The sequence below is a fragment of the Trichosurus vulpecula genome, chromosome 5 (genome assembly GCF_011100635.1).
Source record: "Trichosurus vulpecula isolate mTriVul1 chromosome 5, mTriVul1.pri, whole genome shotgun sequence".
Taxonomy (NCBI): domain Eukaryota; kingdom Metazoa; phylum Chordata; class Mammalia; order Diprotodontia; family Phalangeridae; genus Trichosurus; species Trichosurus vulpecula.
The window spans coordinates 297,209,671-297,271,665 of NC_050577.1; the positions used below are offsets into that span (position 1 = coordinate 297,209,671).

General features: G+C 47.4%; 2 protein-coding genes across 2 annotated transcripts; one reads left to right on the top strand and one right to left on the bottom strand.

Annotated features, from left to right (window-relative positions):
* Positions 1–27,517: 27,517 nt before the first annotated feature.
* KDELR3 (KDEL endoplasmic reticulum protein retention receptor 3) lies at positions 27,518–40,757 on the top strand. The gene is made up of 5 exons (XM_036761173.1): positions 27,518–27,964; positions 32,060–32,160; positions 36,288–36,446; positions 37,743–37,995; positions 40,127–40,757. The coding sequence occupies exons 1-5, from the start codon at positions 27,874–27,876 to the stop codon at positions 40,165–40,167; spliced, it is 645 nt and encodes a 214-aa protein (XP_036617068.1). The 5' UTR covers positions 27,518–27,873; the 3' UTR covers positions 40,168–40,757.
* Positions 40,758–40,764: 7 nt separating this feature from the next.
* Positions 40,765–60,684, bottom strand: DDX17 (DEAD-box helicase 17). The gene is made up of 13 exons (XM_036761172.1): positions 60,319–60,684; positions 56,465–56,615; positions 54,648–54,747; positions 53,613–53,746; positions 52,815–52,880; positions 52,328–52,469; positions 50,799–50,959; positions 50,542–50,714; positions 50,261–50,371; positions 50,030–50,091; positions 49,295–49,354; positions 44,979–45,215; positions 40,765–43,961 (listed from the first exon to the last, which is right to left on the bottom strand). The coding sequence occupies exons 1-13, from the start codon at positions 60,366–60,368 to the stop codon at positions 43,456–43,458; spliced, it is 1,953 nt and encodes a 650-aa protein (XP_036617067.1). The 5' UTR covers positions 60,369–60,684; the 3' UTR covers positions 40,765–43,455.
* Positions 60,685–61,995: the final 1,311 nt, after the last annotated feature.

The following is a 61,995-nucleotide window of genomic DNA, read 5'->3' on the forward strand; positions in this document are numbered from 1 at the left end:
ACAGACAGGGAAACTGAGGCCTGGGAGGGGACATGTCTGGGGTCATAAGAGATAGCATCTGAACTCCCTTATTCCACGTCTAGCGTCGTATCCACCATGCCAGAGTTACAGGATGGCAGACCTTAGAGAGGCCCATTCTATGGACGAGGAAACTGAGTCTCAGAGAGATGTGATTTGCTAACAGAACCAGAATAATAACGAGTCCCGTTTCACCAAATCTAGGGTCCAGCCCCCCCCTCCCAGAGAGGGACTACTTACAAGGAGCGTCCCCTGTGGCCTGGCCTCCCAGAGTCAGGAAGGAACGGGGCCAACCTTGGCCAGGGGAGGCAGCAGGGCTGGAGATCCAGGTCCTAGCTAACTCATTGCATGACCCTGGACAAGTCACTTCCCTTTTATAGGCCCTAGTTTCCCCAGATGTCAGAAGAGGGGGCTGGGCTGGAGGAGCTCCAAGGGCCCTTCCAGCTCTGACATTGCATGCTTCCCCTGCTAGGCTTCAGCTGATGAGGGTGGGAGGCGCAGTGGGTGGCTTGGTGGGGGGAGGGGGAGGGGAGTAGGAAGGTGAGCTGGAAGCATGACTCAGTCTTTCTCAGGATCCAGTTCAGATCCTTCTCCTCCCTTCCCTGTCCTAGGAGCACCACACCCCAAATCCCGAATAACCTTGAATCTCGCTCCCCCATCCCCCTCTGAATCCTCACTCCGGGTACCAAGATCCCAGCTCCTCCCCACCCCCACACAGGCATCTCTTCCATCTCCCCCCCCCCCTCCATTTGCCCTGCACAGATCTGGTTTGTACGGTTATCTGCGTGTTGTCTCTCCGATTAGAACGTGCATTCTGTGAGGCCAGGGACTGTCTTTACCTCCCTTTGCATCCCTAGTGCCTGGAACACAGTAGGGGTTTAATAGATGCTTACTGACCGACTCCAATTGCAGTGTTTGGACACTTGCCCACCTCTGCTTCATCCCAGACCCTTTGGCATTCAGTGCAATTCATCATGACCCATGGGCAAAGCAATGGGGGAACAGAGACAAATGGGAAGCAGCCACCTATCCTGACAATGGCTCCTAGTTCTATACAACTCAATAAAGTTTCCAAAGGACTTTCTTAACACGCGTGAGATAAGCAGTATAAATATTAGCCTGCCCCTCCATTTTACAGATGAGGAAACTGAGGATCCATGTCACATGAGGATAAATGGAAGGAATTGTGGGTGTTTGGTCTAGAGAAGACTCAAGGGAGCCATGATGGCTGTCTTCATGTGGAGGAAGGATTGGACCTTGTTTGGCTCTAGAAGACAAAGCAGGAACAATGGGGAAAAGTTGCAAAGTGATCAATTTAGATTTGTGATCAGGAAAAACTCCCTTGCCATTAGGAACTTGACCCAGCATGAAATGGGCTATCCCAGGAGATGGTAGGTGGGCTATCCTGGGAGGTAGTAGGTGGGCTATCCCAAGAGGTGGTGCACGGGCTATCCCAAGAGGTGGTGCATGGCATACCCCAAGAGGTGGTGGATTCCTTCTCTTTGGAGGTCTTCAGGAAGAGGCTGGATGACTACTTGTCAGGCATGTTATACTGGGGACTCCTTCTGAATATGGGTTGAGCCAGCAGTATGCTGAGGTCCCTACCAACTCCCAAAAGCTGTGATTCTGTGAAGCTCAGAAAAAGACTATGTGACTTGCCCAATGGGGTCACTCAGCTAGTGTCAGAACCGGGATTTGAACCCTATCTCTCTGGACTCCAAGTTCAGAGTTCTTTCTTATGGCCCAGTGGTCTCATTAGCCCATGATCCCCTTCCTCAGATCTCATTCCTCTACCCAGAGTCATTCAACCCTGGCCTCCTGGGAACATAGAAGGGGCCTTAGGAGAAGTATAATTGGGAGGAGTCTCCAATCACACAAAGTCAGAGCTGGAGAGCCATGTCATAGAGTGCAAATTAGGTTTAAAGGACCTGGGTTTGAATCTCATTTCTTCCCACAGCCTCTCACTCGCTGTGAGATGCTGGGCACTGATCCTTGGGTCTGGGCTTCAGCTTTCTCATCTGTAAAATTAGGTTTCCTCTACGGTCCTCCCCTTCTGACTGTAGCAACTTTGATTTCCTGCAATCCACTCATTTTACAGATAGGGAAACTGAGGCCCAGTTCCTTATGGCAGTGGCAAAACTGGGATGAAAAGTCAGGTAGCTGGAGTTCCCAGCTCAATGTTCTTTTTTGTTGTTGTACTATGTTATGGAAATGCTTGTTTTATTCTATAAATTAAAAATAGTATAAATAAATTTTTTTAAAAGCCACCAACAAATGACACTTTGGTAGATGAAAAAAAAGAAAGAAAGGGGAAGGAAGGGAGGGAAGAAGAGAAGAGAGAAATCAGAGATAGATGGAAAGAAATAGAAACTGAAAGAGAAAGAGGAGGGAAGAGACAGAAAAAGAGGAGAGGGGGAGAGAGGTGAAAGAAAGGGAGGAGAGGAGAGGGGAGGGGGGAAGAGGAAGGAGGGAAAGAGAGAGGAGGGGAGGAAGAAGATGGCAGAAGAGGAGAGGGGGGGAAAGGAAAGGGGAAGGGAGGAGAGAAGGACAAGAGAAAAGGAAGAAAAGAGGAGGGGGGAGGAGAGAGAAGGAGAGGAAAGAAGAAGGGAGGGGAAAGGAAGAGAAGGAAGGAGAGGAGAGGAGAAGTGGGGAAAGGGGAGAGAGAAGAAGGAAAGAGAAGGAAGGGGAGGAGAAGGGAGAGGAGGGAAGGAAGCAGGGAGAAGAGAGGAGGGAAAGGGAGGAAAGGGAAAAGGAGGACAGAAGTAATAAAGCCAGAGGAGGGGGAAGAAGGGAGAATTGGGGCTCTGACACCCTCTGGGAGGAGGCAGGGGACTGCACACCAGGTCACTCAGCAGCTCCACCAGCCCAGTCTCCTTTCCCAAGTCTGTTCCCAAGGGCAGGAGGGAGGGGGCTGAGCCACACAGGGGACTTAGCCATTGGTCTCCTTATCTGACTGGGGGTGGGGGGCTGGGGCCTGGATCTCCAGATGCCCCCATTGCTCCCCCTTTCTTGGCCTTAGGAGCTCAGGAATGCATTCCCCGGTGATCCCCACCCCCCCCCAGTCCTTGAGGGGGGGAACTGAACCAGAGCGTGGTTTCCTCAATTCCCCTTTGCTCCTACAAACTGAATGAGCAATGAGAACATTAGTCTGGGAGTCAGAAGCCCTGAGTTCAAGATCCAGCCCTGACCCTTTCTATCTAGGTGACCCTGGATAAGTCACTTAAACACACTGGGCCTTGGTCTTCTGTAAAATGTGCGTGAGGACACATGCCCTCACCACCTCCTGGAGTCATGGAACCTAAGGCACTGCAGAAATGCGAGTCATGATGGAAAGAAAAACAAATTCCAACCCCAAACTAAAAGCTGTGTAATTGTAAGCATCAGGAAGCTGGAAGGTAGAGTCAGGAGGACACTTACTAGCTGTAGGACCCTGGGCAAGTCACTTACCCTGTGCCTGCCTCAGTTTCCTCCCAGGAAATGGCACCTCCCAGGGCTGTTGTGAGAATCAAGCGAGCTCATATTTGTAAAGCGCTTAGCACAGTGCCCCACACATGGGAAACCTTCTAAGTACTACATGAATTCTAGTTATTATCAAGCTGGGTGGGGAAGAAGAGGTCGCCAGATCATGCTTTTGAGCTGAGAAAAGACCTCCAGGGTCACCGAATCAAATCCCCTCAGCCTTTGGTTTAGGAAAACCATGCCTCGAAAGGTTGAATGATTTGCCAAAGGTCACATGGCTGGGGTCCGAGGTTCTCCTGACCTCACTTCCCTGTCTGCGACCCACCTGCAGAGGTGGGGGGCTCTGGGCACGGAGCACGGCATACACTGCCAGGCTCAGCTGATGATGAAAAGCCTTTTTCTCTCTATTTTTTTTTAATTAAAACTTATTTTATCATTTCCTTGATTTTTGTCTTTTATTTTTTAATATTCGTACAGGGGATGGCTCTCCTGAGAAGAATATATGGGCAGGGGCGGGGGATGGGGGGGGTGGTTTGTTTTGTGACTGAGAGCTATCAATATTGTTGTGTTGTTGTTGTTCTAACCGTCCTGTGTGCGTACAGGTGCACCCCCCAGGGGCATCGTGGAGGGGGGAGAGAACAAGGATCGACTCCCTCAGCCCCACCCCCAACCCCACCTTTAGGATCAATGGGGACCAAGATGGGCATTCGATCTTGGGAGCCGGAGCATGTCCCAGAGATGCAGCCCCAGGGGCGAGGTGCTATAGGGGAGCCCCAAGGATGTTTTACTTCCTTTGGGGCTCTTGGATGGGTCCCCTGATCTTCGATTCCCACAAGGCAGGCTGTGGTCACGGATTGAAGTCCCCAAGCATTCATCAAACGCTTACTGGGAACCAGTCAGTGGGCTACGCCCTGGGGACTGGTTTGTTGTGGTTTTTGTGACTGGACCCACGGCGGGAGCTGCCTCTAATGCAGCCTGGCACAGAGTCTACAATTTAGAGTCTTAAAAGTTGCCAGGGGCACTGAGAGGTTGAGTGATTTACCCAAGGTCACACAGCTGCTGTGTGGTAGAGATGGGACTTGAACCCAGGCCTCGCTTGTCTTCAAGGCCAGGTCTCTATCATACGAAGACAAAATTGAAACAACTCCCTGCATGAAGGCTACATTCTACTGGGAGGATAGAAATGCAGCTTCTGCCTGAACACCTTTAGTGATGGAGAGCTCACTACCTTAGAAGAGGCAGTAGGGTCTAGTGGTTGGAGCAATAGACTCCAGAATTAGTAAGATGTAGGCACATGTTAGCTGTAGCCCAGGGGAAAGCGCTTGACCCTTCTAAGCCTCATCAGGTAAAAGGGGGATGACATATCGCATCATCCTTGTGAGAACCAAAGAGACTGTGATTCTGCCAACCACAGAGCACCATATAAATGGGCTGATGCTGTCATCGGACAAGCTCCTCATAGATGTTCCACTGCCCTCCATCCATCCAGACCCAACAGCCTCAGGCTCCCCGAAGGAGTATGGTGGAGAAAAAAAAAAGCATGCTGGATTGGGCATTGGGGACCTGGGTTCAAATCTCACCTTTAAAGCGTCCTACCTATGTGACCTTGGGTAAATCACTTAACCCCCCCCAGGCCTCAGTTTCCCCCTCTGTAAGATGAGAGAGTTGAACTAGATGTCTCTGAGGGCCCTGCCAGCTCTAGATCGATCAGCCTATGACTTCTTACGAGAGTCTGGTGCCAGAAAGGTCCGAGGAAGGACCTCATCGAAGCCTCAGCAAGCCCTGCCTGTCTGAAGAGTGGGAGAGGTCTGGGAAGCATCCCAGGCCACGGGAGTCAGACAAGCAACAAGGGAGTCAAGAGACTTGGGTCTGATCTGGGGAAAGCCCCATTATTTTTACATCTGTCAAATGGGTCCATTGAAGAAGAACACCTGTTCAAGTATTCTGTGATTCTAGCAGCCCCTGGGGGAACTAGAGACCTGACCAGGGGTAGGGTCCGAAGGGTCAAGAACTGGCCTGGGCACCAAGGGCCTGTCATCATCACCATTCTGTCTTCTAGCAGGATGAAGGAAAAGAGGAAATCCCAATATCCCGGCATGGGGTTATTTTTCACCCTTTACCTTTCTGTGTATCCCCGGTTCTTGGTACTGCTTTTAGCATCAGTCATTTTCATGCCTGATACTTTGTGACCCATTTGGGCTTTTCTCGGCGGAGAGATACTGGAGTGGTTTTTGCCATTTCCTTCTCCAGCTCATTTTACAGATGAGGAAACTGAGGCCAACAGGGTTGAGTGACTTGCCTAAGGTCACACAGCCAGTAAGCATCCGAGGCTGGATTTGAACTCAGGAAGATAAGTCTTCCGTACACTCTATGCACTATGGCGCCCCCTAGCTGCTTTCTCTTAGCACACAGTAAGTGCTGAATAAATGTTTGTTGACTGGAATTGTGTGTGAGGGGAGATGTTTGGGGAGGCCACTGAGGTGTGATCCGACCGGGGCACATGTACAAGTGTTCAGACATCACCCTGGGATTCTAGAAGGAGCCTGACAAGCCACCAAGTCAATGCCTCCATTTGGCATATGAGGAAATGCAAAGAGACTTGACCAAGGTCGCTCAAAGAGTAAGCATATGAGGCAGGATTGAACCCAGATCCTCAGACTCCAGAGCCAAGGCTCTTTCCACACTCCCTCCCTAAAAAACTACAGAAATGGGAGTCATTACCATTATTATGATTTTGCCTCCTACTCCCCCAGTCCCTCCTGACCCCTTCCACACCTTTAGGATCTGACACGGACCTACCATGAGGGGACAATGTGGTATAATGGCGAAAGCACTGGACTTGAATCAGGCAAGACCTCGGTTTGAATCCTGCCCCGACATATACTAGTAAGGGGCTTTGCTTCTCTGAGCTTCAGTTTCCCTTTCTGTAAAATGGGTGCCATAACAGCACCTGCTCCACCTTGTGCAGATCAAATGAGAGGAGGCTGTGATTCCCCAGGTATTGGCCCTCTATCCTCACTGACAAGTCAGAGAGGGTGGTCTCTTCTTTCTCTTTGTTTTACTTTGTTTGTACTTAGCTGTATACAAGAGGTGTCAAACACATGGGCTGATGTGGCCCACAACTGTCCTGAGTGGGCTGAATCAAATTAAAATGTAACTAGGAAATATTTATCAAAATAAATAAAAATACAGTAGAACATAGATAATGTTAGTATGTGGTTTTCTAAGTCAATATGTTGCCTGCAGGGATCCTTACATAGGGGTTTAGTGGCCTTTCTATTTGAGTCTGACACAACTGGTATATGAACAACTCTTCTTGCTCCAGGAGAATGTAGGCTCCCTTCAGGCAAATACTCTTTCATTTTATCGTCTTTGTGTCCCTACCACCTAACATAGCATGATGGCGGCGGTGGTTATGATGGTGGTGGTGATGATGATGGCGATGGCGATGGTGGTGGGGATGGTGATGTGGTATTGATGGTGGTGAAGGTGATAGTGGCAGTGACAGTGGTGGTAATGATGGTGGTGGTGGTGGTGGTGGTGGCAGTGATGGTAGGCTGGGAGTCAATGGGCTGACTCTAGAACTTAGTAACTTCCAGGGATAGCATGGAGTTAGGCAAGACATCCCCTGGACTGGGGCCTCTGGGGTGAAAAGCTCCCAGAATCCTCAAAGCTGGGCTATAATAGGGAGAAATCATTTTTCCAAGGAAGAGTTTTTGTTCCATGGGCATTCTAATACCAAAAGTAGGGCCATAAGATGGAACAGATCTTAGAGAGCATCTCCAATCCTCCCATTTTACAAGTAAGAAAATTAAGGCCCAGAGCGGGGAGGGATTTGCCCACAGAGAGTAAACAGCAGGACCAGGATTGGAACCAGATCTTCTTTCTCCAGATCTAGCCTCCTGTCTCCCTGGGGTGGGACTGAAGGAAGTGGGTCCCTGTGGGGAAGCGCTGACTCTTCATCCTTCCCTGCCGAGCCCCACAGACTCACCTGGCAATCAGGCGGTGATCAGAGTCAGCCCCAGACCTAAGAATAGAACCCAAGAGAGCTCTGCCTCCCCAGCCTCTAGGCTCTGCCCCTGGCCACCCACCCAACCTTCCCAGCCCAGGGAAAGAAGGAGGACCAGAGCATGAGCAAGCTCTGGAGAAAGAATATTAATAGCTCCCATTTCCACCACACTTCAAAGTTTCCAAGTGGCTTTCCTCCCATCCACCCTGGGAGGCAGGCAGGTGGCAGAAATACTAGCATCCCCATTTTCCAGAAGAGTCGAGTGACTTGCCTGTGGTCACGTGGCTAGACTCCCCAGGACTAAAGGCCGCATCTCCTAGTTCGGGATGCATTGTTCGAGAGACAAGTCAGAGATCAGTTCCTTCTTTCTCTTCTTTCTCTTCCCCTTTTCTCCATCCCCCCCCCACTCCCCCTTGCAAATGGTGATGTAATGTGCTTGGTCCTGGTGCCAATCTCAGAGAAGAGACGACAGATTGCGTGAGCCAAATTTGGCATCCAAGGGGGAGAGGCATGAAAAATGGAGATGTGGAGGAGAAGAGGAGTGATGGAACCTGGTAAAGGAGAGAAGTCGGGAGACTAGGAGCCCACCGGAGGGATGAGGCAGACGCATCCTGCTCTGCACAGCCCCACCACCCATGCTCCCTTCCTTCCCTCTTCTCTCCATCTCCTTCCCCACTCTGCTCCCAGCATCGCCCTCTCTTCTGCCTCCTCCTCTCCCATCCCAGCCAAGTTTCTTCACTGTCTCTTCCTTCTCCATCATCTCTCTTCTTGCTGCTTCTCCCAAATCCTAGCTGGTTCTCAAGCCAACCCTGAACCTTTCCTCCCTTCATTCTCTCTTCTCATCTCCTCCTTGGCTGCCCGCCTCTCCTCCATCTCTAACCCCACCCCCACCTCAGCCCCTCCCTTCCCAACCACTGACATTGAAAAGCTGCTGCCTCCCCTAGTTACCATGTTGCACGATGTCATGTAGGTAACATGTCCCTATGACTCAGTCGTCCCAGTGGAGGGGCTGGTTCCCCCTCAACACCCAACCAGGGGCATCTTAGTGCTCTCTTCCCGTCCCTCTGCACCCCCACCCCGACTCACCCCCACCTCTACCAGATCCAAATTAAGAACACATTCTTTTAAACACAGTTCTTTCCTTCTCTCTAGTACCCTGTTCTAAGAGATGGCTTTGGGGAATCTCAAGGCAACTGCTTCCTTCATCAAGGATCTCAAAGGGGACACAGTCATTCATCCAAAATACATGTCAAGGCCATAGGAAATCTGTGTCCAGTACTGTGCCTAATATACGGTTGGCACTTAATGAATGCTTGCCGATTAACTTTTTTCGAGGGACCATGAAAGGGCCCTGGAATCTCCCACTCTCTTCCTTCACTCCCAGAGGATCATCTTAGTTCACTTACTACCTATGTGGCCCAGAGAAAATCATTTAACTTTCCTGGGCCTCAGTTTCCTCATCTGTAAAATGGGAGGTTTAGATAAGATAACCTCTGAGACCCTAGATCTAAGATCCCTTGATTCTCAAGGAAAGAGCCCCACCTCAGTGTCTTCTCCAGCCCTAGAACTAGCCCTCTTCATCCTGCCAGCCTCCCAACATCCCCAGACATGACGATGGTAGCTCCTTCCCAGCACTTTGGGCTGACCATTTGGCACCACCGTTCCAGACAGCTGGGACAGTGGGATACAGCCAACGAGGAGAGGACCAGGGACCTGCTCCACCCAGACCCAAAAAACAAATACCAAAAGGTCTTATCCTAGGATCCCAAGACAATGGAAGAGCCCTCAGAAACCATCTAAGGCAACCCCTTGGTTTTACAGGAAAAGAAACTGAAGTCCACAGCAGTAAAATGACTTCCCCAAGGTCACATAGCTAGAAAGGAGAAAGGAAGGGATTCAGACCCAGGTCACTCCCTGGTGTTGATATACACTCAGTAACAGACAAACCTCCCTACCTTAATTAAGATGATAGAGTCCTCAAACTCAAGAGACCCTCCTCCACTGGCTGGTCTAGCCAGTTCTGACACAAATCTGACTGAAATACAGACCTACTGCCAGGTCTGAAAGACCCCTCCCTAAACTCAGAGACCCATTGACCACCCTCTTAAGAGCTGGGGAGCAGTGAGAGACCTGGGAGCTGGGACATCGAATGTTGGAGCCAGAAGAAAGCTTATTATTTAAAGGACACTGAAGCCTGGAAAGGTTAAGCCACTTGCTCAAGGTCACAAAACTAGTCAGCAGCAAAGTAGGGACTCGAACCCAGATCTTCAGAATCTGAATCATTCTCCTGATGGCTCCATGCTGCCTCTCCTGTTACACAGGTGTGTGTTTGTGTGTGTGTGTGTGTGTGTCTAAGAGTAGGGTGAATAGCACCCTACACAAATGTCTCTGTAATCACCCTCAGGACTGCATTCTTTGAGGACCAGATGTCTAAAAGTCTGTTTCCCTCCCCGCCATCATCAAAGCTGGCCTCAGCAAGGTTACTGCTGCTCCCTCCAGGCAACAGGTATGACATTAACTGTGTGACCTTGGGCAAGTCACTTCACTTAGATGACTTTAAAGGTCTCTTCCAGCTCTACATCTTTATGATCCCAAGGCACTTCACTTTCCTAGGCCTCAGTTTCCCTATCTGAAAAACTGGGGGGGGGGGTGGGCTAGATGGCCTCTGAGGTCTCTTTCAGCTCTAAAGCTATGACCCTGTAACCCAGATAGCTGATGTCTCCCACATCCAACAGCCTCCTCAAGATCCATCCTCAGCACAAAGTGGGAGAGCTAAGGGAAGGGTCAGGGTGGGGGAGTCAGGTGGGGAGGGCTCCCTAGAAGGGACTATTCGGTAAGGCCAAAGGGAGGACTCTCTGGTGCTAGAAAATTGGGGAGGGGGGGAGAAAGTTTAAGACTGAGTTGTTAAGAGGCTCAAGACGATAAAAAGACACTTTAGAAACCACCTCGTCCAACCCCCTCTTTTTACAGATGGGGAAACTGAGGGCCGGAGAAGTGATGAGACCTGCTGAAGGTCACACAGCTGCTCAGTGTCAGATCTGGGATACGAACTCCAGGTCCTAGGACTCTGAAACCAGGACTCCCCCCACCCCACCCCATGCTTCCTCCACTAGCCTATCAGTCTTCACAGCTCAGACACTGACCTCCCTCTTCCTCCCCTCCCCACCTCCTCCCAACCAGGCCGGGAGTTACTTTCTCCAATTTTAGGGTTGGTTCAAGCAAACTCAGGAAGCTTAGGAGGTCCACTACGTGGGCAGGGGAGAGGGGTGTAGTAGAAAGCATAGTCAAGAAACTGGGGTTCAAACCCTACCTTTGACACAACCTAGCTGGGAAACCTTAGGTCAGTCGCTCCATCTCAGAGCCTCCTCGATTTTCCCCACCTTGAAAGTGGGAACAACTACCACCGTTGGGGTCGTCGGGGAAGGGAAAATGTTTTGTAAATCTCAAAGTACTACAGAAATACGAGGAATAAGACAGAGGGAGACCACAAGGTAAAGATACGGCTCCCTTCCGGGGATACACACCTCATATGACCTAAGCTGAGATTTCTCCTAATTCTGGCTGAGAATTGAACTCTGAGGCCACTGGGTTAGGAGGACTGCAATAGGGCGGGGGTGGGGGGGTGAGAGGGGGCCGGTAAGGAAAAGGAGCCACAACCCGGGGAAGCGGAGGTCAGGCTCAGGGAAAGCAACAGGAGAAAGGGTAAGGACACCGTCGGCGATGCCCCTCCACCGCGTTCTGAGCCTTAGCTCAACCTCCGACGCCCCCAGACGGAGAAAGGCAGCGAGCAGAGGAGGTAGTCACGGGACAGCTCCGGGCTGGGGAAGGGAGGGAGCTAGCTGGTGGGAGACAGAGAGGGGGCAAGGTGGGGGGCTAGGGAAGAAACCCCTCGCTGCTCTGCCCACAGAAACAGCAGAAACCCCGAACTGAGAGAGAGAGGACGCGGAGAAAGACACCCTTACCTAGGGGGGGTCGGAGTTTCCCAGCGTAACCTCTGGAGGAAACAGCTCCAGACTGAAGGCCGGCGGTGGGTGCTACATCCCACGGAGAAATCCGTCCCTCCGTCTGTGGCTGGATCCGTGCTGGCGGAGAGAGGCGATGGGCGCAGGCCGGGGAGGAGGGTGGCTTCGATCTCCCCCCTCCCCCAAACTTGTCCTGCCCAGTGGGGCTCGAGGTCCCCTTCAGGTCGTGTCCCCTTCGCTCAGCTCGCCCTCGCTCTCCCTTCTCTCTGGCCCTCGCAGGCCAGGGCCCTCTAACTTTGGCGCCTGCCCCGGGCCTCAGCTCCTCGCTCTCCTGGCCTCCTGATCCTCAGCATCTTCTGCTGCCCCGAGGGGCAGATCCCCGACGGAACCTCGGGCTGCGCAGCCCAGGTCCCCTGCCCGCACGCCTCCTCGCTCCGCAGCCCGCGGCTCCTCGCTCCCCTCGCCTGCCTGCGCCCGCTCACACTTGCCTCTCTCCTCCAAGCTTTTTTTTTTCGCCACTCCCCCCCCTCCGGTTGTTCTCTCTGTCACTCTGCGTGGATCCCTCCCTCCTTCTCTGTCTCCCTCTCTTCTCTCAATTCCTCTACCTTTCCTCTTCTCTCTGTCTCACTCCATCTCTCCCCCACTCTTTCGCTCCCTCTCTCTCTTCTCCCCTCCCTATCTCTTTGACAGTCTTCTATGTAGTCCTCCCCCCTCCTCTTCCTGAGAGCTATCTCTCTATCTCTGTCTGCCTCCTCTTCTCTCCTCTGTCTCACTCCTTTTTTCCTCCCGTCTTTTTAACTGTCTCTTTCTCTCGATCCTCTCCGTCCGCTTCCTCCCTCCGTGTCACTGAACTCTCCTGTCTTTCGTCTCTCTCTCTTTTCCTCTCTCTCTCTCTCTCTCTCTCTCTCTCTCTCTCTCTCTCTCTCTCTCTCTCTCTCTCCTTTCTTTTCCCTGTTTTCCCTCTCTTCCCTTGTCTCCTCAGTCTCTCCCACTTCTCTCTGTCCTTCCTTTCTCTCTCTATCTCTGTCTCTCCCTATCTCTCTCCTCTCCTCCTCTTCTCCCCCTGCCCTGCCCTCCTCTGCTCTCCTCCTCTCCACGCCCTCGGGGCGGTTCTGCAAGCTCCGCTCTGTCGGCCGCCCCGCGAAGTCTTCGACTCTGGGAGCCCCTAGAGAGCTCTCTTAGCCCTGGGCTCCTTGCCCCCTCAGGGCACGTGACCCCCCACGCAGTGCACCCCTTCCCTCCCTGCTGGCCTATGTAGACGCTCCAGCCCCGACGCTGCTAGCAGGGAATGGGCGGGAGGAGCCAATTGAGCAGCCCGGGACGACCGGTGCACGTGGAGAGGGGCGATGCGAGGCAGCCGCAGCCAGCGGCGGGCAGCCCAGGGGCTGGGGGCTGGAACTTCGCTGCCTACTCCCGCTCCAGCTCCGGCTCCAGCTCCCCAGAATCCAGTCCAGGCTTTGCTCCTCAGCCCCAGGAGAGCTCCTCCCAGGACCCGCTCCAGTGGGGGTGCGGGAGAAACTCCAGGTCTTCTCCCCTCTGTGGGGGTAACCTGGGGAGCAGGGATCCCATCCAGGGTCCTGGGCTGCGGTCGAGACCACCCCTCTTGGAAATGGAACTAAAGTCACGGGGCCTGGGTTCAAATCCCCGCTCTCCTCCTTACTACCTGTGTGGCCCAGGGCATATCACTTAACGTTTGTGCCTCAGTTTCTCTATCTATAAAAAGAGAAGATTGCACTAGACCAGACCATCTCTAAGATCCCTGACAGAGCTCGACCCCTTGGGGACCTCTACCCTTCCCCCTTTCCTTCCAAGAAGACGGCTCCCGGGCCTTAGAGTCAGATTTTGAAAGGTATTCTGGAGGCTGCTCAACTCCTTATTTTACAGCTCAGAAAACCGAGACCCAGAAACGTTAGGCTCACAGGAAGACGCAGGATTTGAACCTAGGTCCTCGAGGACTCCAGAAACCAGGCTTACTCTTCCCCCTGCTCCCCACATAGACTGCAAGAGGGGCTCAGTGGCTGACCCGAAGTCACACAGACGGCGATGATTCCAGGTCCTCTCACTCCAACGGGTTCTGGACGCCCTTCCATTTCCCAGAAGGCATTGAGCCCCAGAGAAGGGGAATGATTTGTTCAAGGTCAAACGATCAATCAGGACTAGGAAGCCAAGCCTAGTTCTCCCGACTGCCCGGCTAGGGCTCTCCCTGCTATCCCACAGCCCCGGGACCTCCTCACCTCCGGGGACACCTGGACTGCGATGAGTCCGATGAGCAGACGCGGGGCGGCGCCAATGAGCCCGAAGCCTCTTACAGAGCCGGCTCAGCCTCAGGACCCTGGAATGGAGGTCGTGGCTCTCACACCCCCGTGTCACCAACTACCGAAACCTCCCTCCCTCCGACTCTTGTGACCCCCGACTCTCAAGCTTCCAGTCCCCAGTCAGCCTGGTCAGATCTTCCCTACACACACACACACACACACACACACACTCACATATAAACACACATTCACATATACACACTCACACATATACACATACTCACATATACACACATTCACACATGTACACACATATACACACATGCATATACACACTCACATATAAACACATTCACACATACACATATACACATACACTCACATATACACACATGCACACACATACACACAGACATACATACACACTCACACATACACATACACATTCACATTTACACACATGTACACACACTCACATATAAACACACATATACACACATTCACATATACACACATATACACATACATATACACACATGCATACACACACTCATACACACACTCACATATAAACACACATTCACACATACACATATACACACATGCACACACATACACACAGACATACATATACACACTCACACATATACACATACACATTTACACACATGTACACACACATTATACACGCATTCGCATATACACATACATATACACACGTGCATACACACATACTGACATACACACACATAAACACACATTCACACATACACGTTCACATACACTCACATATACACATACACATACACACAGACACACACAGACATACTCACATATACACACTCACACATATACACATACACACATTCACATTTACACGCATGTATACACACTCACATATAAACACACATTCACATATGCACACATTCACATATACACACATATACACATACTCACATACACATTCACACATGTACACACATATACACACATGCGCGCACACACTCACATATACACACGCTCACATACACACACATTAGCACATACTCACACGTATACACATACACACAGATACACACATACACACGCATACACACAGATACACACACTCACATATACACACATTCACATTTACACACATGCACACACACATATAAACACACATTCACATATGCACACATTCACATATACACACATATACACATACTCACATACACATTCACACATGCATACACACACTCACATATACACACACGCTCACATACACACACATTAGCACATACTCACACGTATACACATACACTCACATATACACACATACACACATATACACACAGACACACAGACACATATACACACACTCACACATATACACACATTCACATTTACACACATATACACAGACACATATGCATACACACTGACATATAAACATACATTCACATATACACACATTCACACATGTACACACGTATACACACATGCATACACACATATACACACACTCACATATAAACACAATTCACATATACACACATTCACATGTACACACATATACACATACATATACACACATTCACACATACACATATACACATACACTCACATATACACACATACACACACGCATACACACAGACACACAGACACTCACATATACACACACTCACACATATACACACATTCACATTTACACACATGTACACACATATACACAGACACACATGCATACACACACATACACACATTCACACACACACACACACACACACACACACACACACACGGAGTCATCCTCCCTGAGTTTCTCAGCATGTAATGCCCGGGGTTAGAACATTAGAGCTGGAAGGGGCCTCAGAGGCCATCTGGTCCAACCCCTCATTTTTCAGTTGGAGAAACTGAGCCCGGGCAAATTAAGGGACTCGCCTGCGTCTCCCACATGATAATTCAGTTCTATTTCAATTTAACAAATGTCCTTTTAGCCCTGGCTGTGTGGGGCCTCTGGACTGAGGCCTGAAGATAGAAAGAGAAAAACACCCAAGTTCCTCCTTCCCTTACAGAGGTTAGAGATGATATGATGAGCTCACAGCTAATGATAATGCTGGAGAGGCAAAGGTTAGGGCCTGGAGGATCCTAGAGCCAGAGAAGGGAGGGGCCACAGAGGCTGTGGACTCCAATCCCTTCTTTCTACATTTAGGGAAACTGAGGACCAGGGAGATCGAGTGATTTGCTCAAGGGTCCCACGAGGCAGGAAACATCAGAGGGTACAGGAAAAGTCAAACAAAATGTCTGGAGATAGCCGAGATGAAGGGAAACAGCAGGGTTTCCTGGAGGAAGTGACTCCTCCTGGCACTTCCCTGAGTCTGGGCACCAGGATAGGCAGGACCACTTTTGTGATCTTCCAGGTCTAATTCTTCTCTTGTCTCTGCACAGGCCGCCCCACCTCCAGTGGAAGGACAAGGTGCTTTCCCCTTGGGACAGGCCATGTGCTTCAAACTCAGTGCCAGAAGGCTGAATAAGAGAGCAAAGATTCACCTTGCAGAGAGATGGAGAGACAACTGGAAGGACTTCCTAACAGTCAGATGATGAAATGATGATGTAGCTGGATTTGGGAGTCAAAGGGCTTGAGTTCGAATCTTGACTCTTATTTTTGTAACTTTGGAACTTTGGACAAGTCGCTTCTCTCAGGGTCTAACTTTGGATATTTGTAGAAGGAGAGAATTTGACTCTAAGCCCCCCCTCAACTTTAAATCTGGTATTCTCTGTTATTGAGGAAGGCGAGGTCCTCACAACATCCTTTTCTTCTGAGGAAATCGCTTTTTCATTTTCTTTTTTCTGGCTCATTATGGAAACGGCAATCATCAGCGAATACAAACACTTTCATATAAAGAGGATTGTATATTAAGCAGCAAACTTCCATTTTGACTTTACTGTATAATACATTTAACAACATAGTAATAAAGTTGCCCTGTTTGTGTCTGCAGTTTTATAAAATCAAGTTGTACTGATATATTTTCTTTTACATTGTCTAGATGTCCCATATATCCTTGCCCTGTCCCTTCCAGAGAGCAATCAGTTATAACAAAGAATTTTTTTTAAAAGAAAGAAAAAAGTGGAAGGGAAAAAATCAGAAAAATCGATCAACACACGAAAAAAATAACATGCCCCTATAATCAGGGCTCCACACCTATACAAAGGAGCAGGGAAGGGTCTTTTCATCTGTCTTCTTTGGGGTCAAGCTTATTCATCATTTCCCAACGTTCAGTTTTGATTGTTTTGGAGTCGTTTATCTTTCTTTTCGAAAAGTTGTGCTCACTGTGTCTGGTGTTTCTCCGGCTTTGCTGATTTCACTCTGCATCAGTTCAGGTGAATCTTCCCAGCCTTCTCTATACCCATCACCTTCCTCAATCTCTACAGCACAGTAATAATATTGCATTACAATCATGAACCATAACTTTAGCCTTTCCCCTATTGATGGGCACCTAACTGCTTTGTCTGGGAGATTTTTAGTAAAAGAAGAGATGGACCTTTGCTTGGGGTGTTCTGAGTACTTGAATGAATGAATGAATGAACAAATGAATGAATGAACGAATGAACAAATGAAGGAAGGAAGGAAGGAAGGAAGGAAGGAAGGAAGGAAGGAAGGAAGGAAGGAAGGAAGGAAGGAACAGAGATTTATTGAGCACTTACTAGGGTAGCACGTACTGTGCTAAACCCTGGAGATTGATTCGTCCTAGTCTAGAGGTAAGGAGATGGCCCATGTGGTCTTTTAAAGACTTTTCCATAGAGAGGCAACTGGGTTTTGCTGCAAGAGCCTTGGATTAGGAATCAGAGGTTCTGGGTCTGGGTGCCAATTCTGCCATTTACTGCACCCTGGGTGACCTTGGGTTTGGATTCAGAGGCAGGAAGACCTGGGTTCATATCCTGCCTCAGACACTTATTCAATGTGTGACCCTGACAGGGCCTCAGTTCCCTGATCTATAAAATGGGGATGTGGATAACACCCACCTCATTATTGTCATCGGTTAGACGGTACATGTAATCACACTCTGCAAACCTTAAAATGCCACATAAGCATTAACTGTTGGTGTCAGAGCTGGGAGGGACCTTAGGACATGGAATCACAGAGCTAAGAGAAAACTTGGAAATTATCTAGTCCAACCTCCACATTTTACAGAAAAGGAAACTGAGTCCCAGAAACTTGAGCATTTTGCCAAAGAACAGCAAAAGTCAGTGGGACAGGCAGGGATATAGCCCAGGGTTTCCATGTCCCAGGCCAGGGTTCTCTGAACCCAGCTCCATCTACCTGAGATTCGCATACAGCCCCCTTGCCCTACTCTTTATGGCCATAAAGGTTAAGAGAGAATCTGGTTGGCCTACATTGTTTTCAAAGCCCTCTCCTATTTATTATCACATCTAATCCTCACGATGGCCCTGGGCAGAGCAGTCACAATTATCACCAGAGCTACCCAAGGTCACAGAGCAAGGAAGCTGTCAGAGCCAAGGTTTGAATCCTGGCCCTCCCCCTTGCTAGCTGTATGTTTAAGGAAGTCATCTAAACGTCTCTGGGCTTCCAAGTCCTTGCCTGTAACCTAGTTAACTTGACGTTAACTGGCTAGATTTCTTACTCAAAGAGCAAGCCTTAAACCCCATCCATTTTGGATCTCATGGATTGGACCACAATCAGCCCCTGCCCAGGCACCACTTAAAGGTATTTTTGGGCCCTCCTGGTTCAGAGTGAATGTAGTTAGTAACTGTTTCTCTTTTGGCCAGCAACCCTGAAGGTCCTGCCCTCCCAGTTTAATTTTTTTTTTAATTACAGGAGCCATCCCTTGATTTACTTCTTAAAGAAGCCTACTCACTGAATGGGTATAGCCTCATTCAAAGTAAGAACCTGAAAAGACCTTAGTTTAAAAGGGTCAAGGTCTCCCACTGCATCCTGGGTCATCTCCAGCCATCCTGATCCATGTCTGGCCACTGGACCCAGATGGCTCTGGAGGAGAGAGTGAGGCTGGTGACTTTGCACAGCCCTCCCTCACTCAAATCAAAGTCAATTGCAAGTCATGTCATCATCTTCCTGATGTTGTGGTCCTCTTCAAGGACGAAGGACAAACCACACACCCACAACCACAAGCAGAAGATCTTAGCAGCCACCGAACATTGATTACCCAAGACTCCTGACTCCCTAGCTCTTCCTGACACTCATGGCTGCCTCCCTGGACACCTTGGGGGACAGGGGGTCATGGGTTGGCTGGGGCAGGGGGAGGGGGCCTTAGGTGGGGCCTTTGGCCCAATGATCCCCTTCCCCACAACTGTCCAGTCCCTCGTGAGACTCTAGTACCACCCACCGGTCAAGTCAGCTGCTTCTCCTCTGGCCACATGTCCAGGTTTCCCTGGCTGGGGGTGTTGGTGGGGAATCTCATCCCCCTTCTCGCCTCCCCCTCTCCCCTCTCTCCCAGACCCAGGCCCCCAGCTCTCTGTAGTCACCAGGGTGGAATATTTTAGCACCTATAGAAAAGCCACCACAGACGGCGGTGGCAGCTGTTGCTAAGGAGACGCGCCCAAAAATAGCCCCCCTCCGCCAACCTTTCCTGCTGCTGCTCCTGCTGTGGGAGGGAGTGGGGAGGGGGAGTGGAGGGAGGCCAGTGGGGAGGGAGCTGGGGGAACACGGAGTCCCCTGAAGCTTGCCTGGCCGCCTGCAGCCTTCCACCCCCAGATCCAAGTTTGGGGGCCCATCTGGAAGGGAGGGGAGCACGGCTGAGGCTGATGTTGTCTCCTCCTTCATCTCAGGTCTGGGCCCTGGGAATATCAGCTCTCCTGACCCCAAAGGGTCCCCAGGCCAAGGGGCCAGTAGGCTCTGACTAAAGTTAAGGGGAAATGGAGATAGGATATCTTATTCTCACGGGCCTTAGACCCATAAGTGAGCTTAGATATCATTTAAGCCAGCCTTGTCATTTTTCAGAAGGAGAAACTGAGGCCCAGAGTGGGGAGGGGCTCCCTCAAACCCATACAACAGGTAAACGGCAGAGCTAGGAGGCAAACCCAAGAGGGGAAGGAGACAGGGGATGCAGTGGAAAGAGCTGGGGCTTTGGAATTAGAGGACCTTGATTTATGTCCCCTCCATTTCAGATGCTATCACCTGTGTGACCTTGGGCCCTTTCCCTTCTCTGCACAAAGAGGGGGGAGGGGGATTGGATCAGACGGCTTCCGAGCCCCCAGAATTCCAGCTCTAGGCTCAGATCGGACAATCCTGAGAACAGGACTGCTCAGGCAGGATTCTCCATCAACGTCTCTCCCTTTCTCTGATCTTAGCCGTGGTCCGCCACCCTGGGACTTGCACAGGCAGGCAGGTGAGAGGTCAGGAAGGGAACAGTCTTGTCTCAATCCCTGCCAGGGAATAAGAACATCTCTGTGCCACACGGCTGGTCCTTGGGCCACAGAGAGGGTGCCAAGAGCAAACAAGACCCCTCTCCTTAAACAAACTGGAGAGGGTAGGGCAGGCTCTGGGCCAGCTTCCTTTGGGTGCTAACCTGGAAGCTGGGCAGCCTCTGGGTTCCAGTCTTTGTGGGGGAGGCTCCCAACCTGCTGCTCCACACCTCAACCCCCTATATGCTCAGGGGAAGAGGGAACAGGAAAAACTGACCTGGGTGGGGAGAAAGTGTTGGATAAAATAGGGAAAGCGAGAGGGAGCCAGAGAAAGGGGCCTTGGGTGGGTGGAGTCAAGAGCCTTGAGTTAAAGACCTGACCCAGCCAGCCCCGAGGGACACTGGCTGGAAGAGCCAGGATTGCGGACAGAAGCTTGGAGGTGAGCCAGAGGACCTGGGTTCCCATCGGGCTCTGTGGCTTAGCACCTGTGTGACCTTGGTCCAGTCACCTGACCCGTTAAGAGGGTCTCAGTTCCTTCATCTGTAAATGAAGGGTTTGACTTAGCAAAGCCTCTTCCTACTCTGATCCCTCCAAATCTACCCCTCTGGGTCCCTCCAAATCCACAGCCGCTGCCGGGATGCTTCGTCCCCTTCGTCCCTTCCAGCTTCAGCTCGGACTTAGAGTCAGGCAAAGGAAGCTCGGCTCCCCCTCCCTCTTCCTTGTTCTCAGTTCTCCAGGGGTCCTCCAGCTCCAGCGGCTCGCCTAGCACTCGCCGTCACCCGGGAGACGCGGCTTGTGGCTTCTGGTTGCCGTGGAAACCCCGGAGGGGCCCGGCTGGGGGTGCGAGGAGCCTGTGGCTCTGGCGGTGGTACTCTGTACTCTCCGACGGGGTGAGGCGGATAGCCCCGCGAGCGTCTGGTCTGGGAAATGTGGTCAGACAATGAGTGATGAATTGTAGAGGAGGAAATTAAAAGGAGGTTTCGGAGCTCTGCTGGGTGCAGTAACTGATTGTGCCTTCAGAGGCCTCAGGGAGAAGCTCCTGCCTTCATCGAGGTGGTGAACTACAGGTGCCCGATGAGGCAGGTGTCTCTTGTCAGATGTGGCCATTGGTTAGCCCAACTGGACTGCTTTGTTCCAAGAAACAGAGGTGGGAAGGTCTTGGGATCTAGGCACCTTGCCTATGACCAGATTTTTTCAGGGAACTAGGGATGGCTTCCGTCCATGGTTGGGCTGGCTCTACTATAACTAAAAATGAGAATACCCAAAAAATGCACAGACCCCCTAGCCCTTTATACCCAACGACTCATGAGGTAGGATTAAGGATTATTCTTCCCCTTTCCCAGAGGGGGACACTGAGGCTCAGAGAAATTGCATTTCACAGAGTTTCAGAGCTGAGAAAGGGCATCCAGGCACATCAGGTCCAAGCTGTACTTGAACTCAATATTCTTGGCAAATGGTCATCTGGCCTCTGCTTGGCCACCTTCGGTGATGGAGGACTCACTACCTATGGAGGCAACTCATTCCACTGCAATGAAAGGACTCTAGGGAGATAGGTTGGGGGCCAGTTCTGCCTCTTCCTGGATGTGTGATGTCAGTGAAATGGGTCAACAAGCATTTATTAAGCTCTGACTGTGTACCAAGCACTAGCCTTGGGAAGACAAAGAAAGGCAAAACCATGGTCTCGACCTTCAGGGAGCTCACACCTTAATGGGCAAGACAACATGAAACAACCATGTATACACAAGACCTCTGCAGAGGAAGTGGACGGTGATCTCAGAAGGAAGGCTGGTGTTTGTGTTGGGAGGTGAGGAAAGGGGAGAGGGGAACTGGAAAACGTTGAATGCAGAAGGTGGCATTAGGCTTAGTCGTGAAGGAAGTCAAGAGCTGGGATAAAGAGACAAAGCTTTCCAGGTCTGGGGATAGCCACAAGCAAGGAGTGGTGGAGTGCGCTCCTCCAGGGCCTACCAGTGAGGTGAGTATCACTGCAGAGGATGATGGAGACTCAACTCCCTCATCTAGGAAATGGGGGGGGGGTGCATTAACTCACCTCCCAGGGCTTTGGGAAGGAAAGGTTTTACTTAATCTGAACAATTTAAAGTGCCAGAAACAAGGAGGCCCTCACTGGCTCTTCCCCTGACTGTGAGATTGTTTGGTTTTTTTTTTGGAGGGGGAAAGAAAACACAACTGGGGTTAAGTGACTTGCCCAAGGTCACACAGCTAGTAAGTGTGTCAAGTGTCTGAGGCCGGATTTGAACTCAGGTCCTCCTGACTCCAGGGCTAGTGCTCTACTCACGGTGCTACCTAGCTGCCCCTTGTGAGATTGTTTTTAAGGGGCCTTTCCAGGGTCACTAAGCCTTACTCAGCAGTCCTTTCACACCCCCTCACATCTGAATGCAGGGATCTGGTTACATCACTCTTGTGCTCCAGAAATCTCTGACCCTCAGTTTATTTCTCTGAAAAATCAGGAAGATCAACTAGATGATCTTTGAGGGCTCTCCCAGCCCTGACATCCCCTGTTCTAAGCTCCCTCCCAGCCCTGACATCCCCTGTTCTAAGCTCCCTCCCAGCCCTGACATCCCCTGTTCTAAGCTCCCTCCCAGCCCTGACATCCCCTGTTCTAAGCTCCCTCCCAGCCCTGACATCCCCTGTTCTAAGCTCCCTCCCAGCCCTGACATCCCCTGTTCTAAGCTCCCTCCCAGCCCTGACATCCCCTGTTCTAAGCTCCCTTCCAGCCCTGACATCCCCTGTTCTAAGCTCCCTTCCAGCCCTGACATCCCCTGTTCTAAGCTCCCCTCCAGCCCTGACATCCCCTGTTCTTAGACCCCTCCCAGCTCTGACATCCCTTGTCCTATGGATGCTCCCAGCTTTGACATCTCCTTTTCTAAGTATTCAGCAGGGATTCTTAACCAGAGGCTTGTGAAGTTGGTTTTTTAAGATATATTTTTATGACTGTATTTTGATATAATTAGTTCCCTTTCTAACTCTATATATTTTATTTTATGCATTTAAAACCATTATTCCATTAGCTTCACTAGATTGGGAAAGGGGTCAGTGATGCAAAGAAGATTCCAAACTCTTATCATGGTCATGCTCTGGAGGGTTTGTCCATGTCCGTCCTAAAATTTGGCACTTTGAGCCACTTCCCTGAATACCTCAGTGTTAGGAACAGAAAAGGCCCCTCTCCCTCCCCTCAGCTGCCTGTCCCTCCTCTGGCTGGGGCCAAGCAAGGCTGGTGAGGAGAGAGATAAAAGCCAGGGGGGTCCTGAGCTCCCCTTTACTCAAGAGGCCCCAGCAGAAGCACAGAGGCCTGGCCAGGGTCAGGGAGTGGGGACAATGAGCAGAATCTGCCAGCAGAGGGCCGAGAGGGAAAGATGGGGCTGCCCTGAAATCACTGGTGTTTCCAAGCTGGGTCTTTGGAGGACATTTATGTGTTTGTGTCAGTCAGTCACCAAGCATTCATGAAGATTTGTGCCCAATACTGAGAATGCTGAGACACAATTGGATCAGGCCTGCCTTGTAGCAGCTTACACTCAGTGATGAGCTAGAGAGAGAGCAACTGGGCAGGGCGGGGGGGGGGGGGGGGGGCGCGGGGAGAGAGAGAGAGGGAAATCGAGAGAGGGAGAGAGGGAGAAGAGAGAGAGAACATGTATGAAGGGCTAATTCCATTCCGGGCACTGTGGTTCTCACTGAGGATGAAAGACAAAATGAAATCAGCCCTGCCTTCAAGAACCTTCGTTTTGATGAGGGAGATGTCCATCGCCCTCCTAATCTCTGATCCCCGAGGTCCCCTTTGCCCTCAGACACCTCAAGAGTTCTCCAAAGGATTGAATTTGCGCTCCCGGGGGACAGAAGAGCAGGGAGGGGCACTGCAAAGAACCAAGAGCCCTGAAGTCAGAAGATGGCATTGGTGCTAATCCCCAGCTCTGCCACTTGTGACCCCGCCCCGAACTTTCCCATCTGTAAAATGAAGACCCCAGGATCTTTAGAGTCCCTTCCAGCTTTCCAAGTCAGATCCTAGGATTCTTAGGTTGCATTAGAAGAGATAGAGTATCCAGGATGTGGAAAGAAAGTGAGAGCACCCAATGGATTAAGAGATGGAAGGAACCTCAGAAGCCATTTAGATCAACCTCCTCGTTTTAAAGGGGGAAACTGAGGCATAGAGATTTACTGAAAGTCACAGAGGGAGTGAGTGACCACAACAGGACTTGAACCCAGATCTTCTGGCTCCAGAGCCAGGGCTCTTTCCAGTGTGCCACACTGCCTGCTTGCCTTAGTCCTTCTCAGACTGCAGCTAGTTTGACTGGACAATCAGCTCCAAGGTTCCAGCTCTGAGAGACTGAAGCTGAGCCCCAGAGGGGCACAACATCGGCCCAAAGGCACACAGCAGATTCAAGGCAGACTCCTGAGGACTTCATGCCCAGCCCTCCACCCTCCCCTCTGGTGGCTCCGTGGGTTCGATCCCCTTCCACTCACCTCCTCTCCACCATGGCTCAGCCCTACCAGCCTACCTCCCCTCCCCCAGATGGATGGCAGCTTCTCTGGCAGCGTCCCCCAGGAGGAAGCAGGGAGAGTCACCCAGCCTTAGCTCAGCTCCGGAGGGAGCTGATGAAGAAGCTTCCAAAGCCGACAGATGTTCCCTCAAATGGCCAAAAGCAGGAGCTGTGGGGAGGGCTTGGTGGGGTAGAGGGGGAAGTGTCAGGACTGGCAGCTGGGGGAGAAGGCAAGGCGGAGAAGGCTCCAGATTGAACTAGGAGGGATGCAGCCACACCTGATGGGTCTTTAAATAGCACTCCTTTAAATAGCATCACCTGAGGCTGGGGAGGAGCGGCTGGAGAGACCACCTGTTGGGCAGGAAGCCCTGCAGCTGGCATAACTAAGGGTGGGGAGAGGAGTGCAAGGTATACAATTAAAATAAGGCACATGCTGAGAAGAGCGGAAAGAGCTGATACTCCAGTCACCGACCAGGTTCAAATCCTTACTCTGCCAAATGAGCATTTACCTGAGTGACCTTGGCCAAGTTAATTGATTTCTCTGGGATTAAGGTTCCTTTACTATAGAATGAGGGACTTGGACTAGACCTGGAAGGTCTCCCAAATCATCCAATCAGAACCATCTTTTCATAGAATCATTGCACCCCAGACCTGGGAGGGACCTCCAAAGGCAGTCAGTCTTCCTACCATATACAAGGACCTCCCTCTAACAGCATACCTCTCCTCATCTCTGCTTAAAGATCTCCAGTAATGGGGGACCCCTCACAGCATCCCATTCTATCGGATACCTCTGGTTTTCAGGACATCTTCCCTTATGCTGGTACCCTGGAAAGCTATATGCTTTGGGTCAGCACGAGGAAACTGCCCTCCACCAAGGAAAAGCAAACTCCTGTGGTCACTGGATCACAGATCTAGACCTGGAAGCTTTCACAAAGTAGGTGATGGGGCCAGAATTTCAACCCAGATCCTTGGACACCAGTAGTTAAATCTGTTGCTTATGGCTGAGAAGGGTAAATGTGCTTGCCCAGGCTCACCCAGCTAGTCAGGATTTGAAGCAGATTTAAGTCCAGGTCTTCCTGACCCTACGACACTCCAGCCACTGCACAATGTGGTGGTCTTGCTACTGAGTTGAATACTCACTCCTCGTGTCTTGTCGTCCTTGGTCCCAGATCTGTCATCTGGAGCCACGGGGGTCAAAGGGTCTCCCTCTTACATAACAGCCTATTTGAAGATGGGCAGCTAGGTGGCGCAGTAGATAAGGCGCTACCCTGGAGTCAGGAAGTCCTGAGTTCTAATTTGCCACCGGACACTTACTAGCGGCCACCCTGGTCAAGTCGCCTATCATCTATCTGCCTCAGTTTCCGCCTCTATAAAACAGGTGTAATAATAAGCACCTGCCTTCCGGGATTGCTGTGAGATTAAAATGAGATATTTGTAAAACACTTTGCAAACCTTAAATAAATGCTGACTGTGGTTGTTTCACATTACTCTTCTGCATTCATTCTAGCCAAAGTCTTCAACTGTCTGTTTCTCAAACTCAGATTCCATCTCCTATCTCCTTGCTTTTGCAGTGTCTGGAATGCAGTGCCTTCCTCCTGTTTCCTAGAATCTCCTTCCCCCCTCTTCCTTCAAAACTCAGTTCAGGTGCCACATCCTGCAAGTAGGCTTCTCCAACTCCTCTCCCCTCATCCCCCACCCCATATTGTTAGCTTCCTCAAAAGGCTCAAGATTTATTTCTCAGTGCACGTGTTTTATGTACCGTGAGGACGAGGCTGTGTGGTTCATTTTTGGTCCTTGTCCCTCAGGGTCTAGCAAAGTGCTTGGCATGCAGCAGGTGTTTTAATGAGTGCTCCCTCAACTGAAGAAGATTAAAGATGTTTCCCTCTCTGGGCATCCGTTTCTTCATCTGTAAAGTGGGACAATAATACTTGCCTTACCTTCCCCCCAGGGCTGTTGTGGGGAAAGTATTTTGGAAAGAAGTTGCCCAAACATGGGCTATTATGTTCTTAGTACCACCGTCAAGCAGCAGCCCATCAGAGCAGACAGAGCACAGGACAGGGAGTCAGTGGGGCCTGGATTCGAACCCTGGCATAGTGACTTACAACCAATGTGACCTTGGGCCTCTGGGCCTCGGTTTCCTCATCTGCCGAAGGAAGGAGTTGCGCCAAAGTCCTGTGCAGACCTCCTATGTTTGATCTGTGACCATGCCAATCACGAGACAAGGTTGGGGAATGAGAGGACTGAGGAAGATCAGTGCAGGGCCTTGAATGGCAGGCTAAGGAGAAGATATTAATAGGGAGCTACTGAAGGTTATTTGAGCCAGGGAGTGACATGGTCAGACAAATGGGGAAACTGAGGCCCAAAGAAGGCCACAGAGCTTGTTAGCAGCTGAAACAAGAAGATTGAAATCCAGTGTTATTTCCAGTTCACTAGGATGCTTAAGGAATTGGAAGGAGAGCTTCTGGGGAGAGGGTATCTCTGGTAAGAAAGCTAGAAAACTAGCTGGGAGCTTGAGGGGAGGAGGAGACAGCACTCACCTCCCACTGGAGGTTCCTGCCCTCACCCTGTCTGCCAAGTATCTCCATCTCCCCCAGACTGGACAGATTCTTCTGCTCACTGGCTCCAGTTGGGCAGCCCCACCTGGTCCCTGTGGCTGGGAGAAGGTGGGGAGGGCCTGGCAGGAAGCAGGAGGGGAGCCCCAGCCCTGCCCAGCCACGTCCCTGAAAACTGGAGGAGAGCTGGCCACCTCAGCAGGAGGGGCCTCTCTTCCAGCTCCTGGACAGCTGCCACCCCAGCCGCCACTGCTTCCTCCTTCCTACGCCTTGCCCCAGCAGCGGCTCCCCTGCAGCCCACCAGTAACTTGAGGAAGAGGGAGGTCCGGGATTCCAATACTCCACTTCCTGGCTCCCCAGTAGTCTCCTCCCACCCCCAAGGCCCTGGCCAGCCCAGCCACGTCACCGCCTGCTCCAGGACTGGGGAAAGAGGCAGGGGTGTCCCGGCAGGAGCCCAGGAGCCTGGAAGGCTGCCTGGAGGGGACAGAGCTGGCTGGCCCCAAGGCTTGAAGTAGCCCAAAGTTGGCATTGGACCCAGAGGAGTGAAGGGTGGGGAGGCTAGACGGCTGGATGCTGAAGGAAGCCTGGGGCTGGGACAGAGGCGGGTCCTGGCTCTCTCTAGGCAGGGCATTCTTATAGAGGATAGGGGCCAGAGCAAAGAAAGCGAGTGGGAGAGAGTGAAAGCCTTCCACCAAGGGTTCTGGAAGGAAGGGTCAGCCAAAGGGGGTCTCAGGTTGTTCCTGGCACTGGGGAGTGGGCATCATGAATCTGTTCCGGATCCTGGGGGATGTTTCCCACTTACTGGCCATGATCCTCTTACTGGTCAAAATCTGGAGATCCAAGTCCTGCCGAGGTAAGTGACTGATGAAGCAGAAGGCGGGTTCAGAGGGAGAGAGTCAGGAGGGCAGAGGATGGATGAAGGACAAGGAGAGCTAGGCTCCTGCCCCTTCAGATTTGAGGGAGGGAAAGGTAGTTAGGAGACCAGGGCTCAAATCCTTGCTGGGTGATCTTGGGCAAATAACTTAACCTCTGGGCCTCAGTTTTCCCCTCTGTCAAATGGGGAGGCTGAATGAGGTGATATGTAAGGCAGGGGTCCAGAAAATCTGAGTTCAGATCTTGCTTCAGAAGCCATATGGCTCTCTGGGCCTCAGTTTCCTCAGCTGTCAAATGAGGGACCCACCTCACTGTGCTGCTGTGAGATATGAAATAATAGAAGTGAAGTGCTTTGTGAACAGTGACAAGCTATGAAAAGGGGAGCAATTGAATTCTAACTTTGAATAGCCTTCTCTCTTTTTGTCTTTCTCTTCTTTCTCCATGGCCCCTATTTTCCAAAGTGACACTCCTGGACTCTCCTCTTTTCTGCCCTAGCACTTGCTCTTCTCTTCCCCTTCTGCCTCTCATCACCCTCTCCCATGTCTGTGCTCTGATACCCATGAAACGGATGGTCCCCCCCCCGCCCCCACCCTTCCCCTCTCTGCCTCTGATTGGCTTGGAGATAGAATCTGGGCAGGGATGGGTGTGAAGGGCATGGACAGTCGCACAGGAGGAGGGTGTGATGTGGCAGGCGCTGAGGTGGGCGGGAGGCTGCAGAAAGGAAGGGAACCGCCAGGGAGAAGTGGAGCTAGAGAAAGCGGACCCCTCTGAGCATTCAAGGGTGCTAGAGCCGGGAGAGAGCTAAGGGCGTTAGACCATAGTCAGAGCTGCAGCGGACTTTAGAATGGTGATTCAGTCAGAGCTGGGAGGGGTGTTAGAACACAGTGTCAGGGCTGAAAGGGGACTTTAGAACACAGAGATTAAAGTTGAGAGGGACCTTAGAACACAGTATCAGAGCTGGGAGGGACCTTAGAACACAGTATCAGAGCTGGGAGGGACCTTAGAACACAGTATCAGAGCTGGGAGGGACCTTAGAACACAGTATCAGAGCTGGGAGGGACCTTAGAACACAGTATCAGAGCTGGGAAGGGCATAGAACACAGAGCTGGGAAGGGCATTAGAACACAGAGCTGGGAGGGACCTTAGAACACAGAGTTTCAGAGCTGAGAGGTACCTTAGAACACAGAGTATCAGAGCTGGGAAGGGAATAGAACACAAAGTATCAGAGCTGGGAAGGGCATTAGAACACAGGGTATCAGAGCTTTGAACAAAAACAAAGGATGTTAGAATTGGGAGGGGCCTCAGGAAATGGGATATTAGAACTGGGAGGGACTTTATCTAATGAAGCCCTCCCATTTTACAATGGTAGAAATTGAGGCCCAGCCAGTGGGGAGGATCTTGCCCACGGTCACCCAGCTGGACAGAGGCAGAGTCAGGCCTGGGACCCCGGCTCCTGACTTACTTCCTTCTGCATCTGTAATTGGGAGCAGGAGGATGTGAAGGGGGTAATGGGCCATTGGGTCTGCAGAGTGGCTTGGAGAGATTACTGAGCTTCTTCTGCCTGGATCCAGAGGGCAGAACCAGAGCAGAACTGGAAGAATGGGGTGCTTTGCAAATAACCACATTTAGGCTTAATGTTAGGAAAACCCTCCTGCCAAATGAGAACTGTCCGAAAGTAAACATGATTTTGTGATTGAACCTTTACTCCCACCCTCACCCGCATTAGAGGGCTTCAAGCAGACCATTTGTTAGGTATTTAATCAGAGGGATTCCTTTTGGGTCCGGACAAGAGGCCCACTGAGGCCCCTTCACCTTGGACACTGCGATGCTGTCTTCTTACCGAGAAGGCTTTCAGAGGGGACGGCTAAGGGTTTCTTGGACTAGTCACCCTGTGACTAAAGAATTTTCTTACTCACCATCTGAGCCTCCACCTCCTCATTCCCCTTCCCTAGATGCAGAACTTGGCATCTATGGACAAGTGAGGTCCCATGTGGAGACCTCAGCAGGTCCCTGCGACCTATCCTGACCCTTGCTTTGCACAGGAGCCCTTTGGGGTGGTAACTTGCTGCCCAGAACGGATAGGATCTTCTAGGCTGGACAGGAAAAAGGGGCTGGTAGAATGGCTCAGATCTGCCCTCATTAGCTCAATCCTGCTTCCCCCCTACCCACTGCACTTGGACCTTTAGGAGAGAAGCATGATGTCATTAGGAAATGGGATTTCAATCTGGGCTCTGCCAGTTTTGTGGCCTTAGGGGGATAACTTTCTCTTCCTGACCCTGTTTTCTGTTCTGTACATTAAGAGGGTTCTATTAGGTGCCCTCTGAATACCTTTCTAGTTCTACCCCCCAAAAGTTGTAAGTTGAAGACAGATCAATGGAAGGGCATACAACACAGAGTATCAGAGCTAGGAGGGACCTTAGAACACAGAATATCAGAGCTGGGAAGGGCATGGAACACAGAGCTGGGAAGGACATTAAAAGACAGAGTATCAGAAGGTGGACATTAGGGGCTAGACAGAGAGGTTGTATGGTGCCATCGAAAGACTTCGAGATTTGGGGTCAGAGGCTGTTGTTATTGGGTCACTTCAGCCATGATGACTCTTCCTGACCCCAGAGGACTTGAGTTCCAATCCTGACTCTAGCCGTATGACTTTAGGCAAGTCACAGCTCTGGTTCTCAGTCTCTTCCTCTGTAAAAACTAGGGGTTGGTTTTTAAAGGCCCTTGCAGCTTCAAGTCTTGGAACTTAGGAACTTTTCTCTGGAGATCCTCGTGGACTCCAAAGGCATTGTGGGTTTGGGCAGGGGAAGGGAGGGACCTGGAACAGAATCATTGACTGTAGATGAGATACAAAGGGGTCCAGCCCATCCAAGGCCAAGCTTCATCCACACAGTGGAGGGGCAGCTCCATCTTTTGTCTTTCTGGCCACCAGAGTGAGCTAATGGACTTAAAGCCAACTAAACAAATTCTTGTGACTCTGGGTCACCAGACCGAACTTTCGTGGGCTCCTGCCATGGCTGTTCTCTTTCCCTCAGCCTCTAAAGGCACAGCCACAGGGTGGGTCAGTCCACATGCCACCAGGAACGTGCCCAATCATCCATCGTTAGGAGATGGCCAACCCTACCATAAGAGGAGGTGTGGAATGCTGGATGGAGCCTGGACCTCATTTACCCTGAGAAGACCTGGGTTGAATCCTCTCTGGGATGGATGTGACTCTACACAACTCCCTGAAATCCTTTGAGCCTCAGTTTCCCCATCAATAAAATGCAAATAATGACAGTGCCCACCATACACGCTTGCGATGAGGATAAAATGAGCTAATGCAGATAAAGTATTTGCAAATCCCAGTGCTACAGAAGTGGGAGTTGTTACTATGTAAAGCGCTCTCTACCTGCATAATATAGAGAGTCAGGACAATGGATTTGGAGTCAGTGGACCTGGGTTTGAATCCCCATTCTGCTGCTTCCTTTCTCTCTGATGCGAGGCAAACCTTGTTCCAATCCTGCTTTGCAGTTTTCCTTTTCCGTAAAATGAGGAGCGCTGTCTTTGAAATCCTGAAGATCTGAGTCTGCATTCTGCTTTGGACACTTATTGGCTGTGTGACCCTGGGCAAGTCACCTAATTTTGATCCGTCTCAGCTTCCTCATCTGTGAACTAGGGATAAAAATAGCACCTAGCACATAAGATTCCTGAGGATCAGTGACATGATGTATGGAAAACATTATTCCAACCATAAACTGCTACATAATTGCTTGCTATCATTGTGATTTAGATGGTTGCAAGCTTTGGCTCCATAAAGGGAAGGACTAGGAAGGAAGGAAGGAAGGAAGGAAGGAAGGAAGGAAGGAAAGAAGGAAGGAAGGAAGAAGGAGGGAATATGGGAATGAAGTCAAGCTCTCCCCAGTCTCACCCCACCTTCAGTTACTCCCTGGAGGAGTCTAGCAAAGGCCAGATGATCCTCCATCAGGTCACTGACTGGGATGGATTGAAAGATCCGTCTCACAAATTCTGTGCTTCCAAGGTATGCACCAGGATGTTTGCTTTCTAATTAATTCATGCTCTTTCTCCCTGGATACAGGAATCTCCGGAAAGAGCCAAGCCCTGTTTGCTCTGGTCTTTACAACTCGATACCTAGACCTGTTGACCAACTTTATCTCCCTCTACAACACAGTGATGAAGGTGAGGCGGGGAGGGTGAGCTTTACAAGGGCTGTGTATTTCTGTATACATACAACCACTTTATTTCTAAATTACAGGTCTGACCGTGCCCACTTAAGAAATTTCTGTGTTTCCCTATTAGTTTTTGAGAAAAAGAGAAAGATGTCTGCTTGACAAGCCAACTTTTCTGTTTGGGCATATGTGACAGATAGAGATATGGATATAAATATATAGATAGACATGTGTATGTATAGATGTATATATACATGTATAGATATGGATGTTTCTATGTGTGGATGTGTGTGTATATACAAATAGACACATACACACATCTATATATACACCCCTGATATAGATTTACATACATATGCATACGTATATATGTATATATTAATGCGTGCACATGTGTATATATACACGATAGACAAACCCTTGATATATGCACACATGTGCATGTGTGTGTTGCATATGTATACAAATACACACATGCACATATATACATGTTATCTATACATATTTGTATCACACATATAGATACATATGTACATACATATGCACATAGTGTCCCAAAAGTTTTATTGCATTTTAAAATTTGAACAATTTCAGAAGTAAAAATGTTACTTACAAAATAAAACCAAAAGAAAGTTCAATTATTTAAATTTGTTTTATACTTATTCAGTTTGTGAATTTTGAGAAAATATATTTTGAACATTAATTTTAACTAGCCAGGGCACCCTGTTATTATGTGAATTTTGAGAAAATATATTTTGAACATTAATTTTAACTAGCCAGGGCACCCTGTTATTATGCATTGTTGGATGACACTCTCTCAGAGGGTTGAATGAGTACAGGACAGCTTCTTGCTCAGCCACTTCAGTCACCTGATCTCTCTCCAATGGACTCTCTGGTGGGGTCACGTCTAACTTGAATCCAAATTGAGTGCTTCAGATGATTTTAGGGTTAGGATTACAAATGCAATCCTTTTGGTCACTGAGCAGCTGAGCAGCTTTTATAAAGTTTGAAAATTAACTAGGGCTGCCCGTATGTATCACAAGATATGTTGAATTTCATTAAGAATCATATCAATATTTTAAAATAACTTTTTTTTTTGCAAATTTGTAACTTTTATGCTTGTGAAGTTGTTAACACTTAAAACTGCACTAAGACTTTTGGGATGCCCTGTATGAATTTACCCCCATCACACACTCAACCCTCCAGCCTCTTTCTGCCTTTGTTCAGGCTTTCCCCCAAACCTGGAATGCTCCTTACCTGTACCTCTTGGAAAATTCTTGCGTCACCTCCTGTAAGAGGCTTTTCCCTAATTCCCTCAGTTCTTATTGGCCTCCCAGTACTGGAAAATTTATTTTGTGTATGCTTTATATTTGCTTACCCCTATAAATGCTGTCCATTGGCACACATAGTGGGTGCTGAATATATGCTTTAAATTTTTTTAAAATAAATTTTTATGGCTACATCATTTTTTACATCATTTACATTTGCATTTTCTTGACAAAGATACCGGAATGATTTGGCATTTACTTCTCCAGCACATTTTACAGAGAAGGAAACTGAGGTGGACAGGTTTAAGTGACTTGTATTTCCCAATTTATCATTCCCCTTCTCTCACTCCCAGAGAGCCATCCCTTATAACAAAGATTTAAAAGGAGGGGAGAAAACAGTTTAGCAAACATAGGCAACCCCTAAAATAAGTCTGTGGTTGCATGCAGCGTTCTGCCCCTTTGCTGCCCACCTCTCCAAAGAAGGGTGGAAGGTTCCGTCTCTTCCCTGGGGCTAATGTTGGTCATTCTAATTTCTCAACACTTCGGTTCCATTGTTTTGTGGTTCTGTTGCTTTGCATTGTTCACGTGAAGCCCTCGCATGATTCTCCAGATTGTTCTTTTCTTAGAGCCCAAGAATCTTCCGGGGTCATTCCTGTCCCACAGCTTGGTTAGCCATTCCCCGATTAAGAAATGTTTGTTGAATTGCATTTCAGAGAGAATAAACATTTCTGTCGCTGTCACTTGCACATCTACTGGACTGGAAACTCCCAAGGGCCAGGGACTGTGTTTTAACCAGAGTCTCTCCCAGTGTTTAGTACAGGACCCTGTACCGAGGGACTGCTTAATGGAATGTTTGCTGAGAGAATGGAAGGGAGGTCAAAGCAACCTGCTTTTGACATGTCTTTGAAAGAATGAATTTCAAGCAATGCAGACTTTTACCAATTAGCACCAATGTTATTTCCCATGCTCCACCAGAAACACCTTCGGGGGGATGGTGTTGGGAGGTTGGCATGACCTTGGGTTCTCAGGGACTATGCCAGGGGAGCACAGACTGCAATAGATTAAGCATTTATGAAGCACAGATTAAATGCTGCGAACTGTGCTGCATGATGGGGATGCAACTGCATCAGCAAGGAGCATTTATTAAGCGCCTACTGTGTGATACAAAGAAAGCCACAGACATGGTCAGTGCCATCAGAAAGCTCACAGCCTAACTGGGGGACATGCGAGACAAACAACTACATACACACAAAATATGTACAGCTTAATGAAGTAGGAGACAATTTCAGAGAGAAGGGACTAGTTAGAGGGAAAGGGGCAGGGAGAGAAGGGGTGAGGGGGAGGGTTGGGAAAGGTTTTTTGTAGGAGATGGGATTTGAGCTGAGTCTTAGAAGAAGCCAGGGGAACCAAGAGACAGGAGAAGAGGGAAAGCATTCCAGGCATGGGGGACAGCCAGTTCAAAGGTGGGGAGTCAGGAAATGGAGTGCCAATGTCACTGGATAATAGAGTATTTTGGTGAAGGGGAATAAGGTGGTAAGAAGACTGGGAAGGTAGGAAGGGACCAGATTGTGAGGGTATTTAAGAGCCAAATGAGGATTTTATATTCCAGGAGAAACAGGGAGCCCCTGGAGTCTGCCAAATAGGAGAGGGATATGACTTGTGGGCAGTTAGGTGGCATTATAGTGGCTAGAGCACCAGGCCTGGAGTCAGGAAAATCTGAGTTCAAATCCAGCCTCAGACACTTACTAGCTGTGTGACCCTGGGCAAGTCACTTAACCCTGTCTGCCTCAGTTTTCTCATCTGTAAAATATACTGGAGAAGGGAATGACAAATCAGTCTAGTATCTTTGCCAAGAAAATCCCAAATAGGGTCTCAAAGAGTCAGACATAACTGAAAACAACCGGACAACAATACAATTAGACTCCTGTGCTTTAGGAAAATGAATTTGACAAATGGTGAAAGATGAATTGGAGGGGAGAGAAACTTGGAAGCAAACTTTGGCAGTAGTCTAGGCATGAGGTGATGAGAACCTTCCCCAGAGTGGTGGCATTGTCAGAGGAGCTAAGGGGGCATGTTGAGAATGTTGCCAAGGTAGAATCTACAGGGCTTGTAACTGATTGGCTATAGGGGGTGGTGGAGTTTGAGGATGTCTACCTGAGGATGACTGTCTAGGTTGCCAGCCTGGCAAACAGGGAGGATAAAGACATCCTTGACAGCAGTGGTGAAGTGAGAAAGAGAGGAGGGTTGGGGAGGAAGATACTGAGTTCATCGTTTGGGCTCATCAGATTTGATAAGACTGAAAACAGTCCCACCCCCCATTCCACAAGCTTTCCTTCCAAGGCCAGGAGTTCCTACACCAAGTCTGAAGGCTTCAAGTCCAGATTCCATGATAGATGTGCAGTGTTCAACAAGCATTTATTTGGCTCCTGCTCTGTGTCGAGCCCTGGCCTACAGGTTGGGGGTTCAAAAACAGATATGAAAATTGGTCCCTGCCCTGGAGGGGCTTACATTAAACTTGGCATTGTTGCTATCTTGGAGGCTCCTGCCAGTTGGCTGAGCCCAATCGCCTCCTAAGATGTTGGGCTGCTGGGATCTGTGTCCTAGGAGTATCAGTTATGCCCACCACCCCCACGTCTGAAGACTGGGCTGGCATTCTCAAAAGCCAAGTCAAAGAGGGGGTGTCAAGTTAAGTGTAGCGTTCCCTTGATCTTAGGGACCACAAGGTCCAGAGATTAAGGCACCTTATCCAGAATTCAAGGCTAGGAAAGCACCAAGAGGAAGCCAGGCCCTCTCTTTGGGGCACACGGGGTATAGTGCAGACTGGCCAGGGGTCAAAGGAATTCACTCTACCTCATCCCTCCTTTCATAGGTCATCTTCCTGCTGTGTTCCTACATCACTGTATACATGATTTACTGGAAATTTTGGAAAACGTTTGACAGTGAGAATGACACATTCCGCCTAGAGTTTCTCTTAGTCCCAGTCACTGGTCTCTCCTTCCTTGAGAATTACAGTTTCACCCCGCTGGAGGTAAGAAAAAAGAAAAGCTGCTCCCCCTTGCCCTGGTCTTCTTTGATGGTCTAAAACTCAGGGCTGAGAAACCTATGGCCTTGAGGCCACATGTGGCATTCGAGGTCCTTGGGTGTGGCCTTTTGGCTGAGTCCAAATTTTACAATGCATTCTTTTATTAAAGGGATTTGTTCTGTGATGTTTGGATTCAAAGGGCCACACTTGAGGACCTGGAGGGCCACATGTGACCTTGAGGTCGCAGGTTCCCCACCCCCGGTCCAAGTCCTCAGGCCTCCATGCTGATGCAGTTCCTCTTCCACAACACCGTTGCTGGCAAATATCCCTTGATCCTGCATTTGCTCAGGGAATTTGCCAGAACATGGCCTCAAACCAAAAGCTATGGGACAATTACACTTCCCTGGCCACCGTAGGTGGTTTTTGTTTTAATTACAAAAAAAATCTTTTAATTGCTTTCTTTAAACTAGCACAAATGGCATAGTTTAAACTTTAGAATATGCAGCTTAAAAAGAGCAGAAATCTTATTTGCTTAAGACCTTCTAAAAATTACATTCAGCATCACATTCTCAAGGTTAATTCACAAAATTAAGTCCAGAGATTGAATGAAGGAAAAAGCTAATTTTGGCATCCCAGAGGATCTAACCCTGGAGAATATTTAATTTGGACTTGGACTGCAGAACACCCAATTCAAGTATTGGTCCACATGATTTTCAGAAGATTTTCTGGCCTCCCAAGGCTGGGTCTCATTCCTAAAATGGGGGCAGGGGCGGGGGCGGGACTAGAGATATCTCTTGGGTCACTTTCAGCTTTAAACCTATGATCCCACAATTTTTGAAGACGTCACAAGAGGGCGTTAGTCCTGACTTTGCTATTCCCTTCTAGTATAGACTCTGACAAAGCACTTACCGACACGTCCCCATCACCTGTACCATGAGGTCGGCGTAGATGAGATCAAACATCATTTCCAGCTCTAAAACCATGATCCTCTAAGGACAGAGCCAACATGTACTCTGCCTCTTGCTACTTCTTCTTTTGGTTCTAGGATAACTGTTAATATTCATGCTCCCTCTTAAAGTTACCCAACGATAATTCGGCCCCAACTCATATTTGCCGATTTGACTGAAGCCTTGGGGTCACAGACTTAAAGCTGCAACAGATCTCACAGGCCATCTAGTCCAGCCCTCTTATTTTACAGATGAGGAACTGACTTCCAGAGAGGAAGTAACTTGTCCCCAGACGGAATCAGAGCCTTCTGACCCCATGCTGCATCTCTCCTGACCGCTCTTTCCTTTGGTTCAGATCCTGTGGACCTTCTCTATCTACCTGGAGTCTGTGGCAATCCTGCCTCAGCTTTTCATGATCAGCAGGACCGGGGAGGCAGAGACCATCACCACTCACTACCTTTTCTTTCTGGGGCTTTATCGAGCTCTTTATCTGGCTAATTGGATCTGGAGGTACCACACAGAAAATTTCTACGACCAAATTGCGGTGGTGTCCGGGGTGGTACAAACCATCTTCTACTGTGACTTCTTCTACCTGTATGTGACCAAAGGTAGGTGCCAGGAGAGGGTGAAAGGTGGGATCATTGTCGTTACCTAATAATGGCCACCCCCAATCATCGTTCCCCAGAGGAAATTAGTAGTCAACCCAATCAAATCAACACATCTTTCGCATCCAGAAGTGGAAGGCTTGCTTCTTCATCAGTCACCCCAAATAAAAAATTAGGGAATAAACAGATTAGTTTTTGAAGCTCAATTTCATCTTCCTTTATGCTCATTTGTAAACAAACTGGTCTATGCGATAGACCCCTTCACTCTTCATACAAGTTCTCCCAAGTCTAACTCTCCATACTTATTTCCCATAGTAATGACATTGCACTCACATGTTTATTCAGACATTCATTCCCAAATCACCACATACCCACTTTCACCCTCCCAAGTTGATATACTACAAAAAGTGCTGTATTTTTGTGAATATAGGACATTTGCGGGTCTCTAACTTCCTTGGTGTATATGACTCAGTATAGTCTGATTCGGGGACACATTTCTGCTAACGATGCATTGATGCACCTAACTTCCCACAGCCCCTCCAACATTGACTGCTTGCATTTGTCTTCTTCACTTCTCTGATGTGCATGAGGTGAAAGCTGAGTTTTAACTTGTATTTATATTTGGAACATTCAGTTTTTGATAGCTGGACTTTCTTCTCTTGAAAATTTCCCCCTCACATCTTTTGGATACATAATTACTGGGGAGCAGGCTTCTGCTTTTCCATTACTTGAATCTATTCTATATGTATCTCACAGACCTTTTATCAAAATATTTGATGCATTTTCTCCAACTTCTCTTCTGACCTCACTCATTTTGCTTTTGCAGAACTTTTGCTTTGTAGAATTAAGGTATCTTTTTTTTTCTTTCATGATTACCTCTATTCCTTTAGTCAAGAATTCCACTCATCTTCCTCCCCCTTCCCCCCACAACAGCTGTGCAATGCAGTTTAAAAAAATTTATAATACATTTTGCATTTAGGTAGTGTGCCCATTTGGACTATATTGTGGTACATTAAAGTGATTTAAACCTAATTCCTGCCCAACTATGGTTTTCCCAGTTTCTGCCAAATAGGGGACTTTCCACCCACAGCTGTTAGGTTCTGCTTACCTAGCCTAGTGCACTGATCACTTTTCTTATGTATTCTTTGATAATTTGATTAGCGTGGCATTAAATCTATAAATTTAGATAGGACAATTATTTGCATATTAATGCAGCTTCCTTCCAATCGCTCATCTTACTTTTTCAGCTTTTTACTCTTTATAAGGCTCCTGCTCCCTAGTCTTCCGTCAGCCAATTGAAAGATTCCCAAGTCATCCCCTGAGAAAGGCTGTTCCCCAAACCTCTTGCCAAACAAACCTCCATCCTCTGGGAATCTCCCAATCACCAGTCAAGTAATCGAGCTCAGTTCTCACTCCCATTTTAGCTGAACTCTTTAATGGTTCCCCTGGAATTCTTTGACTGCCTGGCAACTGTCATTAACTGCTCCCCCCACCCCCAAACCAAGAGCCTCCTTGTTCAAATCATAGGCCCGATAGAACACCCTCGAACTTACTGCTCAGAAGAGATGGGCACATCACCACCTACCCTCAGAGGTATCCCTTCTCCCAATATTTGTGCCCTCAATTCCATTTCCTCCCACTTCCTCCAATATTCTCCCAAGCATTTAATTCCCCCCTCACCACATTCAAACAGCTCCCACAGGCTGGCAATGGCCAACCCGAAAATGTCTTTTTAGGGGGTTTCCCCTACCTGACAGTTCAAATTTACCATGTCCAAGAAACTTGCCCTCTTCCAAACTCATTTCTGTTGGCGGTTAGCACCTCCTCTTACAACCTCCAAGTCATTCTTAGTTCTTCATCCTCCCTAGAAGGTTGCCAATTCTTGTCGGTCCTACCCTTACACCGATCACCTCTCAGTGGAGTGGCCCGCTTTAAAAACACCCTTTGCACCATGACCACCATATTAATAAGGCCCAGATGTGATCATGTCACTTCCTAGCTCAAGAAAGCACCAGAACTCCCTACCAAGATCGTGCACCGAAACAAGAACCTCAACCATCACCCACCCTCTATCGTTGCTTGCTGACGTGGTCTGCATACAGCAAAGCTAACTGTCTCCTTTTTGTCTCAACAGTCCTTAAAGGAAAGAAGCTAAGTCTCCCAATGCCAGTTTGAAGACCCAACTGAGAAGTCACACAAAACCCCCAGGCAGCCATGGATCCGTTTCAAAAGTTCCTTTCCAGATTTCCTGACCACAAGCTCCTGGAGATACTGTTGGTGCTGCTTTTGAACAAACGGACTTCTAGGAAGGGATGGAGAGAACGCATCATTTTCCCTCCCCTCCATTCACATCTAATACTCTACAAATGAAGGGTGGAACAATCCCTGGGGCTGAAGTGTTTGGCCCTTTAACAGGCATCCCTTGAGTCAGGACTGTCATTGTTTTCCAAGATCACTCTCCCCAAACCAGGGAAGGACACCCAAATCGACTGTTTAACCCTTGTTAAACAGTCCTTGTCAAATTCAGAGTAAAAATGTGAAAACTGGTGACCTAGAACGGTTAAGTATTGTTATTCCCTTTCCTATTCCCTTAAAATACAAGCTTTATATACATCTTGAGGTGAAAATGTGCTATCTGGGTCTTTGAACATTAGTCCCTTCACAATTCTAAGACACTGAACACAATTACAGAGAGAGGTTCAAACCATTGTAGTTCGATTATTCACTGGACTTCTGCTAAAAGGAGAATTTTTTGTAAAGAAAAAGTGGCACTTTTATTGTCAACAGTGTTTTTATTTATACCTACAAAAGAAAACAAGATGGTATCAAAAGACAATTTACAAACTAAGAATAGTAACATAGCTTTTAATATCCTGTGCCTGAACATTACACATCTATGAATCTTTCAAGTCAAGTCTTAATGCAACAGGAATGTGTTCGGAGACCAGCAAGGGCAAGAACAAAAAGCACTGATCCCACACAAAAAGCCACTGACCCTTCAGTTAGAGAAGTCCACACAGTGAATAGTCAGGGAGGGGTCAGAGGTAACCCACGATTCCACATTAAGCCCCTCCCCCCCAAAAGGGTTTCAATGATACAAATGCAATTGTAGTTATCAATGCAGGTCCTTTGGAATATGTACTTAATTCAACAGCAGTTGGAATCTGCATTTGGAGCCAAACACATGAGGACATGGGAGGCTGATGCTCAGGATGACACCGGAGGGACCCTTGCAGATTTGTAAGATCCAAGCTGCAATAGCTTTTGAGATGCACTGTTAAATCTCATTTCACCATCAAGTAGGAGCAAACTAAAGGCTGTCTTGCTTGCCAAGAGACCCTTCTCATTAACAGCTTTTAAGAGCTGTGAGAGGGCAGACTACCTCCCTGGCGCCACTTCTGCATGAGAACTCACAGGTGAACAGTTTCACATCTGTTTGAGGGGAGAAGAAAATATCTACAACAGACTGATCAGTGCTTGGGACAGCAAACGTTCTTTGGGGGCCTTGGTTTGAAGATACATAGCACAGGGCAAACTTGTGGCCACAGTATAGGTGTTGTTCCCCACCTCCCACCCCATATCCTCAACTTTTACAATAGAAGGAAAAAAGAGGGGCAGAGAGAGAAATGGAAGGTAAGGGGAGAAAAGGAAATATGAATGCCAGACAGCTTACATGCACAGAATTCCAGCTTATGCTAACAACCTACCTGTATGGTGCACACTTAACCAGACCTTCAGAAGCCCTCAGGAGCCCCCCCCCCTTTATTCTCCCCCTAAAGAAAATCAAAATGGGGAGAGGCCAAACCCAGATCTTATCAATCAACAAGTACACTCCTTCAGCTGAAGAAATGCAGCCCACTGAGCCTCTGAACAATCCCATAACTGCGCCCACAATAACCAAACAAAGCCTCTCTTACTGGCCTTGGGGAGAGGTGTTTGGGGTTCTGCCGCTTTGCCAAAGGATGTCAACACAGTAACTAGTTAGGGAGAGATGAAAAATTATGTGAAACAAGGGCAGGGAATTCTCTCCAGGATCTGCTGTTCCTGGCCCATCTGCCAAATGAAGTTACATTAGAGAATAGACAACATGCTTAACTACAAACAGGAAACACTCACCTACCTTCAGATGGAGAAAAAGCGAATCAAATGCTTACGTTCCAGTCTTTCCTAACCTTTCCCTAAAATACTACCTACCTGTAAAAACTGACCACAATTGGATCCTGGAGAAACATACCCAGAAGCTCAGTTATAAAGGTCTATAGAAAGTATAAAGGGAGTTTTAAACCAATGAACTCAGAACAGCTCTGCCTAATCCCTTTTGGGTAAAAAGACAAAGGGATGACAGGGAAAAAAGGGGCTTCCACCCTAGTTCTGTAAACACTGATGTTAATAGGAAAACCCTGTTCACTGCAGAGGTTCAGAAAATCCTCTGCAATAAAAGGTACTTTCTATCCTGCAGGTAAATGCATGGAACTGTATGGTTAATAAAAATCTGTTTTGTTTCGTGGGCATCTCTGTCCCTCTTGCCTGCAGCAGCTGTCTGGATGGTCCCTGGCAATGTGAGGAATACATACATGCAGCTCCCACCCAGCTGCTGAGATGCTATACTTTAACCATCACAGAAAATACCCATAGTTTTTAAAATAAAAGACATTCATTTTAAACACCAGCTTGTACTTCTGGCCACAGTTAAATCCAGATTCTCAGCAATCTAATTTTCATGACATTATGGCTGACCATCAACGGCTGCTTTTCAGTAACAAAGGCAGCCTCATTAAAAGATGACTTTTCAGAGAAGTGGGTGATATGGGAGGTGGAAGGAGGCAGAGTTAAATTCCCAATCCAGTCTGAATTTGGTTGCATTAAATGTTTAACAGGCAATCAGCCAAGTAAAATAAGCACACTGTAAAATATGGGAGCTTAGAACCAATGCCCAGGGCCAATTAGAACTCCACTCCAAGCTAGTTTCAGAGAACTTAGAACATCATACCAAATGCTCTGCATGCTCTCCCTGCACCCCAGTCAAACGAGCACATGAAAGCATGAACAACTAACTGTGCTCTGTGCTATGTTGCAAATCTCCCTCCTGCCCAACTCCTTAACCTAGACAAAACAAAAAAAAAATGGGCTAGGATTGAATGGCCTGATGCCCATTTTTTTTTCTTTTAAGAAAAGAAAGCTCAGTTCAAATTTCCTCAACATGCAAGAAGTGGGAGGGGGAAAAAAGGGAACATTTCCAGTCAGCTATATATATTTTTTTTTTTTTACAAAATTTCTAATATGGACTGGATCATTTTGGCGGGCAGAAGAAATCTGGCAGTGGAATTCTAACTAACCTGCATGAAAGACAAATCACAATGGTTAAAAAGGAAAAAAAAAAAAGGGAAGAAAGTAAAAAGGAAAGAGAGTTCCTTTAAATGTAAGTAAGAGGTCTGGACACGTCTTGCCACCACCTGAGTGGCTTCATTTACGGGAGGGAGGAGGGGGAGGTGGAGGGGGAGGATACTGATAGGCGGTCTGCCCCATGTAACCTATCATGTTAGTAGCCCCAGGAGGCTGTGGAAACTGCTGAGACATCAGAGGCTGAGGCTGCTGCCCTGACCGGCCCAAGCCGCTGTACTGCTGGCTGGAGCTCTGAGAGCTCCTCCCGGTCGAGGCAGTACTACTAGCACCATAGGTGCCAGCCCCATATTCCTGAGCTGCATAGCCACTGGTGCCATAAGCAGCTGCCCCATAGGTGCCTTGGCCATAGGTGTATTGGCCTGCTTGAGCTCCAAAGGCAGAATTGGGACTGCCATAGCCACTACCATTAGCGTAACCAGCTCTGTCCGTATCTCCACGATCACGATAGCTTCCAGAGTCTCTCCGGCTACCATCTTTAACTCCTCGAAGCCTTCGGTCACATTCATCCTGGTACATCAGATTGGGATTGTTGACCGAAGAGGTGGTACGGTATCGAGAACGACCACCTAATGGAAGGATACGTGGAATTACACAAGGCCTAGAAGTAGGATTTTAACACGACTGGATATAATCAGGTAGACAAGAGGACCTCGTACTTTCCCTAATTTTTATAAGGCAACTCCCACGGGTATAATGTTCAAAAAAAGTTATGCAACCATATTTCTAATAGTTTTTCTTCACTTTCATTTACTCTAAGGAGACCCACGAAAGCTAGATCTCACACATCACCCAGAGAAGTGAGAAGTCAACTTGTAGATAAAGCTCTTTAGTTAATCCCTATTTTCCTGCTGTTCACACCCCACCCTGCCAGTTGCTTTCTTTACATATAAGTATGTGAGCTAAGCAAAACATCCTCATAGAGGTTTAGATCTTCCACCTGAGCTTTAAAAAAATGATGGTCAGGAAAGTGGCCAGGTACGCTGAACTGGGAGTGAGCTGACTGACCCAAGTCCTATTTGATTTTCTAACGCTATAATTTAAAATGTTCTGCCTCGAGTTTCTACAACCATAAAAAACGGGGCCAAAATTATTCACTTCTCCTATATGGAAAATAAACCGCATACAGTACAAATTAGTGACATCAATAAAGCTTTCTGAAAATAAAGTAACACCAATTATTTTATGCTCAATTTTGAGCGTTCCTGCATGCACTTCTAAACAGAACTATTGACTTTACTGGCATCATAGTTCACTGAGACTAGCAGTCAGGAATCTAACAGAAGACACGCTAACATTGGAGAAGAAAAGGGTAGAATGAAGTTCTAAATATTGTGATATATTTTCTTAAAGAACAGGTATATGAACTCCATTATTAGACCCAGGCTATATCTATGCAACACACGACCAAGTTGTAATTTTCAATAGAGAAAGGAAGAAACAAAGCTACAGTTTTCCCTCCCAAGCTCAATGAACAAAACTGCCAGTTAGCTGGCCTTCACCTGCCCCCACTAGAGCAAAGCAGAGATATTAACTATTCAAAGCTCTATCAAAGAACCTGAAAAACCCCAGGACTTCAGTCTTACCCCCGCCTCCACCACCTCCTCTGTGGTCCACCAGCTGCATCAGTTTCGGGTTGATGGCCTGATTGGCCTCCTCTAATACTTTGATTAGTTCTCTAGCTTGTTTTAAGTTTCCTGGGGTGAAGAACGTGTAGGCGGTGCCTTTGTTGGTGCTACGGGCCGTCCGGCCAATCCGGTGTACGTAATCCTCTGAGCTGTTTGGATAGTCATAGTTGATCACAAACTTAACATCTTCCACATCTTCAGGACCAGCGTTGAATCCCAAGATGGGGGTTGAAGTGATGGGAAAGAAGGTAAAGAACGTGCCAACGATAGGTGGGAAGCGCGGATGAAGATGACGGCAAGAGGAGAGAAGAATAAATTAGTAACCGCGCTGAGCAGAAACAAAACAGACTCATCCCAACAGAGTAAAAGAGGGAGAAACAACATTAGTTCATCTTGGGGACGCCGTAAGCGGCACCCCACCCCCAAATGGATGCAAAAGTATTTAAGCAACCATCTCCTCAACGTCTGGCCTGTGCTGAATCAAAAGCACTTCACGGAATCATAGAAACTCTCCAAAAGACACCCTCTGAAGAGTCAAACCAATTCCAGTTCCCTCCTCTCCAAAACTCACTAAAACATGAAGCAAAATGGTACTGTTGTTACTTATAAATAAGGGCAAACCACTTCGACTCTGTTGGGAGAAGCCCAGCAAAATATAGCAATATTACACACTTACCTTCAAACCAGTTACATGGCAAAAACAGAGCTGCATATACTTTCTTATGACTAATTTGTCAAAGGAGCTTAACAACCAAAACATTTCATGTTCTTTATTAACTCCCCATCATTCAACTTTAGAAACACTCCTGCTACAAATTCTGTCCACCTAATTTTTTCTCAAAAACTTAAATCATCTTTCCCTACCTCTTTTTCTTCTAATTATCATGAAAACACATTACACTAAAATTTTACTATACTACCAAGTCCAGTTTCTGATGATCTTGCTCAACTCAAAGCTGTGGTTTAACTCAACCAAAGCTTGTCTAAGTAACCAGGGAATGAGATGAATAGCCAATTTGGAAAATGCCACGAAACCTTGAGATACATTCTGGCCATCTCTAAACTATGTAAATGTTAGTGTGATGCTTGAAGTCGTAAGATAATCTATTTACTATAACAAGCAAAATTAAGACTGTCATTAGAGTCCTAATGTTTTGTGGAAAAAAAAAATCTGCATTTTACAAAGAATATTCCAAAAATATCCAAGATAAAACACAGATTTTTGTGATATAAATAATTAAAAAACATTCTCTGTTTGTTACCAGACCGATGCACACTCCCTCCTCCTTTGGGAAACCGCTGCAGCCGATCCCGTCTCTTTGCCTTTTATTTTTGGCGGCCTCCTTTCGAAAACTCCGCCCTCTGACACGGGACCACTGGAGCGCGGGGAGCATGCATCAAGGGTCCGTGGCAGTGAGAAGTCCCCACACACGCTCGCTCTGTGAACTGGCTTAGATGCTTCTCTGTAGCCCCATTTGGTTGCCAAGCGCCGGAGAACCTGGGTTCGGGTAAAAATTTCAGGTCCTCCAACGCCTCCCCCCGGGGATAATAGGGGTGATTGTAGAAAAAAATAATGAATAAAAATGCAAAAGTTACATCCAAAGGGTCAGACTGCATCTATTGCCCAGACTGCATTAATTTCAGGGGGAGATGTTTTGTTTTGTTTTTTTTTTTAAAAAGTTTAAAAAGACTGTTGTTAAAGGGGATGGGAAGAAAAGGGCATTATGTCTGTTTCTTATTACAGTAAAGGCTCCTCAGTCTTTGCTGACTCCTAAGTCCTGAATCACACCAGAAAGAGTGAGAAGGCAGATATCACAGGGGGCAGCGTGAGTCTCCAGCTAGGGTCGTTGATGCAACAGAGCAAAAAAAAAAAAAAACTGCAAAGATAGGACAGGAGTAAGATAAGGGGATGGGAAATTTTGATCAACACAGCCACATCTTCAGAGCCAGGGTAAATAAGAGTCTGACAAGCAGCCAACTGTATGCTCTTTGGTCAATCCCATTCCGCATGTCTGTCCACCATCAGCAGAGCCAGTTGTATTATTGCAAGGAATTGCCTTCTTAAAAGAAAGCATTGGGGACTGTAGTCAGTATTTCCGATTCTAACACTTGGGAACATCTGGGGGACAGGGACGTAAGGAGGGGCCAGAGGCCATGATGGTTCCCCAGACTAAAAAGGTGGTCCTGCGTGCACACAAGAGCAAGTAGAGGATTTGGTCCCTCCAGCCAATCATGCTCTGATGTACCTGTGTGCCACAAATGTATTATCTTGTTGCCTTTAGAGAAGATGTAGCAGGGTAAGAAATACTCTCTGGGTCACATACCCTTTGGTCGGACCATCAAAAAAGTCCTATGGTTTGGCCTGCAGCTCAGTCATTAACTGGGGAAGGGGCGGGGGTGGGGGGGCGACGGGAGGGGTGGGAAGTGGGGAACAGGCTGGGGACAGAGGCCAAGAAATATGCTCATCTAGAGCGACTCCGGACCACCCATGCAGAGATGCCCCGAGCCTGCACTGAGTGACGTGCAGCTGATAGCAAAGCTTCTGTTAGAAAACAAGACAAAAGAAATTCATTGTTTTTAGTTTAACCAAGTGAAGTTTAACAAAACAAGATTTTTAGAAAGACCAGGGGAAGGAGCTTTCTCTCTGATAGTGACTAATGAAATTCTCAGAGTTGAACTTACCTGAAGGGAGCATTTAAGAAACCACTGTTTACCAGGGAGGGAGAGAAAAGGCCTGGTGACTCCGCCAAAATAGTGCGCCCCTGTCTACACGAGGTAGACGCCTTCACTTTCCAGATCTCAGAGGACCTTGGTCACAAGCTGGCCAGTTTATTTTGTCCTCCTTTTGATTTTACAAGGCAGCAAACAAAGGGGCCCAAACAAGCACAGGTGCTGTTTAGTAACAAGAAACAGACTCGGAGACCTTCCCGGCCCCTTCACTCGGCTGAGTGGGGGGTGGGGGTGGGGAGGCTGGTTACAACATGGCGGCCAATTAGGTTGGTGGGGGTGCAGGGATGGGTGGGCTGCAGGTTTATTTTAACTGTCTAGGCGAGATGCACAAAGAAGCTACCAGCACATAGCAAGCCTGTTTAAAAATCACCATCACTGAAAGCTTTGTTTTCCATATAAACTGCTTCCAGGCCTTAGCCCCTTCTCCCAACAGGCCCAAGTTCTCGCTGCACAGGTCGAGACATGACCTTCTGAGGGCAGAGACAGTATCCAGTCACGGCTGGGAGGCCACCACCTCTTAAAGACGAAGCAATCAGCAACGCTTTTTGGGTAAGGGTTGGAGAAAGGAAAGTCTGGAGAGGAAAAATGTGCCAACACACTTGGAGCTCAGTCTCGACATTCGTCCCTTGTTAGGTATGATGCCTTCACAAGGCTTCTGAGTGTATTGCCTTTCGGGCCTTTCAAGATTAAGACAAGGCTCCCAATTACAGAAACGTGCCACCAAGTCAGACTTAATTCAAGAGTGAATCTACCCACATACTTTAAAGTAGAGGCTGGCACTGCCAAGTTTGACAATCACTCTAAAAACCTAAAGTGGCCCAGAGATGTCTGGGTATATCTGAAGTCACAGTGGAAGCCTGCCAGGAGATTCATTTTTAAAACTGGCAGTAACTATATGTTTCCCACAAAGCCAGAATTCAGTGCCCAATCGATGATAAAGCTGGGCAGCAATGACCAACTAAGCCATCCATACACGGATATGCTCAACCCCAACAATCCACTGCAACAGTCCTGTGGAGCAGAGAAAGAAACTCTGCCACTACCACAAATGGGGCAGGTGAACACCTCTGCTCAGCTGGCCAAGTATCAAGAAGAAAAACTACAAAGAAAATTGCATCAAAGCAACTTCTGAGAAAAGTCATACAGATTTTTCCTTGGCATACATGTGAGCTGATGACAGCCAACCTCAATACAATCCGTGCTGTCCAACCAACAAGTCTGAGAGAGTAAACTGGGCGTGGGCCAAAATGCACTGCTTTGTTTTAACTGATTGAATGTCTCTTCTCCCTCGAGTAGTCATGCCTAGGCCTTGCTGCAAACCAAAGCCTGTTTGTTAGGAGCAGGAAGAGACTTTGAACATGTTAGGAAAAAAAACACCAAAGATTTTTTAAAATTACTTGTGGGGGAAATCACGCTTTACATCATTTTAAAAAAATGTATCTAAATACACACACGTAGACTCTACTGCGAGGTAATAAATAAACCTCCCAACCAAAAAAGATACATATACCAGTAATAGGCAAGAGACACCTATCTGTACAAACCTAGCCCACGAGAGGCTACATCCGTAGCAATGAGGATGGGAGCCTTCCCAGAACGGAATTCTGAAAGACAAGAGCACCCCCCCACACAAAGTTATGTTGAGTTAACAGTCCTAAGAAGTATGTTTCAGAAGAAAATCCAATAACCATTTCTAGTTTTACTGGGCCTTTCTTTCATTCTGTTAGATTAAAATTTGTAGTATTCCCCCCAAAACTGCCACCTTTCTATTACTGTACACCTAACCTAGACTCCCTATTTTTTAGTCCAAAGCCCTCATTTAAACAATGGGGAAACTGAAGGCTAGCCCAGTAAGGTGATTTGTCTATGCCTAAGAAGCAAAAGTAAGGATCTGAATCCGGGTTTTCTCTTTCCCAATCCAGTACTCTTCACATTCCAACACTTTCTTCTAAAATATTCATGAAGCTCCATCAGAAATGCGTAAGACAAGTACATTCTTTTAAAAAAGGAGGATATATTTTATCCCATCTTAATAACTTAATAAACCAAAGAGGGAAAAAAAAACTATGGAGGAAAGGGAGCAGATAATAGAAGAGAAACATGCAAATTTTCTGCTGACCACAACGTTTTCCCCCTTTTCTATCATGATATTCCTCCCTCAAGAATTTGTGCTATACAGTAAGAGTCAGAGAAAAAGTATTTCTGAGCTATTGTTCCTGATTAATAAGAGAATCAATAATATTTCATCAAAATGCCAACACTCTTAGGTCTGCACTCACCATTGAGCACCCAATCTCTTTCTGGTTGACTCTTGTCTCCATGGATACACATAGCTGGCCATCTGTCAAGGAAAATTGACCTTCATTTTAGAAAACACACTAAGCCACAAAAATATCTGTACCCATCAATTATGTCATGACCACTTTGCAAAGCACAAATTGTTAATGGGCTACCATTTTAATTTGAAAATCCCTAACAGACTGAAGCTGACAGTTCAACACTACACTCACCCATCTCTGCGCATCCTTCGGGTCAAGTCATCACAACGTCTCTTTGTCTCCACAAAGATTATAGTCTTATTTTCTTTTTCAGCCATTATTTCCTCCATCAGCTGGATCAGTCTGGAAGGCAATCACAAATTCTAAAATGTTTATCTGCCGAAGTTACAGTGCTCACTAATATATGGGCACCCTGATACTACTGATTTGGAAAATCAGTGAGAAACATTCAAATGTCAAAAAATAATTAATTGGCCTACTCAGTAGTAAGTTATTTGAGAACAGCTTCCTACTTGTGGTCCTTCTCGCTTTCCATGCAAACATCCACAATCTGCAAGATGTTGTGGTTGGCACTCAGCTCTAGGTTCCCCACATTGATCTGGGTGTAGTCACGAAGGAAATCCTCAGCAAGTTGTCGAACCTCTTTTGGCCAGGTGGCACTCCACATCAGGGTCTGTCTGTCAGGCTAAAAGCAAGGAGAGAGTACCGCTGGATGAAGGAACTTTTACAACTAGAGATACTAAGAGGAAAAAGCATCAGTTTTTCATACCCTGATTTGGTCCACAATCTTTCGAATCTGAGGCTCAAAACCCATATCAAGCATCCTGTCAGCCTCATCCAATACAAGGTAAGTACAACGGCGAAGATTGGTCTTTCCCGATTCCAGAAAATCTATCAGGCGACCAGGAGTGGCTATGCATATTTCAACACCTACAAAAAGAAAGTTCAAGAAGGGGGACAACATCACTTACATATCCAACCAAGTAATGAGTTAAACAAGTCCAAAGCAAAAAAAAAAAAAACAAAACAAACAAAAAAAAAAACCAAAAAACTGTCACACCTAAGAATAAGGAGCTCAGCTAAGCAGCAGTGGAAACTTTAGGTATAACATGTACCCTTGTGATAAATAGCAGTAGGGAAAGATCAAATTCCACCTTGACAAGCAGCAGTCACTACTGTCAGGTTTAGCACCAGGAGGAGACATTGGAAAGCACCTAGTCTGACCTTCCCATTTTTGCAGGGCCCAAATCCACTACTCTTTCTACAACTCCTAAGTCCTGCTCCTAAGTGCATTTCCTCAATTATGTCTCATTTTTATAGCACATCAGAGTTTTCAATGACACCATACTAACACTGGCAGTCATCAGGGGGAGCACACCTAGGATTTATCCTTTTGGGAAATGCCCTCCAGCACTGCCAATCCATATTCATCCATAACTGTGGATCTGAGGGTAGGTGACAGGCCCATAGTCACACAGCCCTCAATTAAGAGGCTGGATTTGGACCTGAAGCTTTCTGAATTCAAGTACAACTTCTCCATTCACCTGACTTTGGTCATGTGATTTGTATTTGCTGAGCTAGTTATCAGGCAGAAGTTTTATTCGCTGAACTCCTCAATATACTCGTAGATTATTTAAGCAACTGTTAAACAGATATATTGATGCTGTACAACTCCAACATCCTCAAAATCTGTTGTACAACTATAGATAGAACAGTTTATTACTTTTACATGAAAACTAAGTTCCATAAAAAAATTAACCCCTGCCCTTAAGATCATATTGAAAGGAAAGAGGGGTGGATATTCCCCTCCCCAAGGCACCCACAACCCTTCAGGGTACTTGTTTGGGCGTCCCTTGCTGGAACCAAGTGAGGATTTCCTGTCCTTTCCCCATTAGCCAGACCCTCTTCCCCCATCATCAACCATTCCAGAGGGAACACTCTCATTCCCCTCTACTGCACCCCCCAATATACCCACAGAACCACCAGGCCCTTATACCACCTCTACAGCTACATCCTCCTATTATGTGTTGTCTCCTCCAATTATAGCATGAGCTCTTTAAGAACAAAAATTACCTTCCATTCACATATTGTAACACTGCGAATTACTTTTTAAATGGCACATTCTTATAAGTATATTTTATTTTCCAGTGAAGCAACAAGTGAATGGAAAGACATTTTTACTGGAAGCTAATAGGAAAATCTAATTTATAGACACTTGCTTTTCACAAATGCAGCTCTAATTTTTCTGTAAATGTACGTGCACCTTCTACACAATGAAAGCTTTGGATTCCTCATTACCTCTCTCCAAATCTCGAATCTGGGGACCTTTCGGAGCACCTCCATATATGCAAGTACTCTTCAATCGAGAGCATTTGCCATAATCATCAGCTACTTGCTGTACTTGTTGGGCCAGTTCTCGGGTAGGTGCCAGAACCAGGCACTAAAAAATAAAGAGGACATACATAAAACACACCTTGCACAAGTGAAGGAGGGATTAAAATCAAATGAGCGTATGATTAAAACAAACCCTCAATCTCTGCTTCCCCTGGGGAGATTAACCTCAACACCATCATTAAACTGTTACATGTACATGTATGTCTTGCCTCACCAATCACCCTGTAAAGTTTGTACATAAAAACACTGACTCTATACTTTCCCTTGCTGCCCTATAAAAAGCTAGCAAGGTGCTCAGAACACACAGTGTGGATCTGGTAAATACTCTCAACATTTTAACTGCTTATGTGGGTTCTGACAGATCACTTCTTAGATTAAAAAAGACACTTACAATTGGGCCATCCCCCCTTTCCAAATATGGCTGATGGTTGATATGAACAATTGCAGGCAGCAAATACTGAAAAAGAGGGACACAAAGAAAACCTCGATAAAACTTCATGGCTTTAGTTGAGCAACACCAACTTGTATTTACATAGCATTTTAGGGTTTACAAAATACATTTTTCACAACAACCTTTTGAAATGGGTAATATCACATAATGACATATGAGAAAGCTTAAGCTAAGCAGGCTGATCAGGTTGCAACAGTATTAGTGACTGAACACCACAGACCTCCTGAGTATTATATACTGCATCCTCTCTATTACAGGACATTGCCTCTTCACTTACAGCACATCAAATTAAATTCAACTGAAACTTAGGGGAAAAAACTTCTAGTTCCTGTATAGTCAAGTTTGTGACATTTCACAAAGTCCCCAAACTAAAGCAAGGAGCAGTATCAACAGTCTCCTGTTCACTTAAGTATGTCATTCACATAGACAGCACGGAACAAAATGCAATTCATCAACTGGATTAAGAAAAGCTCCCGTATGAAACTTTCCTCACAATAACCCTTTGAGGTAGTCAATTCTTCTAATTCCTGTTTTATAGAAAGTAGGAATTAACAGGAGACACAAGGAAACAGACCCAGAGAAGTTCAGGGACTTGCTAACTGTGCAATTCAAACCAGGGTCTCCTAGGGACTTCAGTTTGCTTTCCACTACACAGTTCAATGGCACAGAATTCAGCAACTCACAGAGGCAGGCTAAATGAATACTGACTGTTCAAGTGATATGGTTCCTGATACTTACTGCCAAAGTCTTCCCAGAGCCAGTTTGGGCAATGCCCACCATATCCCGGCCACTAAGAGCCAATGGAAATCCCTGGCACTGAATTGGAGTTGGTTCTGTGAAGTTCTGATCCATTAACACATCCATCACATACTCTACAAGACAAAAAGACCAAAACAAATGTAACACTTCGACCAAAGGACATGAACATCATTACCAGTCATACAGAACCCAATGGGGGAAGAACCTCATATTCTGCCACTTCCTGCAACAATTTAGAGTCAAAACCCTAGAATAATGTTTCTCAACTGTTTTGGACCCCTGAACCTTCTATCTTCCTATAACTCATATTCAATATGAAAGGAAATAATCTAAAGTTTGCCATGCATGTGCACCTAAGAAATAAAAGATTTATAAGCACATTCAGTAAGAATGGGACATGCTTCTCCAATGGACACCAACAATTCCATCTCTAGTGGAAATCAAGTTTAAAGACCAGATAAAACTACCCTTGTCCTCTTCTGGACAACTCTATTGCCAGGGTGCCCAAGGCATAGTGCTGGTTGAGAACCTGCTCTAAAGGATTCTCACAGAGTCTCTTAACAAGATCACATGAAGTTCAAGGAGAGAACACTTTAGAACACCCTTGGTATTTATCACTCTCTCCTTTCTTAAGAGCCTTTAGGCTTTGACAAGGTTTGAAACTCCTAGTTACTAAGGACTAGTCTCCCGTACCCTTTAACTTGTTAAGAAAACCAGTAATGTCTAGTGTATGTCATTGGATGCAGGACCTCACCAGTGTGGGCATCCCTTTCCAGGTCACCCATCAAAATCGATGCACTCCAGAGTCCTCCAGTTTAACTCCTGCCCATGTCATCAGATTAAGCACACCTGGTCTCTAGATCTAATCTACATAAAATTACCAATTACCCTTCCTGTTTATCCTTTGATTAACTAAATAAATTTTCCCCTTCATCAGTTTCTGCATCGGGGTCTCCATACACAACAGTCAAAAATGTTTATGTGAGTAACTTGACTAAAATGAAGAATACTTACGGGGGAAGTTAGCATGATGGAAGGCAAACACTGGCTTAGGACAAACATCTCCCCCTCTCACTGTTATCTCCTTCTTCCGGCGTAGTTCATCAACCTCATACTACAGTAAAATAAAACCAAGCAGGTTATCACAAAGTTTCTCTTTGGGATAGCTATTATATAGCTTCCTTTAACTTGGCAACCAGTAAGGAAATTTCCATTTCACTAAAATAAAACTGTAAGTACATCTGAGAGTATAGGAAGTCTTTAAAATGCTGTTTCCCCCTACTAGTTTTAAGCATGCCTCAGCCTAATGGGCATCTTTTGAGTTGGCTAGTGCTGCAGCGGAAAGAGGGCTGAGCCTGGAGTCAGGAAGACCAGACTTCAAATCTGGCCTTAGACTCTTACTATGTGACCTTTGGCAAGTCACTTAATTCTTCTGCTTATCTCAGTTTATTCAATGTTAAAGAAATAAGGACAATATACTTCCCAAGGCAGTTTTAAGTATCAAATGAGATAACACTTGTTAAAGCACTTAGCACAGTGCCTGGCACATGGTAGGCACTATATAAATTCTAGTTCATTATGATTTTCTTTTAAGTAACTAAATTAAATTCTACTGTATTATACTGAGGCATAACATAACAAGAGGTCAGCAATTCCGTATTCTTCCACAGAATTTAATGAGATGCACAATATAAAACAGCTACTCTCAAGTTTCCATTTAAGCTGTTTTTCCTGTAAGATTATCTAGAATGGTCAGAGAGGTAGGTATTCTAGAGGCGTTATTTTGCAAGGCATCCTAACCATGCTTCAGTTCATACTGTCAATTATCTCGCTGGAAATTCATTTTAACGTTTACATTATTTCTTAGTGAGGAAATTGTAACACATGCATTATTCTCACAGCCCTTATTTCATCCGATGTTAAAGTAATACTAGCCCCATGTTACAAATGATCAAGTGAAGCCACTGCTTAGATTGACAGCCAGAGTTAAGTGCTTAAGAAATGCTTTTTGACCAATGGGCAAAGAGACTCAACATCATGTTCCAAGTTGGATAACTAATCAATGGCAAAGTCAACTAGTCTCCTCATTCCTAGACTGATGCTCTTTCCACTATAAAAACCTGCTTAAATGTTGATTTTTCTGGTCATCATGATGCAAAAAAAAAAGTTTTATCACTTTTATCCTTGTCAATTTGTCACCCAAGTATAAAATATACAAAGAACATTTTGATGAAGGCTGTGCTTCGTTTAAGTTTTTGTTCTGTACCATGTTGTATGTAATACTTCAAACTCAGATTATTACAGTGTCAACATTTGGAATGGAAATATGTAACTAGACGGTTCTACTATTTTATAGTTTACTATTTATTTAGCACAAAGTAAAGCAAATATTGGACTAGGTCTTCTCTAAGATCCTTTCCAACTTCATATCCCATGAACCTGACAAGTACCAGTTCTCATTTCCTGGCTCTCAAATACTACAGTAACCAACAAATGTTATTTATGTTTATAGATATACTGAAATCACTTTATTACTAAAATGCATTTTATACCAATCAACTCTAACAGAGGTAAGATATAAAATCAAAGAAAAAGATAGATTAAAGGATTCAGATGCAGTAGGGAATCATATCAGTCAAGCATGAAAACATGTACATGTGTATGTATGGACACATGCATTTGTAATTCAGGTTTTTATTCCCAAAACAGAGCCACAGCTCTTACGTACAGAAAAAAAGACTCACAGCTTGCTAGGACAAAAATCACTACTTAAGTAGACGCTGGCCATTTTAATTTTCTTCATGTTTACAAAACCCACTGTAGGAACTTACCGGGGTAAGCCTGGCCACTTCAGGGTGCTCCACATAAAAGTTCTTCTCAAACTTTGGCAGCTCACTGAGGTCCCATTTCTTTTTGCGCAAACGTTCCCCAGGATTACCAAATTTCTTTGGAGGTAGGCCTCCACCTCCTCTTGCTCCAAACCTAAGCCCATCAAAATTAGTCCACTTTATTTGCAGTTTTCAAAAAGTATCTAAATCTTTTTTTAAAAGATAAAGAAAAATATTAAATTTTAAATGCCATTCCAGACAGCTACACTTGTAGACAACAAAATCTGGCTGCCTAATTCCTTCCTCATTAATGCCTGTTCCACAAAACTGAACATCAGGAAACCAGGAGCTATTTCTTCCAGCTTTTAGCATTAGGATGCCCCTCCTACCCCCTTGTGACATGTCATGCCAAATTAGATTCTTCTTTCACAAATCTACTCAGAACAACTTACTGCTATAGAAGCAATTCTGGAACTCCAACTTTACAATTAATGCATTATTTTTAAAAATACAACTAGAGTCTCCAACTTTTTCCTGTAATTCAAAGTATTAAAATACCTTGATATACATACACACAGTTACGATCTTCTCTAAATATAAATAGAAAAGGACAGTTTCAACTTGTTTAAAATCACTGATGTTCTTTTCAAACCACAGGCTTATTTCACAAAAGAATCATTCATCAGTCAGTAAGAAAAACCATAAAGGAAGTTCAAAAATGAAACCAGTAAAGACAGCCATTTTAACTAAGTAGTTTAATAATGTATCTTTTCTTCAATCTCTGGATAAAGCCAGCTTGATATTTATGCATACACAGGTATCAGGAAAAAAAAACCAATGATTATTAGAGCCGGCCAATGTTAAAGGAAACCTACATAAAATATGTCCTATTTCCCCCTAATCTTTTAACCAAATTTTTGAAAAAGATAATAATTCAAAAAATCATTTTGGAGTGTATATTAAATGGACAAATTCCTCCAAATACAAATTGTTCAAATTTGCTTTTTAAAATTCCTTTGTACCAGCATATAAAATGAGGCCACAAGCAAAATGTCTGATTGTTTATACATTTCAAAATAAAGAATTTGCTATTATCCAAAAACTTGCATTCACTTTAAACAGTTTAAAACAAAACAAAGAAAGACTTGGTGGGAGAAAAAAGGTTCCATTCTTTTTATATAAAGAATTCCCAGTTGAAGCAGCCATTTCAACGCCATTTTCTCTAGCCTACGTTACCAAGACTAATGAGGCAAAGCAGAACAGATTCTTTCTTCTTCAAACAAGAAAGCAGAGGCCTACATTTTTGGGTTTAACTTAAATCTCCTGAGTATCCATTTTTAGGTTGGTTTTAACAGCACCCCCCTTACTAAAAAATAAAATGAACTATTTTCGTAAGAATATTAGACTTTTGATCTTGCCATTAATACAAAACACTTCTATAATTTTGCACTAAATATGGCAGACTGACGTAGTTTCTGACATTTTACATATCTACTTTCACAAAGAGACTGTTTATACTAATGTTTAGTAAGCCCAACAACTTTCTTTAGTGATTTTAATTTTACTAATTAGCAGCTATAATTATAATGTCCTGTTATGGTGGAATATTTCTGGACATAACCACTGCACACTGAAAACTAGTCAACTCTACCAAACACATATCAATAAAAGAGAAGTCAAAAAGATCAAAGTTGCAACTTTTTGCCCACATATGAATTTGTATAATCTATCCCATCTTTAAATAACCATTCAAGTGGGCTTTACGAGAATACCATTTGGGGGCTCAGTAATATCTAACATTTGTACTGGTTATTTTCAGATGCTAAATATTTATATGTAATTTCATAAAATTTCTGGTACATATAAAAAGAATGTTTAGAAGTTGCTGTATCACACTGTATCACAAAGACAGCCATCTAAAACGATCATTACCTACTTAACCATACCCATTCCTGTGCACGTGAGTTAACGATTTAGTTATTTGGGCAAAAATGGTAACACAGCAAAAACAAGTTGAGATGTTTGATGGGGGAAGGAAAAGGCCTTTACAGGCAGCCCCGTAAAAGGGCACCACTTTATTTGTACTAAGGCAAATGGTTTGTCATTTGAAACTTATGGAGCCATTAAAGAATAAGAATCAGAAGCTGCTGTCTTCTCCAGATGGTAACCCCTTCAGGTACGGTGCATTATCATTAAATATGTCGATATTTGGTCTTTGTGTACGGCACAGACAAGTTCTAACCATCTGGCTCTTCCAACAAGCTAAACCGACACTGAGAGCCAGTCAGGAATGCTCCTATTACTATCCACTTCAATACTTTGCAGACCTCATCTGTTGGTTTTTACAATTTAAATCTCTCCAGATCCCTCCCCAAGGTCAGAGTTACTTATGCAGCTTGTTTAAAGCCTTAAATCTAAAATTCACCTTCACCTTCTAATGAGGAAACTCAGCGGACCTTATGATCCATACCTCATCTAAGACCTGTCCAAGAGGCAGCCACGGGTTAAACAGCCTGGGTGTTCCCTTAACTGCCCCCAAAGCACCTCTGCAGTTACGGCGCTGCAGGAGGAGTGCGATTCCAAAATGGCAGCCCTAGGCCGCTCTGACTCTTGTCTAGACGGGGCCTGCCCGGAGTCCTAATGTTTACTCGATGCCACCAGATCTCCATGGGGGAGAAAGATCAAGAGGAAGAGTGGGGAAATCAGTGTACCTGGCCGGCTTCCAACGAGTCATGTGATCTAGGGAAAGTCCTTCCACGGCCGGAAGCTGTTTGCTCCCAGGATCCCCTCTAAGGATCCAGGAGTTCGGGGCTACAAAAGCTGGGGATTATTAACCAGCACGGTCCAAAAGGCTAGGTCAGGCCCAGCCTGGCTGGAGACCACAAACAGATGCAACGGGGGAACTCCAAGTGCCCAGCAGGAGCTAGACCTAAAAGCACAACAGCCCTGGCCCCGGGGCCTTCATGCCCCCCCCCACGCCCCACTGAATGTCTCCGCCATCCTGGGAGGGCAGGGGTCTCTTTCCCGTAAGATTTGTTTAAATCGGGCCTCTGTCTCTGGCGTGGGATGGCTTTGTTCCCAGCAGCCCCCGGGGAGCCTGAGGTTGTGATGGTCCGGGCCACCTCTCTCTCTCATTAGAGACTCGGGGTCAGGTCTCTAGGGCCCCCAAGGCCCAGACCGCGGGGTGGGGGGCGTCCGCTCAATTCCAAGGTGAACTTCTCAGGGACGGGTTCCTTTCCCCTCCCCCACCGCCCTCCTGCAATCTAATAGGATTGAGAGCCGGGAAGGAGATTAGCGATTACTGCAGCCCCTCCCCCTCCGGGGTGTCCCCGCTCCAGGGAAGCCCCAAATTCCTCCTTCGCGGGCGGCTTCCGGGTTTCTAAGGCCCCTTTTCTGACCGAAGATCCGTCGATGCTCTGGGCAGCCCCTCCCCGGGTCTGGGATGGGAAAGGCACGGTCCCTTCCCCTCGGGATGAGGAGGGGGCGGCCTCGACGGCCTCCGAGCCTGTTTTCCCATCTACCAAATGGACGGACTGGAGGCCGGTACGGCCCCGTCCCCGCCTGGGCCTCAGTTTCCCCGCCTGTACAAAGCCCTGAACAAGGGCTACACCACCCCTCCCCGCGGCTCCAGGGCCCGGGCTCTTCTCTGCGCCTCGGTTTCCCCATTCGGACCAGGGAGGCCCCGGCGACCCTCCAAATCCACAATAAACGTTCGTTCCCTCCACGGGTGCCGCCTCGGTTTCCCCTCCCGCACAAGGCAGCGCCCGCGTCCTCTGGAGCCAACACCCTACGCCCCCCCACCCCGTGCCTCGGTTTCCCCGCTTGTCCCCGAAGCCCTGTCGGCTCCCCGCCCTCACCCTCCGCGATCCCGGTCCCGGTCGCGGTCTCCGAAGCCGCCTCCTCGCATGCTGGCGCCGGGGTCGGGCAGCGGGGCGCAGCCGGGCGGGGGCCTGAGGAGAAGCGAGTCGGCGGCGGCGGAGGCACAGGCCGCGCGGAGGGGCCCGGCGGCGGCGGCGGCTGACAAGGCCGAGGCGGGCCCGGGCTTCGAAATCGCTCGCTCCTCGGCGACGTCTCCCGTCGTCGGCGTCGCCACCGTCGCCTGCGGTCGCGTCGGAGACGGGCGCGGGGCTGGGAGAAGGCGGGCGCGCTGCGGCGGCGACGGAGACTCCCTCCTGGCTCGGCGGCGCTGCTCCACAAAATGGCGGCCGCCGCGCCGACTCGAGCGCTACGTACGGCCCAGGCGGCACGTAAGCCGCGTCCGCGAGTGGCGCGCCCCGCCCCCCGCCCCGCGCGGCCCGCCCGGCGCCATTCCCGAACGCGCGCCGCGCCGACTGCGCAGGCGGCCGCCGCCCGCCGCCCGCCCGGGCGCCCCCGAGCTACGCAGCGTGCGTAGAGCTCGCGCGCGCGGCCGCGGCGACGACGTGGCGTAAACTGGGGCGGGGGAGGGGCGGGGAGCGGCCGAGTCGCTACGTAACATTCCTGGCGACCGCAGCCCGCCGCCCGCCCGCGCCCGCGGGGCTGCGCACTCTGCGTAGCGTAGCGGGGGTGGAGAATCCGGGGTTCAGGCCGCCACTGCGGCGGTGGCGGCGGGGCTGCAGAAGCAGCGCTGCGACGACAATAACGTCCTCCATGTTGCGGGCTGTGGAGCTCGACTGACACCGCCCCTCCCCCCACACCGCTGTCCGCAGGCTCCGCCCCTCCCCCCCAGCTTGCGGTGCGCCTGCGCGCAGGGCCGAGGCCCAGGCCAGCTGGAGCCTGAGCCGGAGGGCTGGAAGAGAGACCCTGGAGGACTCAGTGTCCCCCGACCAGAGGCGCGTGCCCGTGGCGGGCCCCTCCCACCCCTAGCCCAGGGTCTCGTAGGCTCACAGCAGGTGCTTAATAAATGCACGATAGGCCTGCTGCAGCGCCAACTGACAGCTAAAAGCCCATTCTCTGGTCCAAGCCGCCTTCTGAATTGGCATTCAGTAGGTCCTTAATTAATGTTTATTGGATTGGATCCACTGGTCAATATCTTGTTTGGTATGTCTCTACTTAGGCAGAGCAGTGTGAGAAGCCGGGCTTTGTGCTTTTGTATGCCAGGGGCATACAGAGCAAAGTGCTTAGTACACAGTAGGGGCTTAATAAATGCTTAGTGACTTGATTAAAGCCAGGAGGTGCCTCAGGCAGTCTTACCCAACTCCCTCTTTTTACATCAGAAGAAAATGAGGGAAAGTGACTTGCCTCTGGTCACACTATAGATCCAACAGGTTGGATCTGAACCCAGATCTTCTAGGGTCAGTCCATAAGCTTTTTTAAGTGTTTTGTTGTTACTCCAGTCTGGTCCTTCAAGACCCCTTTGGAGGTTTTCTTAATAAAGATACGGGAGTGGTTTGCCATTTCCTTCAGTTCATTTTAAAGGTGAGAAAACTTGAGGCAAACAGGGGTAAGTGACTTGCCCAGGGTCACACAGCTATCATGTGCCTGAGGTCACATTTGAACCCAGGTCTTCCAAACTCCAAGCTCAGCCCTCTATGCACTATGATGCCACCTAGATT

What these genes read in the sequence shown, in the direction of transcription:
- DDX17 (XM_036761172.1), bottom strand. Translation starts at nt 60,368, where the DNA reads ATGCGAGGAGGCGGCTTCGGAGACCGCGACCGGGACCGGGATCGCGGA. An exon ending in AAGTGGCCAGGCTTACCCCG is followed by an intron (nt 54,748 to 56,464) that starts GTAAGTTCCTAC and finishes ATTTTACTGTAG; the next exon opens with TATGAGGTTGATGAACTACG. An exon ending in AAGAGATTGGGTGCTCAATG is followed by an intron (nt 49,355 to 50,029) that starts GTGAGTGCAGAC and finishes CTTGTCTTTCAG; the next exon opens with AATTCCGTTCTGGGAAGGCT.
- KDELR3 (XM_036761173.1), top strand. Translation starts at nt 27,874, where the DNA reads ATGAATCTGTTCCGGATCCTGGGGGATGTTTCCCACTTACTGGCCATG. An exon ending in TCTACAACACAGTGATGAAG is followed by an intron (nt 32,161 to 36,287) that starts GTGAGGCGGGGA and finishes CTCCTTTCATAG; the next exon opens with GTCATCTTCCTGCTGTGTTC. An exon ending in ACAGTTTCACCCCGCTGGAG is followed by an intron (nt 36,447 to 37,742) that starts GTAAGAAAAAAG and finishes CCTTTGGTTCAG; the next exon opens with ATCCTGTGGACCTTCTCTAT.